A 72,089-nucleotide genomic window follows, 5' to 3' on the forward strand; every position below is an offset into this window, starting at 1 on the left:
TATATACAAGCAGTATAGAGTACAAAGGACAAAACTAGAGTAGATAGAGGAGGATCAGCCTCGAATGACAGTAAGTTCACCCTGCACTAAACCAGTACTGAAAGGTAGAAACGACATCAATGTCGATTGCTAGTACCCAGATGTGTATAAAAAAAGATGCAGAAGTGTATTATGAGCACCAAAGCAACGGGCACTCAGTAGGCTTCATAGGCCAATTGAGCTTAATATAGAAAAGGTATAACTACAATGCGAGGAAGTAACCTGAGTCATGAGTAAATAGGAAACGAAAAACAACTACCAAGCTACGCAAATGTTGTAAATGAATAAATATAGCGATACAAAAAATAAATAACATAGTAATAATAGACAAATCAAACATCACCTAACTAGACCTCCAAAAACCCGTTAGGCATGCTGACGAAGACAGTTAACCTAACCATACCCTCATAAGTCGGGGGGACACACAAGAAGTAATGAAAATAAACATAAATAATTTGTAACTGAGATGATCCCAAGAAATCATGATAGACATCCAAATATGCATCGGTCATGAACCGGAACCAATGAGTAGTAATGAGAGGCCAGATACAGACCTCAAACTGGTAGTAATGGATAATAACAAGAGAACACGTGCTGGATTCGAATCAAACATAGTGAGTAATAATGATAGGCCATATATATAATATATATCAGAACTCATAATCAGATGCCCGACTCAAATCAAAACACAAAAGAAACACAATCATAATGATGTCGTACTCGAATCGGAGCTCAAAGAAACCATACCCAAATGTAATACTAAAATCCATACCATATCATAACAATGTAAATGTGGTACGAAAATTCACAATTAATGACAAAAATAACGTATATACTGAACCTGAACAGAAGCTAAAATAGTCTAATATAGATATCACTCTAGTCTTCTTAGAGGGAGAATGTTTTAGTTGGTCACTGTAGTTCCACATAGATGAGGAACTCACAAATAAAGGAGTAAAAGATTGATCTTCTTTTCCCTGGCCACCTTTCTTCGAGAAACGTCAGCATCCTCTTTGAAACTGGTGCTCTAGAAGCTTTGGACCAAATATACAGAAAACATCTATGCTACTGTAATACACTAGAGCTTTCTAGACTGGAGATACCTTTTGCTTTGGGTAATGAATAACTTTAGAAACATATGGTGAGCTTTGGCTCTTGTTCTATTTTCTCTCACCGAAAAACTACTACTGTATTACCTAAGGAGTACCATATACTAGTATTTCCTTTGATTTCCCCAATTATCATATAAAAAAGTTGTCGAGAAAATAGAAAAGGAAAAAATAAGACTATCCTTTCAGTCATCACATGTAATACAAACCCTCTCTTCCCTTACTATATCCACCTTCTTTTGTTTTCTTCTGGGTATGTTCTTGATTTTTGATCATCTACCTAACCTAATTATTATTACCATTTATGACTTTGAAGTAGAACTTTGGAATGATGGTACTTCTCTTCTTCTATATCTATAAGTGAATAGATCTTTGTTATTCAATCGATTCGATTCTCGTTCTCACCCTCGACGAACTCCCTCTAAGGACAGAAGTGCATCCAAACCTCATTCTTTTGTATTATTTATCGGAATAGATAATACATATATTATTAGATGCATATATAGGTAAGGACTACTTAGAGTTGGACACAGAATGCCTAATTCAAATTGAAATGTACAATGATCCGGGAAATAATATTTTCCTTTTCTTAAAAGAGAAAAAAATGAAATAGATGCACTTTCTAGATTATTGCCGATGTAATCATAAAAAGCAAATTTTTTAGTGGCAGGATAAACTTTGATATTTAGCTAACCCAGCACTATGTCTTCAATAGATTTCTTGCTGGAGTTCCATCCTTTAAGCCAGGGAAGCTGCATCTACTTTAATTGATGATTTCTCGCCTTCAGCCTCTATACTATATTACATCAAATAAAAGCGATGGTATAGATATTGACCTAACAAAGCTAGCATGAATCATCTCAGCTCCGATCATAGTGTGTGACAGCGGGAGATTACTTTCAAGCCACTGCCTCGAGAGCTACCTATGAAAGAGTTCAGTGTATGCCTAGCCATCATAACATTCATAAACGAGATTGATAGATGAATAGAGAAGTCCTGCCACAATAATTTTTGATTCTCCTGGGAGGAGTTCAACCGCTCAAACTTAGAGAGATAAGCCTAACAGTGCCCCAAGCCAAAGTAGAGAGACGAGAAGAATGTAATTATCTATTTGGGATCATAGTTCCGACCATTCGTTTGTAGGTTGAAAAGTGAAGAAGTGTTTAGCCACACTCTACGCGGAATAGTCTTATCAAAGCGCTCTCTTTAACCAGTTAAGAAAGATAGATAGAATGAAAGAAAGAAAAAGTAGCTCCGCAGCGTCCAGAAGAAGATAGACCGGCCACTATATATTTGTCAATCCCTAGGCTTGTCGAAAGACATACCCGGCATACTAAGACTAAGATGAATCAACTTAGTCCCTCAATAGGCCTAGTCCCTAAATCCTTAAACTAAATAGGGCACTTATAATTGAGATCATGCCGCATCATCTCTTTCAGTCACTACTACCTATGTCTCACCTACAATAACAGAGAGTTTGATAAGACTCTCAGATAAGAAAGATCAATCCTGAATAAGCTTCAGCTGATTCTCAAACTAAATCTTTTTATAAGCAAGGAGCTATCTATAGGAAGATAATTGTTAGGTTAGTCTAAATAGAAGTAGACCAACATAGTAAGAAATGTGAAAGTAGGGGATGCTAAGCGCCCAAACCCAGAATTCAATGAAAATGGAGTTTTTGGTACCAGTCCAGAACATATAATATGAATAGCAAGCCAGTACTATATTTATAGATTGGAAAGAACGGACTCTCCAAAGGGAGGCCCGATCATAATGAAGTTGTCCTAAATGAACGAGTTGTTCTAAATGCCCCTTGTTAGCTGTCCTAGGAAGTGGTGAGGGCTTAGGAAGTGAAGCAAAATTAACCAAAGGACAAGTTTGTTCCTACATCGCTTTCAGTTCCTGATGCAATCTTCACCTTTCCTGAATGATGAAAGAGAGCGAAAGAGAAGATATCAATGCAATAGGTATAGAGATAGGAGAAATTGTATTTGTTCGGTTCGACAGAAAAAAACTGAGAAAACAAACAAATAGGAAGAGCACTATGCAAGCTTATAATTAAGCAGATATATAAAAGTTATCACCACCTCAAGTAGTAAAACAAAGTTATTATGGCTATGTTACTAACATAGACACCTATCAATGGTATTTATTGACAGGAGTGACCATTTTCTAAAGGAAGTAGGCAATTCGAACAGAATGTTGAGGGATTGAAAGAATAAAATATGTAAAGCGTGAACTAAGGTTCATAGGTGGATTAAAGTCGAAAGGCAAATTTGTTGGTTAGACGTAGACGAAGCCAAAGTATAGTTAGACGAAGTCGTAGGAACTCTTGCAATGCAATCCCAGCTACAGGAAGCTAACCCCCTAAGATGAATGAGTCACTTTCTGATCCTTAATCCCCGAAGGAACTCTTAGACTCATAGCTACATGAGATACATTAGGTTCCGTAGGGTTAGCAATACAAGAATCTCCATTTGAAAATACCTGAGGTAAGATTACTCAACGATCCTTGTTACCTTAACTCCCTTCTCCCGGGATGAAGCCTTAGAAGGAAAAGTATAGGCCAAAAACTCTTTAGCTTTAGATTTTATATAAACCCCTAATAAAGAACCGTAGACATAGAGTTATCGGGTCATAACTCTTCTTACTCTAGCCTTAAGGTTCTTCTTTCAACAATCAAAAATCCTTTCTTCATTTACAAACACTTATGTGATAATATTCCTAACAAAGATTCAATTTGACTTGACCGTAGGACATCACCTTCCTCAATGCAATGCAAAACTAGGAGCACGGAAGCGATGAAAGCATAACCACTTTTGCCGGCTAACATAATGGATCAATACAGGGGAAACAGGCCGAGAAGCCTAAGCTAGATATCAGCTGCCCTAGCGAATGAAGTCTAGTCTTCTTATCAAGATGAGAATGAGTGGTCAATCCCTGCAATGAGATCATGTGCCCTAACCTAAGCCTGTGCTACTATTGTCTGTTCTAATCCACCTAGTGAGAGCTTGTGACCATCGTAGTGACCGCAAGCTAGCAACAACAATAGAATGAGTGAGATCTGCTCAAACTGCTTTAAGTATTAAGCATTAAGCATTAAGCAAGAGCCTACATCTATCCAAAAGCAGCGGCGAGGAGGACATTCATTTTGCAAAAAAGGCTGGCTCCATACGGGTAGATATAGGACCTGAAACCATAATAAAGACAAGACAATTATAGGGAGGACATACGTGTTCTCGGGTGAGTGCCAACTCGGTTAGTATACAAGATCATCAACATAGTAATAGGATGTATCTGCTTAAGCCAAGACTCATGTAACAACAAGCTGGACCGAAGCTCAGCCATAGTTGGTTTTGGTTGTTGAAGCTTCAACATAGTGACAAAGTTTTCATACTCCGAAGATAGGTTAGCAACAAGGAATGTAAACATATCAGATTGGGACACCGGTGCATTGATAGATACCAAGGAGTCACAACTGTTCTTGAATGTATGAAAGTAAGCCACCATAAATGGATTTCCTTTCTTCTCTTTTTCACAATCATGTTCCTCACTAAGATGAAAGGCTTTCTTTAAAACATTCTTTGGGTAGAGGATCTTTGAACCTTGTTTGAGCTCCTCTTCCCCTTTCTAGACAAAAAAGGAGTTCCTCTTCTCCTTTATTTTTATTTTCACTTATATACGCGAATCTAGGTCCAGCCTCACTTGCATTTAGTTATCAAGGGGGATGTCTAATAATTTTTTTACATATGCAATCTCCTGATTAGTCGCAATCGCACTTTTGTACAATATCCAAAGCATATTAAAGCACTTATTGGACAAGCATCAACAGAGTAGCTTGCAGATTGGTGCCCGATGACACGGTAAAGGTTGAACCATCAACAACTCTGAGTGCCCTAAAAAGTCTTAAGTTCCTATCAACCACTTTCCTAACAAGGCAGCCTCCATGGTAATGTGATATTGTGGTCACAGCAATAGAACTATCCCATCAAAAAATCATTGGATAGATCAGCAGGCAATAAAGGTCCAACATACCTAAAATATATAGGACCAAACTCTTACTGGTACTTGAATTCCTACATGGAGCGACTTTGTTGTACATCATGAATATTTCTATTCACATGCCTCTCCACATCTATCACTAGGAATTTGGAAGTAATGAAACCTGACTAGTGGGTTAACCTTAACATCAGTTGATGCTAGTCGGAGAGAACCAGCAGAGAAGGGACCAACAATCTTCTCCATCAAGGTTTCCACAGTAAAATATACCGGAGAGGGGGTGCTCTTAAAAAAAGCACCATGAGATGGGGCGTTGATCCCAAACATCTCCTTATATACAAGTGGCTATCGCGCCTAACCTTTGAAATTGAACTGCTTCTCTCTCTTATTTCTTATCTAGTTCCTGCCAGTGGCTTGGAAGCAAGCTACCCATGCTATATAGAGGGTGAAGAGCAGCAGGATTGAAGAAGTAAAGACAACTCGAATAGGGAGAGGCTGAAGGGGCAAATGAGGATGCACCTATAACCCTTGAATTAGAAGGAATTCAAGTAAGCAGGGGGAAGTTCAATTAGAAGAGAATGACCCCCTTTTTGACTTTGTACTTCCTAACAAACTTCTACCTCAGCTAAATGTAAACCTTGACCCATAAAATATAGTCTTTCCTAATCTATCTCATAGTATTACTGAAATAAGATGGGCTCTCCTCGAAGGAGATGCCACTAATTTACCTTTATTAGGTCTCAAATATGATTGATCTTGCAGAGTGGATAAAGAATTACCTAGACTTTGTATTTCTCCTTAGTCTTGCCTGCTATCGTAAGAATCCTAAAGAACAGGTGACTGGACATATTGCTTGTTTGCTAATTCTCTTGAGTAGGTATAGAACTTCCTTATTCTAGGTTATTTGGTACTGTCTTCTTTTGTGGACTCCTAGGAATTCCGTATAGAGAAAAAGAGAGTCTTCAAGTTGAAGTAGCTCTAGGGTGGCTGAAAACCTCTTTGCCTTCGATGGAGTACATGTTTTTGAAGTGGGAAAAACCTTTACCTTAAGGAAAAGTGTATAACCCAAGGCTATGAACCAAAGGACAGAGGCTAGGTCTCAATCAATAGAAAGAAAACAAAATAGATCCACTTCATTTATCATAATGAATTCTATTTGTTCGACACACAATTGACAATATAAATATTGAATATTGAAAAACTCAATTTCAAAAGAAATTTCATAAGAGAAGAAGATGAGGCAAATAAGGAATTGACAGAGGTGTGTCGAGAAGTTCAATACCTTCTTGATTGAGAAAATGTCCTTACTTGTACTTCTCTTTATTTTTCGAGATTGGGTTGGTGCTTAGTGTACCACTTGCGATGCCTATGCTTTGCATGAACATCTCAATGTCTAAGGTAAAAGGAACGAGGGGAAGAACCGATGAGGCAAGTGTTCTCGAAGAGAGAATCATGATGGAAAAAGCGTAAGGAGAATTGCCAAGTCGAGCTGTTAGAAGGTGCAAAATCAATGGGTGCACGAGCTACTACAATTGCTTCAGCGGGAGCTGATATCGGTATTGGAAATGTCCTTAGTTCATCGATTCATTCCATGGTGTGAAATCCATCATTGGCAAAATAATTATTTAGTTATGCCATTTTGGTCTTTTCTCTAACCAAAGCTATTGCATCATTTGCCCCAATGATGGACTTTTTGATCTCATTCGTATTCCAAGTCCTTTAGTAATCATTTATGGAGGGTGCATAAGTAGGAAAGGATCCCCAACTAAAAAATAGTAACTGCCCGAGAAGGTTAGTAAGGTTCCTACTATGGTGAAAGATCTTTCACTATCGTGGGAAGAAGATAGGTGGGAGCGAGCGGAGCGAGAGCAAAGCAAGTTCTAGTAGTGAGTTGTCTTCGCATTCCCACAACATAGTAAGAAGAGTGGCAATGTTGGGTAAAGCCATAAGCATTGAGCTTACGCGATCCAAGATGAGCAACGAATCAAAACCTTCCCCAATAAATATAGGATTCATCGAATGTGAATTTGTGAGCAAAGCTAATCAAAAAGTGTGGTGTACTTTTTCTCACTTGGAAGGGTAAGGATCGGCTGGATGCCTTGGAGGCACCATAGATTGCACCGTTGGCAACGATGCTTTTGAGTGCCCCTAACCTTGAGGGGGCCATAGATCTAGTTGAGTGTTCTACCATGGCCAAGCCATAATTCTAAGGGCATAAAACATTTAGTGAACATCGCTAAGAGCCTCCGAATGCGAGGTGATTGTTGATGTGGCAGCAAATAAATAGTCCAAAAGCTGACTGAAAGGATAGGTCATCTAGATCGACATTAACATTAGAGTTTTCTAAGGGATAAATATCAATGTCTGGTCGAACAAAGCTTCCTTATCTGTCTCTTGCCTAGGAGTAGGTCAAGTCTATGTCACTAAGCCAAACAAGGAATACGAACTGAATAAGGGTAATAGATTTCTATTGCGACAGAGGGAGGTAGAATTGTTGAAGAACGAGGAAAAGGCATGACCAGAAAAATTGTCTGAAAGAAGTGAATTTATCTATTTGAGGCATGATTCATTGAGACAATAAATTCCCTCCAGAAAGCTGAACTCTGTCAAGCCTGTAGGAGTAGTGAAGAATGTGAGTGATTTTTGTGGTTTTTTGTTGACCAAGAAAGAAATGGGAGTGTTTGGGCGTACATTGCAGATCCACCAGTGGAGTTCCTATACTAGATTGACTTTCTTCTCTGATGATCTATATGTGTCACGATGTTTTCGCATCAAATAAATCAGACCACTGGCTGGTGTCTCCATGCCCTGACTCATTATACGCTAAACTGGTTCATTGACAAGTCAAGATGAACATCATTTTAGATTGGTAAAGTAGAATGACTGTTGACGCATGCTAATTGACTTCTTTATACATGAATTCTACAACTGAGCTTTTATATCGAAAGGTGAGTTCAGAGCTCGCATTCTTCACGCAGTTGCCTAAGGTTTGGCTGTGAGGAAGGGCTATTTATTTTTAATGATGATTGTATGCCCTGTACATAAATCGTTAAAGTCATTAGCTATTTCAGAGCGGTTTCTCTCTCAGTAAACTGACCAATAAACTAATCAATCGATTAAGCTGAAAATGATTCATTTAACATCTGTGACAACCCTGCTAAAAGCACTCATTAGCTGTAGTGAGGGTTTTCCATCTCGATAACATTTCTTCTTTATTGCATAGGATTCCTGGTTTAGGTAGATAAAGAAAAGTCAAAATTAAAGGAGGAAGCCATAAATGGAGGGACTCCCAATCCACTTGTTGCTCACTTGCTTTTGCTCCTCTCCTTCAATTGGGCTATGTGAGGTTACCGAGAAAAGTCATACAAATAATGATCGTTCTTTCCCTTTTAGGAATGAGATGGTTTATTTCATTCAAATTGAAATGAAATAAGGTTTCATGAGTGAGATCACATATATAAAGAAGGAGTCTTTCGAGCAGGACTCAAGTAGTATGGAAGTATCCAATGCTATGTCAGCACTTTCCGTGTCCTCTCCATAATGTTATTATTTAGACAGGACAAAAAGTCATTCTAGATTTAGTTCCTAAGTATGACCCCAACAAAAGTTCAGTACAGGAGGTCGGCTAGCTCCATTGATCACCAGGGTGACGAGCGAAAAATTGACCTCTCCACCTGGTTCGCACCATAGGGAAAGATATGAATCCCGGTGGGTGGACAAGGAGACTTGGCCATCTAAAAGCTCTCTATTCACAAGAATCTAATAAATTTGGGGCGAGGGAAACTGATCAGTTTAAAGTAAGGATGGCTGCGATCCTATTTCAAACTCAACTAAAGGATTATACCTTTAAGCACCCACACGGAAGGAAAGTGACTGTTCAGGAGGATTTAATAAAGGGGGTGAATAAAGAAGGTTAGAGTCACACTATTATCCTTGTTTAAACAAGGTTCTTTCCCTCGGTAAGGAGAAAGGAAAGTGGCTAGGGCCAGCACAATCACTTCATCTTGAAAGACTAACCGAATCCAAATTTTGCGATTAAAAGCATAGACGCAACCAATCCGCAATGCATATCCCCCGAGAATTGGGGAGTCTGTTCTCTTTCCTTAGAGGCCTGAAGGTCGCATGTGAGGTAGGCACTCGATGCCAACTTCAAATCAAGTAAGAAAGTATGGAACAGACAATACCCTGCCATAATGAGTTTCCCCATTTTAGCCCACGGGGAATACAGTCAATCAATCCTTCCCTTTATAAAAAGAAAGACAGTTTCCTAATGCAAGGGTAAAGTCGGAGTGACAGTATAGCATTTGAGTGCCTTTTCTAGAGTCACACTTGAGAGCCTAACTTCTTTCTATACATGGCATCTCTTCCTTGGACTTCTATACGTGTGCAGAAAATCCACATTATTTTGACCGATGGAAAATCTCTCTACCGGGTGAGGGAAGAAGTACCGAGAGGTTTACTCTTTTCGCATGACTTTCTTTCTTTTACAATAGCGAAGAAAGTAGTCACAAAGGACTCTAAGACATAGAACAAAAGGATCAATTCTCGTCCTCTAATTAGAATCTCTTAGATTTTGTTCTTGAATCCTCCCAGGCCATAGCCTTGGATTAAGAGCGACATCCTCGATGTCAAACCCCTGGAGGCACTCTACTCTATAATAGACGTTTCCTCACCTAGTCCCGGAGACCTAACCTCAAGGCTTAGAAAGAATAAATATCGGGGAACCTACTAGCGCAGAGAATCATTGCGCCAAAGCTATCGGCGCTGACCGCGTCCATCTTATCTTCTATGGGGTAGGTAGGGAGGCTTTTGCTAAAGCCGATGGCCTTCGCCTTAGGTGACTTCTCCTGGAAGTTGGTCAAGTAAAAGTACCCACTTAACACTCACGAGGGAGATAACCTACGTTAATCACGTACCTCCAAAGAGGCATCGAGACTGACATGTTGATGAAGCCTGTAATAAAATGACTTCTCACTCCTGTTAGTAAGAGATTAGTAAAGGTTCATCACCTCGGGGGCTTCTTTGAAAGAGGGGGTAAGGATTAAGGCTATTTTAGGTCAACTCCACAATAGTAATCAGAAATAAAGGACAAAGAGTCCCCTATGAAGATTTGTAGGCCAGGGTAAAGATAGATCAAAATTCGCGCTTCGGTGTGAATTGGTAGCTCATAATATATGAATTCACATCTCCAGAAAGCTTATAAAAGATAGACAATTCCCTGGTTGATCGGATGTATCTTGATAAGAGCACAACCTTTTGCCTCGACAAGGCTAGGCAAGATTCGAAGCTCTCTGGATAAAGTGTTGACCGCAATTAGGTAGTTCCTACACTTAAATAGATTATTAGTCTTCGAAAAACTCCTCGTCTAAACCTCCCATAGATTATGCGACATCGGTCGAGGTTGGTGAGAACAATCAATTTCGTTGCACAGTGACTCATACATGCTTTATTTAATTGTAAATTTGGCATTCGGGCTGCCTAATCAGACTATGTCTGACAAGTCCTAAGAGTCCGGTGTTCTGAGTTGTGAAAAAGAGGGATGGGAATCATTCTCAAAAATTGGCGGCTCTTGGAGAAGGGCACCCGACTCACTTATAACCTCATTAGCATGATTGATTTGTAACGTTTTGCAATAGGATCACATGAGGGATCGTCTGACCTTGCTCATTTCCTGAACAATGCCCGACGACAAACATAATGAAAGGATAAGGATAAGGCAAGAAAATAGACCAGAGCAGTAGACCCAGCATAACAAAGAAGGTTTTCCATTATTTAACTAGTTTAAACTAGGTACGACTAGCGCAGTTGTTCATGTTTCATTTTATTATTCCAAACCAAGCCGACCGTAAAGACTCTTTGGTAAACTAGAATCTCCTTCACTATAATAGCCCTGACTTCATCTACGAGAGTCGAGAATAAAATCGTAGTGATACCACCATTTAAGGAAGTAAGTTTAGCCTATTTGAATGACACATTTTGTCCTCGGGAAAAAAGCATTTATAAAAGAGGTTCTACACACAAAGCCTAAAAAGAAGGCAGGCAAAAGAGCAGTAGGGTCTTGTTTAAGACTCGAGTCTCCAGAACTGAAAGACTGAAGAGCAGAATCCAACACAAGAGGACATGAATGAGCAGACATCTTTCCTATTAGTAAGGGCCTGAAACTGATTGACTAAGGTCTAAATCTGCAGCTTGATAAGCTTTTGGTATACACGACAGTGTTCGAAAAGGTTTCTCTGGAGGAGGACACGAAGGATAATGAAAGTTCCACGCTCGCTATCGCTAAGGGGCGTAGCAGAAAGATATAGCAGAATCAGGCGACTTTCCACACAACAACCAGGAGTTATTCCTTCTAAGACGGATCTCAATCTTTTGAAAAAGGCCTAAGTCTACTAGTTCAGTTGAAAAAAAGGTGTTGAATTAGACTGATAACGTCTATCGAATTTCCTTTTTAATTTAAAGGTAGGATGCCAAGAATCGTGTCGACGCAAAGGCATGTGTGGGACTTTAGTCAATCTGCAAGACCTTTTGTTTAAGATGCCTTCTGTATCACCGTTCTTGGTAAAAAAACCTGATTATATCCTATAATATTCTGCAACAAAGCGATTCTCTCATACAAAAACCTCGAACTCTCAGCTTCACGGCTTGACTGCATTACCTTCCTTCGTCACCTTCTTAACTGATAACAGCATCATCCTTGATTTTATTTGGCTCATCGAAAATGAATCTCAATCCTCTCATTTTCAAACCGCATTCATATTATGGAAATCAGCCAAGCGATTCGCAGGGGAAGGGCCGTCAGCCCTGCCCTACTTGACCTATCCTGGTCTACAAAAGCCCAAGGTCAATCGTGTCGCTATAAGAGCTCCTTCCGGAGGGTTCATTTCCAGCATAGTGGTGAAACCATTTGAGTTTGAGACTGTGGACACCCTTTAAGGCTAATACTATATTTCTTTCTCTTGCTTCTTTAAACTTTTTCTATTAGGGCAGTCAAGTTCCCTGCTTTTTTTATGATGTCAAAGCAGTGTCTTCTTTAGTTGTCTTGTCTTCCCCCGGTAACCATGGTGGTCAGAGAAGTCCTATCTCGAGTGTGGGGCCTAGAAGCCTTATAAACGCTTGAATCCGTTACCTGTTAGCAGAAGTGACAGAGTACGATCTTGCTTTTTACCCTTTCTCCTTTGTCTGCTGCCCTGCTTTAAGACAAAATAAGTTTCGAAGGAAGAATTGGGGATATAGTGGCTCTCATTCCTTCACCTACGCCCGAGTAGCCTCTATGGTTGACTAAATCTCACTGCTTATGGAAGGGCGTTGTTGGCCGATTCCCTCTAGTCTAGTGGTTTCACTTATTAACCTTCATTGTAAAAAGTGAAAGTAAAGGGATTGGAGAATCTATAGTTCATGGTTCCCTGTTCCTGAATCGGGTAGCTCCATTCCCGAATCAATTTTGATACCTCCTATGAATCTAGAAAGCTAAGGGGATGGATACCACTGATAAAAAAGAATGGTCACAATCAATCTCTTCCAATTGCGTCAACCAGATAGATAACTGAATTGGACATATGAGATGATCCCGTCGCTCTTTGCGTGATGACCAGATGCTCTTAGCTGCCTTTAAAGATGCCAAGTAAAAGCCCTATTCGGGTTTTAAGTGCCCATTCTCTACTATAAATAGCGTCAGTTGTTCACAAAGAGGATTGATTCATGGCGCAATTCATCTTTGTCCAGGTTTTCTCACTCCTCAATAATTTGATTGACTCTGACTACTCTCTGGGGTACGGCTAAGCCTAACTCTGGACATCTTCTTGAGTGCTCAGAGGAATTCTAACTGACAAGCCTTATTGATCTTGCACACTAGAACACTCACTTAAGAATCCACCTTTGTATCTATCTCCACTGCTAGATTTAAAGAAAGAAAGTGATCTTAGATTGAAGAAGTTCAATATTCTGATTTCAGATCCTTTTTTAAGATTACCTTAAGAAACCCCCTCCCAACTCACCTTATCGGTCTTCTATATCTGTCTCTGAGGATACTGGATTCTTTGAGTAGTTCGGTCATTAGACATTTTCGACTCTCTAGTGTTAAGCATATGGTGTGGGACGGGGGTTCCTCACTCTTAACATCTGGCTACTGACCCCTTTCGGGACCTTTTTTCTTTATTCACTACAAGACTGGTCCCAAATTCTAGTTTGTTAGACTCACCCTTCGTTTCTCTTAATCATTCATGACCCCTGAATGGATGATAAAAGACTTTACTAAGCAAGCTATCTGTCGGTCCCCGTTGGTTAATTGTGTCAACATAGGCAAAGAGCACTACTAGACTATCCAATTAGAGATCCTACTTCAACGATATTCTCGTAATATGTAAATTCTCCCTATCCTGTAAGAGTGACAGTTGTAGTGGAGATCGATAAATATCTTTATTAAACAAAGAAAGGGTAAGCACTGAAACATAGGAATGATCAAAGAGAGGCCTTAGCTGATGCTAATAAAGACAAGGAGAAAGAAGGTGGTGATGATGTGATTCTTTATGTACCTGTGTCTGTGTCGCTTGACAAGTATACCTATTAATCAGTTGACCTATCTCTATTTGTGTTTTCTTCTAGGTTGGCTGACCCTGGTCTTCTTTCAGTTTATGATATTCCCCGCTCGTCCGAGTTTTTGTAGGCCGAAACAAATGTTTAGATGAGAAGAAGTCAGAGAAAAAGTCAAAACAAGAAGGACAAGAAAGTCTCTTCCACTCCTCTAGAGGTTGAGGATGAGGAAGTGATGGGGACAACGATGCTCATTCAAGCTAAGATGATGACTGGCTGACTTACCAAATGGACACTTTGATCTTGATCGTGCAATCTAAGTCGCAATGAAGGACTATCACACTGAAATTGGTACTGAGACTATCCCTACCACTACCCTTTATCAAGCTAGTTTACAAGAGTTCTAGCTTTCCCAACCGGACAAACTTCTATGGAATCAAATTTCTTTCCCCTATTCTATTTATATGCGGTCCTAACCTTGCTATTCTTACTTCCACTAGCAAGAGAACTTCTACTCATAACATACCCCTAGGTATATAGTCTTACTTATTGATGCAAGCTACTTTAACTTCCAAAGGAGCGGGGCAACTTGAGTTAGATAAGAGGCAGGGATGTAATTTCAAAGAGGCTCGACCGGACCCAAGAATCGCACAAAAAACAGGCCCCACTGTGATACCTCTTTATTCATTCGTCACACATCTGGGGATAGTATATACCTTCTTTTATATGTCGATGATATTTTTCTCATAGGTAGTGATCTACAGGGAATACTTGTTATTCTTTCATTCTTGCATGCTCATGAAAATATGAAAGACGCCGGGCCTTCTCCATGACTTTCTTGGTATGGAAGTGTATCGGCAGGGACACACTCTTATCCTTCATCAACAGAAATATGCCCTAGATCTCTTGCCTCGTGTAGATATGCTTGATTCTCATCCTTTGGCCACTCCTCTAACTATGGAAAAGGGATGATTGAACTCTATCAAAGACCTCTGTAATGTCTTCGAGGATAGTAAGTCAATTTGATTTCTTCGTATTCGTGAACCTGGGATTAGCATTCGATGGTTTCATTCCATTGACCGCCTCGTAATGAGGAGTTTTAGATCACATGTCGAGTTGGAAATATCGACGCGTGCAGTAGGACAGAAATTTCTTCGTTGGGAGAGCTAATGCTAGAACTAACTAATAAAGAAAGGATGGTGACGGTGGCAAGTGTAGGCTTTGTTCGCCCTATTACTCCTTCTCCAAAAGTCATTTCCCAAAGGCAGAATTTCTCAGAAGCAGAATGCTTTGTAATTGAAGATGAAGATAAAGAGTCAGCGAAGGGAAAAAGATGTCAAAACCTACCATTTCATTTAGGCTTAGTTCCCCAGTATAGTTTCCAGGGAGAAAAGAGAGGGAATGAAAATGCTTTTTGATCTTCTTAGTTCACCGTCTATCTTTATCTGGGATTGGTTAATACTTATGCTTATGCTTATGGGCTCAGGAAGAGAGTCATTGGGTAGGGAGCACATTATAGTTAGGGATTGAGTGAGTGAAGGTGCCAAGGTCGGTCACTCTCAGAGGCCCGTACATACCTGTGTGGCTAGCCCAACCCATCTACCCAGAACTAAGCAACAGTGGAAAAGTCAGGAATATCAATAGGTAGCTCATTGAAGCTTAAACAGGCTTTTTCTTTGGCTTTTATACCTTTATTTGATGGAACTACACGAAAAAGAACAGTGCTAAAGAAGAAATCCACCCTGCCATAACCTAATCGTTTGGAATTCAACCTTTTAGTAGTGTATATAAACCAGAAGTAGTTATAGATGTAGACGATAAGTTATCGTCTTATCTTCATTTTATTTAAAGACCTTATAGGGGTGGTAATAAGAATTTAGATGACCTATGACTCCAGCATAAAAAAGAGCACATTAATCCTGGAGCTGTGGATGATTGAGAGAGCTAGCTCTAAGATCTTTTTTGTAGTTTCCCTTTAATAAATTATACTTATTGGTTTTTCTGAGAAATGATTTGGAGAAGGATAGTGAACCATCCTTCAATACAATCGTACTATATCTGTCTACCCCATCCTGCTAAGTAAGAAGGTAGCCTTCATTCAATAGAATACCATCCTAAAAGAGAATCAGTACTCGATAATACAATGACTCTATCCTTCAAAAAAAGTCCTCATCTTCTGGAGGCCAAGCCTTTCCTGAAGAAGCCATCAATCCCTTGAAGATATTGTCCATCTATTACGACTCCTTAAATCCTATGTCTATCCTTAATGAAAGTCCAAACAATAAGGCATCCTTGTCAACAATCATATGGTAGCGGTTCCTTCAAGTAAGAAAAAGGTACTCTTTCCCACGTTTGGTGATTTCCCTTCTGTGTAGACTGCCTATTAGGCTTTCAGTCTTAGTACTATGGTAGCTGACCAGAAGAAAATCCATCTTCGTGGGTAAGCTATCGAACAATCTACTTACCATCACTCTGACGGTTAGAAAAGTACAAGTCTCTCTACCTCTAACTCCACATATAGTTTCCTATATCCCTGTGGAGCCGAACCATCTACTTCTCTAAGACCTATTCCTAGGGATCCAGATCAATATCCCTGGAGTGGGAAGGAAATTACCCCGTCCATCGATCTAATGCTTGTCCATATATCTTTGTGACCATCAAAAGTGGCATAAGAACCACCGGGATTCTATTTCTTTGATCTATCTACATCGTTCGAGCCAAGTAGGTAGGCTCCATCTTATTCTATTTTTCCACTATCCAGGGTCGTATCGTACAGAACAAGGCCTTTTATTTCGGTGCTAGGTGAGGTTTGGAACCCTACCATCTATTCTATATGTATCTCAATTTCTTTGCACCTCTACTTGGAAACCTCTATACAACGCCCCTTATTTTGTTCTAGCCGCTAACAATCTAACGATTTTCTTCCATATAATAAGATATATGCCTTCATCCCACCGACAATATAAGCGGGTGTGAAAGCCCATCTGCACTTTCTAATGATCGGAAAGAAAGCGTTCTTCTCAAAGAAAAGCTTGAACAACGGATAACAGAACTTTATGCAACACTTGCACCTCACTCTTATAGTCTATCATTCTTCTTATGGTTAGGGGTAGCGAGACCTGAAAGAAGCGTTAAAGAATCAAAGGGAAAAAAGAACAAGAATTCTAGTTATCTCTACCTCACATCATCAATTTACCGCACAATATTTACAGTTCACTTCTTCATACTATCGATTAACAGAAGAGGGATATGGTTTAACCCTGGTCTACAGGCTCTCGATCTTTATCTATAGGGTGCTTTTAACTCTCCCTTTCCCCCTTTCTTTTGAATGCCAGGGATGGAAAATCAAAGATCATATCTTGATGCGTGTACCTTACTGCTATTTAAATGAAGATTAATTACCTACTGACCATGTTCGTTCTCTGTGTTGGGCAGCTTTACGCTATCAATAGAGGAAGTTGATATCCGAGATGGAAAAAGTTGGCTTCATCTAATTCTTGCTCTCATCTTGCGAAGAATGTTTTTAGTCCTTTATCCTATCTGTCTACTAAAAATGGCTTAGGAATAGGTCCCTGCCTAGCGGTTTTGGAATAGATCAATCCCTGCTTTGGTTATCTCCTTCCATTCTTATCTTACATGTGTATTTCTGATTCAATTGCATAAGCCCTAATTTAAACTTACACAACAATCCTTCCCTCACATCGGATTCACTTGTCCCACCCTCGCTTTCCCCTTGTACTATAATTTTCCAAGAATTCCGCCGATAAGATAGAACGCACTATATGCCTTTAAAATAAAAAGAAGGCTGGAAAAAAGAGAGAGCTCCTTTCTTTTCTAGCTTTGGCGAGAGTAATGAAAATCCTATCCTATACAAAGGCATATATAAAAAAAAGCACATTGCCTAGAATCCCAAGTTTCCTCCCCTCTCCTATGAGGCTGATCGCATCCACTTTTTGAGACTCTCGCCTTTGAGTATGGTAGCAGCTCAGACATAGACCAAATTAGGGGCCTAAATTCTTGAGTAGATTTCCTAAGGAAATGATCTTACTCCAAGATCTGACTCCCCCCGTGTAGAAGTTTGAGAAGGCCAAAAGTAAACAAAGAGCGGTAGAAGAGAATAAAGTGTTGCGCCCATTCTTTTTCTTCATATCTGGAGAAAATAGAAGGAGACGTACTGCAAGCCTAAGACTTTGATAGGTGTTGGTAGGAACTTCCTTGGAATATCCATCATCTTGGTCTAGAACTTATTGAGCTGTCCCTAATCGAAAGTTCCTATTTTACTGCCTCTTCTATCATCTCTGACTTCCTAAAAAATAGATTGGTGACCTAGATGGTCAGGGTCTTTCCTTATCTTAGCTGAGCATTATGTCCCTTCAACATTCCTATTAATCTTGCCTTTTCTTGGGCACCGTAGTGGACTGATTATCCTATATATAATTTCTACTCTAAAGATTAAGAGGATAGAGGGTCTCCCTTCCATAGATTCGATTGGGATTGATTCTCAGGATCGAGCCCTTATCAGAGGCGATCAAAGAATATGAATGAAGGTTTATACCTACCACTAACTAGCACTATGAATCCAATCCCATCTACATAGGTGTTCTTAGCCACAAGATAAGGGGGGTCTCTCTTACTATTAAGCCATCTTAAAATCTTCTTTCATTAATCCTTTCTGCATCAGGGCTGATAATTGGATAGAATCTCTAATAATAAAGAAAGAGGGCGTATATAACGAAAAAGCATCGAAGGGGTCGGATTACCCTGTGTTACTGAAGAGTCGTCTGACTTCTTATGACCAAATAAGAGAGGTTTTTACCACTTTCTCTTCTCTCCACCACTCTCGTACTGATCATCTTGCTACAATAAAGCAAGCTTAGGAATGAATCTAATGGAAATTTAGGTCTCTTTCTGCTTTTTAGATTATTCTTTCCTCCTTAGCAAAAGAGGGTAAAAATTTATGTGGGAGAAAAAATTCTAAAAGGAGAGAGGATTTTATCCACCAAGCAGAACAAAGTGCAACCCCTAAGAAATTGGGGGTTCTCGCTCATCTCTTGGGGGTCCATCTTATCTAAAAACTTTTACTCTTTGATTAGCATAGCTAAATTTAAATAGGATGAATTAGCCTCAGGAAAAGTAAGCCCCTTTCCTTGATTGAATTTGGCTTTACTGGACCCTGAATCAATCAAAAAGCTTATTGATTTGATTCATCCTATTTCATTTATTTGGGTGAGAGAGAGGTTGTGAGTTACCTGGGCTTCAAATTTTTCCGTTGGTTGATTGTCAAAATTGAAAAAAAAAATCGAGTCTACACCCACAAATACATAAGAAGAAAGGCGAGGGTCCTTTATTAAAAGGGGGAAAAGAGGGTTGGGGCTTTATTCTGGGGGGCCGCCTTGGGCATCTTTATAAAGTAGAGAATGACTTTATAAAATTCTCTCCAACCTTTTCTATCTATCTTTAGAAGTAGGGCGAGAGAAAGTCAATATGATATTTGAGTTGGTTTTTCCAATGAAATGTTGCATATTTCTTCTTTCTTATTTGGAAGGCTCAGTCCCACACCCTGACTTCAATGATAGGAACAACCTCCACACTCCAGCACTCCACTGAACAACAGTTCTTCACCTTACTATATTTAGAATAGTGGTCGATCCTTTGGGAGTTACATTCGTAACTTAATGTAATGTTATATTCACGCGGAGATATTCTATCTTTCAAAGAGTACTACCCTATACATAGTCTACGTATGGGCAGCATACTTTATTGGAGATATACACAGGCGGTAGAGGGGTCCCCCACTTTGATTCCCGCCCCATTAGCATCTACAATCAAAGATAAGGGATTAGTCTGTTAGGTCTTTTTGATCCAGAGCTGGCTAGTAATGGACCTACTTACCTCGCTTGTAGACCTGCTGTGGAGCTAACCCTTGTTCTATTGGTTTGGTGGTTGCTACCAATATGATTTCTTTATACCTATCAAAGGACCTCAAGATGCTAATCCACAAAAAAGCATACTTAAAATTTGGAAGAATTCATATACGAAACGAGGGCAACCCGTGTAAATAAATTGGTTTTTGACACGTGCAAAGTCATTATTTCATGGTAACTTGGACAACAACTATTGATGTTTATCCCGCATATCACTAGGAAGATCGGGATCTTTACAAAGGTCTTTATAAAGCTTTCATCTCAATTCATATTTAGCCTAGCCGTGAGCAATCTGTATTTGTGATCTCGTATATTTTGTTTCTCCAATATCTTACTGAGTTTCCCCCTCATCTTTTTGCAAAAAGCTGCCCACGGTGGTAAATTCTCATCTTGTGTGTTGGCCAAAGTTACAATAGAAACATTGAACCCTTGAATATGTTCTAAGATCTCAAAATGATCTTCCAGTTTGGGGGATAATTTGCAAAATTTTGTTTCCATCAAGAATTGAATTGACCTTTCCTCTATTTCGAGCGGAGTATCTAAAGAGACATTACTGTGGATATTTTAACCAAAAAATATGATATTCCATGCCCTCGGAGAGTGCTTTTTCGTGCTAGGTCACTGGCATATCCTTTTTTGTCTTTATTTAACCCCAAGAATGGATTGGATCGAAACGACATTCCTGTTGAAGCCCTTTGTGTATGTATTAATTTCTAACCGTATGGAATCTCCATATCCAATTTTCCATTTTTGATAGAAGGTGCTATCTTTGGTACAACTATTAATTTACATAATCCAGAAACATCCATAACGCTGGCGTAATTCGGTTTGAGCAATGGATCCTGACGTGATACATCCTCGTAATGAAAATAGAGTAGAAACATGAATTAATCCATAATGAGTATTAGATGGAAGTTCTCTTTAAGAAGACTGCCAACTCCTATCCCGAAGATACAAAGCGCTCGGTCCTCTTCTCTTGTGTTGAAGTGCAGTGCAGTGTTGTGAGGTTTTTCCTCATAGAAAAAGTGGGATATTGGGATAAAAAAAGGCAGAATTTACACAATTACTTTTTTGACGAAAGATATCATAGTCCTTTATGGTACATTCAACCCGCTGAAATGGAAGGCTTTGCACTTGTGGAACGTAAATTCATGGGATACTCATCGAGTAGACCCAAATAGAAAGCTCCTTCTTTACTTTTCTTCTATGGAGTCAATTCGATGAATACTAGCCAAATCATCCTTAACGGTGACCGATAACAAAATAGTATCAAGTTTTGTGTGCTCTAAAGCTAGTCAAGAGATTTTACTCTGGATACGAGTCGAGTCGTCTCAATTATTGAGTTCTCCTAACTAGCCAAAAGGGGACTTCTACTTACGTCATTTCTTTTGGGAAGAGGAAAATGAAAGGGAAGGCATCTGAAGCGGCCTTTTCTTCTTATCTTGAGGTTGGGTACACTGATTCTCCCACAGGTTATCTATTCGGGTCGATTGGCGTGTCTTACCTTTTTCTATCTCTTCGGTCCCTGCTTATGGGTGCCTTATCTATCAGTTAACTAGAGAGACTCTTGCATTATTCTATCTCTTGATGTTCGATTCCTAAATTGTATAGGTGTTGGGATCATAGACTCTGACTACTCTTTGGGGTACGACCAAGCCTAACTCTGGACAGCTTCTTGCATGCTCAGAGGAAGTCTAACTGACAAGCCTAATTGGTCTTGCACACTAGCACACTTACCTAAGCATCCGCCTTTGTATATATCTCCACTGCTAGATTTAAAGAAAGGAAGTACTCTTAGATTGAAGAAGTTCATTATTGTGATTTCAGATCCTTTTTTTAGATTACCTTATGAAACCTCCTCCCAACTCACCTTATTTGTCTTTTATATCTACCTCAAAGGATACTGGATCCCTGGAGTAGGTTGGCCATCAAACATTTTTGACTCTCTAGTGTTATGAATATGGTGTGGGATGGGGGGTCCTCACACTTGATAGCTGGCCACTTTCAAGTCAATTCATTAGTTTGGACTTATTATTTGAGATTTTTGAGGATTCAAGATTGTATCAGAAGGAAAGAGTTAAGAATGACTGACTGACCAAGTCAAGTTGTCACTTTCATCCACATCTATATATAGTTAAGAGTGCGACTGAGTAAGCAATCTTCTTTCTATGTAGTCTATGTAGTAAGATCAATTCATTATATCGCTGCGCTGCACTGATTACGCGTCCGTTGATTGAACACATTTTGGGTTAATAGATAATAGAGATTGGCTTGGTCTTCAGTCTAACCTACTCTTTTGAGAAAGAAAGCTTTGCATTCCAAGTATGATGCCATACCATAGCTTTCAGAGTAAGAGAGAGTCTAAACAACCACACTAGTACTATAGCCTTTTTCTAACTGCCTTCATGCCTTGGCAGGCTTGGGAGTTTATTGATGTAAGCTAAAACTTTGGAGTTTATGCAAATGACCCATCTTCAAAGTAAGCTGCTTACTTAAGGAATCCATAATCTGAGGTTTAGCTAGAATTTCATATAGTGAAGAGGAAAGGACGAAGTCATTGCAAAGGAGGAAGAAATTGACCATTTCCGCTGCCTGCCTAAAGGCTGATTTGTAGTTCTTAGGTTCTCTGTAAGTAGAGTGATTGCAAAAACCTACGTATGTTAATTTAACGTAATAATAATAAAAGGTTTGAGTAGTGATATACTATCCTCTGCAGCTGTAGCTACGTGGAAGCCAGCTGCTTAAAGACTAGCCCCCTAACCATTCCGCTATTCCTTCCCTAAAGCAATGGAATCTGCTCTGACCCACAACCCCTTGCCAGATTGACAGTGAATGAATCCTTTTTAGACAAGTCCTTTCCTCGCTACGACCTACACGAACTTAATTTACTTGGAACTGAATGTACTGAAACAACAAAGGCCCGACTCTTGTTGGAGGGCAAACACTACATACAGCCATAAAAAGAGATCCTCGACTGCGACTGCTTTCATTGTAGTGAGTTTAGCGGGTCCTCTCTTCCCTGTTATGCCTTTGAAATCCCAATGAGCTTCGGGTGCCATTATAAAATTAGAATAGATCTTCATTGAGTGTCCTTTATTCCTGGGGGTTATGGAATTTCTTAGAAAGTGTGAATGAAGAATCAGTAGGAATTGTTTGAACTAGAGGAAAGAAAGCCAGTACCAGTTCATTAATGAATGGAAAACAGCTATGGGATGCGGTTACACCATTGGTGGACCTATGACCCCCAATCACTGCCTATTAGCTCCCCGATCTAAACCTATGGGCCTCAACCGAAATCTCTTAGAAAAGAAAGGAATCTCTTGAGAAAATTCCTTCTGAAGTTCAAAATTCAGAAGACTAAGGCAATTAAGTTAGAGGAGAGCTAGTACAAAAAAACTATCTTAGAGTCTCTTCACTTCTTAAGTTCTCGGGACCTACCAAATCCTCTTATGAAATTCATAGTCCCCTTCTTCATCCTTCTTTTTAACCCGTCTACCTAAGAGGTATGTGCGAGCCTCTCTTGAATGATCAGTTAGGAAGATGCTGAGATTACTATTGAGATAGGATTACTAGCCCTACTTAAGACAGACTTTATGATTTCATCAACTCTTACTAGCCTTCCCCCGAACACGAAGAAGTCAGAGTTGTTGCTTTCAACTTAATCAAAGCAGGAGACCTTTCTCAGTCAATACTGACTACAAAGAACTAAAGGAAAATAGTCTAACTCAATCACAGAGTTGTAATCTTCCTATTAACGATTGTGATAGCTTTTATAGGATATGTACTACCTTGGGGTCGAATGAGCTTTTAGGGAGCTACAGTAATTAAAAGCTTAGCTAGTGCCATACCTGTAGTAGGAGATACCATAGTGACTTGGCTTTGGAGTGGGTTCTCCGTGGACAATTGCACCTTAAATCATTTTTTTAGTCTTCATCATTTACTCCCCTTTATTTTAGTAGGCACCAGTCTTCTTCATCTGGCCACATATCATCAATATGGATCCAATAATCCATTGGGTGTACATTCAGAGATGGATAAAATTGCTTCTTACCCTTATTTTTATGTAAAGGATATAGTAGGTTGGGTAGCTTTTGCTTCTTTTTTTTTCAATTTGGATCTTTGATGCTCCTAATGTTTTGGGGCATCCCGACAATTATTACATGCTAATCTGATGTCCACCCCACCTCATATTGTTCCAGAATGGTATTTCCTACCGATCCATGCCATCCTTTATAGTATAGCTGACAAATTGGGAGGTGTAGCCGTAATAGCACCAGTTGTTATATGTCTGTTGTCTTTACCCTTTTTTAAAATTATGTATGTACGTAGTTAAAGTTTTCGCCCGATTCACCAAGGAATATTTTGGTTTCTTTTGGCGGATTTCTTTCTACTAGGTTGGATAGGATGTCAACCTGTGGAGGCATGCTTTGTTACTATTGGACAAATTTCTCCTTTAGTTTTCTTCTTGTTCTTTGCCATAACGCCCATTCTGGGATAAGTTGGGAAAGGAATTCCCAATTTTTACACGGATGAGACTGATCACACCTGCTTAGTGAGAAATTCGGACACCAATCATTTACGAGTGAGTATTACACCAAGAATTTACAAGTGGATCGAGCAATGAAGGGAGAGGAATTAGAAAAGAAAGAAAGAGATGGATTTTGAATTAGAGTAAGGGCACACTAAGACATTCCTTTTTGTGCTTTCGATCTGCTTACTTTGAATAAAGAGATAAAAAAGAATAGATAGGCGGAAAGTCTTTACACAAGACCATGGAGTGAGAGAGAGAGCCTTCGCTTACCTGTTTAACCGTACACTCCTACCGTACCTATATAGCCTTTCCTTCAGTTATATCCAGTTTCAGTTCTCCTTCCAACTACCGATGGGAGAAGGATTTTTTCTTACATCCAGTGCTACATCTAGAGGTCCATTATCCTAGGTCATTTTATATCTCTAGTCTGAGTCTGAGTTCCGTTCGACAAGCCAGTTCTGTTAGATCACTTACACTCCCCTTAGTGTCCAGTAGCTCTCTCTTTTTCTTAACTTAACCTTAGGCAAGCAAAAGACATAGGCTTAAAATTCAAGTCTTGGTATATTCATCCCAGATTACTCTTTCTGATGCTGCTGTTATAGCTAAAACTTATACAGACAACACTGGAGGTGCGTGCTCAATTGGGGAGCTACCAATAAAACGTCTTTTTCAAAAATAAAGGATTGGTACCCTTGTCCCTCAGAGCACCACCCTTTAAGCAGAACCAAATTCTTTTACCGCAAGTGACAACCATTTTGGTACCTTACTATATGTTTGGCTTTCATTTCCTCTTCTCTCATATTTTTCCACCTTTTTGATGGTGAAGGAAGAAATTCTGACAATAATGGCGATAATGGAAACAAAGCATGCGGCAAGGCCTCCAAATCCAAGAACCCAATCGGGAATCTTCATTCCTCTTTTATGGATATGAATGGAACTGCTGTCCCGCGTAAGCCTTTGGAAGCAAACAATCATAAAAAGGAAAAATAGAGAAGTAGTCTAAGTAGAGCTAAGGTAAAAATATGGGCAGTCCTATGTATTCGATCTAGTGCTCTCACTTTCCCCTAAATGAAGCGTGATGGATCATTGCGACTGTGCATTGACTATCGCGCACTAAACAAGATAACTATGAAGAAGAAATACCCTATTCCCTTGATCGCTGACTTGTTCGATAGATTGGGGAAGGCCAAGTTCTTCACAAAGGTGTATCTGCGCAAAGGATATTACCAAGTGCGCATAGCCAAAGGAGATGAGCCCAAGACCACGTGCGTAAGAAGGTATGGAGCGTTCGAGTGGCTCGTGATGCCGTTCAGTAAGGCACCAGCCATGTTTTGCACTCTTATGAATAAGATTTTCCAATGATACCTTGATGAGTCCGTGGTGGTATACTTGGATGACATAGTCATTTATAGTAATACCCCGGAGGAGCACGTTGAGCCTCTACGTAAAATCTTCTAACTACTCAATCTTACATCAAAAAAGAGAAGTACTCGTTCATTAAGGAGGAGGTAGACTTCTTGGGGCAAGTCATAAGCCAAATCAATTTGGTCGAGGCCAAGGAATCTTCCTTAAGAGAGTGGGAGGTTCCTACTTCTATGACCAAGTTGCGGTCATTTCTGGGGCTAGTGAATGATTATCATCGATTTATTTAGAAAGGGGTATTTTGCCATTGCTTCACCCAAAGAAGAACCATCCTTGGGAGTGGACGGAGAGCTGCCAAAGAGCCTTTGAAGAGTTGAAGGCCGCCTCTATGTTCCTAAATAGGGGAACTTAAGGGACACTCTTCTAAAAGGAATGTCATGATACAAATTGGTCTGGTCATTCGAGGCAACAAGGAATGCGAGCGCTCTTGGAGTCGGCATATTATTGGCTGAAAATAAGGGATGAGATCGAAGGCTACGTGCGGACTTGTCTTATTTGCCAACAAGACAAAGTGGTGAACAAGGAGCCCGATGGACTTTTGGAACCTCTACAAGTGGTGGAGTGACCATGGGATACTGTCACGATGGACTTCATCACGGCACTACCATTGTGCGGTCCCATTATGGTGGTGGTTGATAGATTCTTAAAGTATGCAACCTTCATTCCCACATCACCGGATTGCAAGGCCAAAGAAGCATCTCCTTTCTTCCTTAAGAACGTGGTAAAGTTTGGGGACTACCACGTACTATCATAAGTGACTGAGACCCATGCTTCATGGGTCAATTTTGGACAAAGCTCTTTCCACTCTTGATTTCAAAGTTGCACTTCTCCACGAGTTTCCACTCGGCCGGGTAATGCCATACTTGAGTCTTACTTGAGGCACTTTGTAAGTACAAACTAGTGGGACTGGGATAGGCTTCTTGATATGGCATAATTATCCTATAACTTGCAAAGGAGGGAAGCTACGGGCGTACACCATTCGAATTAGCAACACCGCTCGCTCATACTTAGAGAAGACTGCATAGAAGATGATGAGGTTCATGGATAAGAAATCAAGGACTTGTCGGTAGATCAGCTAGCTCGCACTCTTGTCTTTCATTGATATTTTTTGTCCCTCGCTCTATGAGGATGCGCGCCTATCCAGAACGTGCAAAGTAAAATAGTGGTAGATCAACTGGATAGTATGGCAAGAATTCAAGCCCAATTATTGTATTTTGTAAAAAAGGGTCTCCCTCCAACCCTAGTGAACATTGAAATATCTGTCTTACATTCATTGGTGAAGGTACTCCTAATAGGTTAAAGACCATATCAACGGATATTCCCTCTTGTAAATAAGGCATATCTTTTCTAGGCAAAATTTGAGAAATGATACCCTTATTTCCGTGTCTTCCGGCTACTTTATTGCCTACTTTGGTTTCACCTTTCTGTGAAATATATACATAAATTGTTTCGGTATTCTAACAAGAACCACCCATTTTATGGATCAACCTCACATCAATAACCAGCCCCTCTGCCACCTATAGGTAATTTGTGACAAGTTTCTTTTAAAGTAGATACCGAAATACCAAGTATACCTCGTAACAATCTATCTTCCGGGGCATACAATGATTCTTTCATGGCCTGGGGTTTAAATTTCCCTACTAAAATATCACCCGTCTCTTCCCAAGATCCCAGCATCACAATTCCATTTTTGTCTAAATTGCGGAGTAAATGGGCTTCTAAATGCGGTAATTCATTAGTGACTTTTTCAGGGCCTTGACTTGCCACATAAGTATGAATTTCATATATCAGTATGTGAAAAGAAGTATAAATATCTTCATATACTAAACGCTCGCTAATAAGTACTGCATCTTCAGAATAGTAACCCTCCCATGCATATAAGCTACTAATACATTTTTCCCCAAAGTAAGTTCGCCACCAACCGTTGCAGCACCATCGGCTAAAATTTTTACCTTTTTAATGCATTTACCCCAAGTAACCGGGAGTTTTTGATGCATATAAGTTTTTTTATTGGAACGTTGATATATAACTAATGGAATTCTAAGAATATCTCCATTACCTGCTAAAAGAATCTTGTTAGTATTGGTATAAATGACCCTTCCCTCGCATCTGGCTATAGAAAGAGCCCCCTAATCTATAGCTGCTTGTCATTCCAACCCAGTTCCAACAATTCATTTCTCGGAGCGAGAAAGAGGAACTACTTGACAATGCATATTAGGACTCATTAAAGCTCGATTCGCATCATTATGTTCGATAAAGGGAATGAGGAAAGCTCCAATAAAAAAATATTAGAAAGGAAAAATACTTTGAAGATTAACCTGTTCCCATGCAATAGTCAAGAATTCTTGACTGTATCGAGCTGGAACAGCCTGTTCTTCCTGAATATCCTCATTTAAGGCAAAAGAATTTCCTGCCGCTACCATATAGTATTCATCTCTACCTGGTGATAAATAAGCATCCGTACCCTACTTGACCTCTCAAAAATTTCATAAAAAGGGATTTCTAGATACCCCCAATAACCAAACCTCACATGAATTTCTAAGGATCCAATAAGTCCAACATTGATTCCTTCAGATGTGTCAATTGGGAAAATACGTCCGTAGTGACTAGGATGGATATCTCGTATTCTAAAACTAGGAGTGCGACCTGTCAGTCCTCCACGGCCCAAATAACAACATTTTCTCCAATGACCTATTTGTGTTAATGGATTAGTTCGACCAAAACTTGAGGTAATGCGTGTAAACGGAAACAGGATTCATAAGTAGTTGTTAATGGAGTTGAGGTTATCAAATTCTGAGGTGTCGGTATCAATTTATGACGAATTGCTCCACATATAGTCCTTTGAACCACATTTTCTAAACAAACCAGAGCCAATCTGAATTGATCTTATAAAAGATCTACTACAGAAAGAATACATTTATTTTTCAAATGATACATATCATCAAGTGCACCCATTCCAAATTTCAGCCCAATCAAATGATCGGTGGATACCAATATATGTCGTGGTAACAAAAATGTATTATTCTAGGGTATATGAAAATTCAGTCTTCAGTTTATATTTCATCAACCAATCCTTCCTAATTCACATCTTTGTTCAAAGAATTTCTTTTGTAATTCGTGGTCTAATTAGACAACATCTTGCTTTGAACATAGGAGTTGCTAAGAGTCAAATTCGAGAAAAAAAGCCAATTGTATGGGAAATCCTTCAAGAAGTTATGCAGGGACATCCTGTATTGCTGAATAGAGCACCCATTCTGCATAGATTAGGCATACAGGCATTCCATCCCATTTTAGTGGAGGGGCGCTCTATTTGTTTACATCCATTAGTTTGCAACAGATTTAATGCCGATTTTGATGGAGATCAAATAGCTGTTCATGTACCTTTATACATAGAGGCTCAAGTAAAGGCCCGTTTACTGATGTTTTCTCATATGAATATTTTGTCTCCGGCTATTGGGGATCCCATTTTTGTACCAACACAAGATATGCTTATTAAACTCTATATATTTTCGAGCAGAAATCACCGAGGTATTTGTGTAAATAGATATAATCCATGTAATCGCAGAAATTATCAAAATGAAAAATGAAGTGACAATAGTTACTATAAGTATACGAAAGAACCCTTTTTTTTGAATTCCTTTGATGAAATTAGGGCTTATTGGCAAAAACAAATCAATTTAGATAGTCCTTTGTTGCTCCGGTGGCTACTAGATCAAAGCGTTATTGCTTCAAGAAAAACTCCCATCGAAGTTCACTATGAATCTTTAGGTACTTTTTATGAGATTTATGGACACTATCTAATAGTAAGAAGTCTAAAAAAACAAATCCTTTTTATATACATTGGCACCACCATTGGTCATATTGCTCTTTATCGAGAAATTGAAAAAGCTATACAGGGGTTTTCTCGAGCCTATTTATATAGTACTTAATGTAATTCTATGATACCGTGGGACTTTGGGGCTCTCCGGTTCAGCTATGTACATAGTTCCAGAATTTATACGCGAATCAAGATCGACAAAAAGAAGTTTTACAATCACCGACTCAAACCCATTGTCGAATTCTATCAGCAGAATAAGGAGGTACTTATCGCAGAACGGACCAATCTGGTCCTTCAGAATAAAGCGATAGACAGAACTACCATGAAATGAATTATTAGTATATTAATAGAGCACTTTGGAATGGCATATACATCACATATCCTAGATCAAATAAAAACTCTAGGGTTCCAACAACCTACTGTTACATCTATTTCATTAGGAATTGATGACCTTTTAACAATACCTTCTAAGGGAAGGCTCGTTCATGATGCTGAACAACAAAGTTTGATTTTGAAAAAAACACCATCATTATGGTAATGTACACGCGTTAGATAAATTATTTCAATCTATTGAAATATGGTATGCTACAAGTGAATATTTGCGACATGAAATGAATCTGAATTATAGGATGACTGACCTTTTAATCCAGTTCATTTAATGTCTTTCACGGGAGCTAGAGGAAATGCACCTCAAGTACATCAATTAGTAGGTATGAGAGGATTAATGTCATATCCACAAGGACATATGATTGATTTACCTATTCAAAGAAATTTGCGCGAAGGACTCTCTTTAAAAGAATACATCATTTCTTGCTACGGAGCTCGTAAAAGTATTATGGATGCTGCTGTATGAACATCAGATGTTGGATATCTCACTCGCAGACTTGTTGAATTAGTTCAACACATTGTTGTACGTCGAACGGATTGCGGCACCACCCAGGGTATTTCTATTAGTCCTCGGAATGGGATAATGCTGAAAAGGATTTTTAGTCAAACATTAATTTGGACATGTATTAGCAGATGATATATACATGGGTTCGCGATGTATTTCCACTAGAAATAAAGACATTGGAATTGGACTTGTAAATTGATTCATAACCTTTTGGGCACAACCAATATCTATTTGAACTCCCTTTACTTATACGAGTATATTTTGGATTTGTCTATTATGTTATGGCCGGTGTCCTACTCATGGCGACCTGGTTGAGTTGGGGGAAGCTGTCTTTGATAAGAATAATGTTTGGGTTGATACAAAAGCATTCGTAGTGAAATAATACGCTAGACAGGATAAAAGAATACTGGAATAGCAAAATAGATATCTTAAAAGAGAGGTTAAGCATTTAAGAAAAATAATAGCTAACAAAGGTTTGAGTCTAAACTCTTCAGAGACTCTATCTAATAAAGAGACTACATCTAATAAAGAGACTACATCTTCACAGGATCAGAGTTAATCTTCACCTACTTTATACCACTATCCACCGAAGAAAGAGAAAAAGAAGTGTGGAAGAGGCGATGCGACGATACTCACCTCAGCCTCTCTGGCGGCATTAGTTACCAGATTCATGCAGTGACAGCCTTATGATAAGAAAGTCCTTTATTTTTATTGTTAAAATAGGCATCCACTCTCTCTCTTACTTTCTTTCATTTAGTTAGGCGTGGTAAAGGATTTTTCTCGAAAGAGACTCTTCACCTACTCAATTGGAATGAATCTTACCCTTACTTATCTCTTTACTCAAACAAGTCCCTCTCGGAGGTTCCATAAGATTCACTTTTTTGAGAGATATAGACACTTAAGTTGGGAATGGAAGTAAGGCACCTATTGAGATGAGATTTTTGCACTTCTTGCTTTCCCTGAGACGGGAGCCAGGCACATTAGTGTAGGTTGTCTCTTGACTGTCAATGAATGCTGCTTCTTTTCCCAAATCTAGAAACTAAGACTTGGATTTACTAATCCTACCTCTCTCTCTTATCATAAGAGTTGAGAATCCACTTCTTTTATCAATGGTAATAGCTTAGCCGGCTTGTGCTACTCCTTTCTCTTTATCCCTTGTCCGCTGCTCTACTTTAAGCCAAAACAAGGCCAGACGCAGAACTAAAACTCAATCTATCTGCTATGGACTATTTTCTAAAGTTCAATTGATCGAAACCCTTCTTTTATTTGATTCCACTTCTTACGGCCGAAAGCCACTCCTTCTCTAAGGCAGCTTTCCCATCTCTTCTTAAGAGGTTAGAGGAGGGTCTAGACAAAGAGCTGGTAAGAACGTTACCTAGACGTAGCCTTTCCATATAGGAATTCTTCCGTAGGAAAGGGTTTTATTAATTCTTTTATGGCAGGTTGAACCTAACGAGCAAAATGAAATGGGGCGAGTATTATGAAGCTACATCTTCCTATTATGATATTTGTCTTTTCCACTTGAGATAGCTCTTATGGGGGCATCCGAGCATAGGGATCAATTCATATAGGGCTTTTCCTCATTCTTTCTATAGGAAGGTCAACCTTTTACTTAAGCGTCAAGGGACTTTGCTTCTTCTTAACGACCAGATAACTATAGAGATTCAAAAGACTCCAACGAAAAGCTAATTGGACTAAGACTTTTCTATAGATTAGGCTCCTCCCACTTCTAACTGCTAAGCTAATTCTACTGCCAAGCTAGAAGAGCTTCTCACTTGGGTTACTAAAGACCAAGAGTCTGGAATTGCTGTGTCATTCTAAAAGATGTGAAATATCTTTTTAGCAGCTATAACACGAGTGAAAAAATATACCCACTAGAACAGCAAATGGTAAGTCCGTCTCTGGTGGTTTACCCAAGGAAGTCAGAAAGGAATGGACAGCATTGTAAAGAACGCGAGCCGGGAGGGATTCTCGCATTTTCTTCTCGTCGAGGCCAAACTAAACCAAAGATTGTAGCCAGACAGCCACCACTGCATTCCTATATTTTACGGCCTTTATCGACTACAACCGATCGATAGAAGGCATCTCTGATCTCCCGACTCACCACTGAACGGCTTTGGATTTCTTTTTTTACTCGACCAATGAGGACTTAAAAGAGAGCTTCCTGGATCGCTAACCACTTCTTGACAACAAAAGGGGGGTGGGGCACACCCTCACTTACATTACACTCTCTTTTGAATGTGCACCTGACAAGCAAAGGTTCTCGGGACTGGTTTTATGGCTACCAAGCAATCAATCCTCTGCATTCCCACTAAAGCACTTTAGGGTGTATTTTCGCACTAAGATATAGAATGTTAAAAGCACGCATAGACATAATAATGCTAAGGGATGGTGCACATAGCTCTTTCTACTATGAATTCTAGTCCATTATACCTATTCTCTATTCACATTGCAAAGAGCGTATAAGGTGTTTCTAATCTTTCTTCTTCAGTGCCAGGCATAAATAAGAGCTAGCAATAAGAGAAACATCTTGGAGCTAGAGTATACGTTGAGATAGCTTTTCCATATCAGACCGCGTTGGTCTTAGAGTTACAGTCAAGCTCATCTCTAGGTGAAGTTTTTTTTTGTTCTTTGGTCATTTCTAGTAACCTGGTAGATCTACTGAACCTTTTCTAGAAGGGAGATTCGAAGGGTTGCAAAACTGGTAACCTAAGCCTAGAATTTGATCTAGGGCCCCCTCAAGTTTAGGGGCACTCAAAAGCGTCGTTGTCAATGGTGCAATCTATGGTGCCTCCAAGGCATCCAGCCGATCCTTACCCTTCAAAGTGAGAAAAAGTACACCACACTTTTTGATCAGCTTTGCTCACGAATTAACATTCGACGAATCCTACATTTATTTGGGAAGGTTTTGATTCCTTGCTCAGCTTGGATCGTGTAAGCTCAATGCCTATTGGTTTACCCAGCATTGCCACTCTTCTTACTATGTTGTGGGACCGCGAAGATAAGCCACCACTGGAACTTTTTTTTCTCTTGCTCTGCTCGCTTCCACCTATCTTCTTCCCACTATAGTGAAAGATCATTCACCATAGCAGGAACCTTACTGACCTTCTTGGGCAGTACCTGATTTTTAGCTGGGGATCCCTTCCTGCTTATCCACCCACTGTAAACGATTACTAAAGGACTTGGAATACAAATGAGATCAAAAAGGCCATCATTGGGTAAAACGATGAATAGCTTCAGTTAGAGCAAAGCCCAAAATAGCATAACCAAATAATTTCTTTACTAATGATGGATTTTGCACCACGGAATGAATCGAGGAACTAAGGACGTTTCCAATACCGATAGCAGCTCCGCTAAAGCAATTGTAGCAGCTCCTTCACCTATTGATTTTGCACTGTCTAACATCTCGACTTGAGAATTCTCCTCACACTTTTTCCATCATAATTTTCTTTTCGAGAACACTTGCCTCATCAATTCTTCCCCTCGTTCCTTTTATCTTGGACATTGAGATGTTCATGCAAAGCATAGGCATCACATGCAGTACACTGAGCACTAACCCAATCTCGAAAAATAAATAGAAGTACAAGTAAGGACATTTTCTCGATCAAGAAGGTATTGAACTTCTCGACGCACCTCTATCAATTCCTTCTTTGCCTCATCTTCTTCTCTTATGAAATTTCTTATGAAATTGATTTTTTCAGTATTCAATATTTATATTGAAAATAGTGTATCGAACAAGTAGAATTCATTGTGATAAATATAGTGGATCTATTTCATTTTCTTTCTATTGATTGAAACCTAGCCTCTCTCCTTTGGTTCGTAGCCTTGGGTTATATACTCTTCCTTAAGGCAGAGGTTTTGCCCACTTCAAAAACCTGTACTCAATTGAAGGCAAAGAGGTTTTCAGCAACCCTAGAGCTAGTTCAACTTGAAGACTCTCTTTTTCTCTATACGGAATTCCTAGGAGTCTACAAAAGAAGGCAGTACCAAATAACCTAGAATAAGGAAGTTTTATACCTACTCAAGGGAACTAGCAAAGAAGAAATATGTCCAGTCACCAGGTCTTTAGGATTCTTACAATAGTAGGTGAGACTAAGCAGAAATACGAAGTCTAGGTAATTGTTTATCCACTCTGCCAGATCAATCACATTGAGACCTAAGGAAGGTAAATTAGCGGCATCTCCTTCAAGAAGATCCCAGATACTTTTAGTAATACTATGAGATAGATTAGGAAAGACTTCATTTTCTGGGTCAAGGTTCACATTTAGCTGAGGTAGAAGTTCATTAGCAAGTGGAAAGTCAAAAAGGGGGTCATTTTCTTCTAATTAAACTTTCCCCCGCTTACTTGAATTCCTTCTAATTCAAGGGTTATAGGTGCATCCTCATTTCTCTCTTTGGCCTCTCCCTCTTCGAGTCATCTTCAATTCTTCAATCTTGCTGATCTTATCCCTCTATATAGCGTGGGTAGCTTGCTTCCAAGCCACTGGAAGGAATCGGATAAGGAATAAGAGAGAGAAGCAGCTAACTTTCAAAGGTTAGGCGCGATAGCCACTCATCCAGGAAGAGATGTTTGGGATAAAATCCCTGTCTCATGGTGATTTTGTTAGGAGTTCCCCCTCTCTGGTATATATTACTATGGAAACCCTGATAGAGAAGATTCTTGGCCTCCTCTGTGCTGGTTCTCTCAGACTAGCATTAACTGATGTTAAGGTTAACCCAATAGTCAGGTTTTATTAGTTCCAAAATATTGGTGATGTATGTGGTGAGGTGTATGAACAAAAAAATTCATGATGTACAACAAAGCCGCTCTATGTAGGAATTCAAGCACCAACAAGAGTTTGGTCCTATATATTTCAGGTATGTTGGACCTTCATTACCTGTTATCTATCCTCTAATTTTCTGATAAGATAGTTCTGTCGTTGTGACCACAATATTGCATTATCATGGCGGCTGCCTTGTTGGGAAAGTGGTTGATAGGAACTTAAGACTTTTTAGGGCACTCAGAGTTGTTGATGGTTCAACCTTTACCATGTCACCGGGCAATAATCCGTAGGCTACTCTATTGATGCTTGGCTAGTAAGTGCTTTAATAGGCATTGGATATTGTACAAAAGTGTGATTGATACCAATCAGGAGCTTGCATATTTAAACAAAAGAGTAGGCATCCCCTTTGATAACTGAATGCAAGCGAGGCTGGACCTAGATTCGCGTATGTAAGTGAAAACAAAAAGAAAGGAGAAGGGGAACTCCTTTCTTGTCTAGAAAGGGGAAGAAGAGCTCAAACAAGGTTCAAAGATCTGCTCCCCAAAGTATGGTTTAAAGACAGACATTCGGGTTAGTGAGGAATATAATAGTGAAAGAGAGAAGAAAGGAAATATATTTATGGTGGCTTACCTTCGTACATTCAAGAATAGTTGTGACTCCTTGGCATCTATCAATACACTGGTGTCCCAATCTGATATGTTTATATTCCTTCTTACTGGCCTGCCTTCTGAGTATGAAAGCTTTGTCGCTACGGTGAAGCTTCAACGACAAAAACAACCTATGGCTGAGCTTCGGTCCAGCTTATTGTTTTATGATTCTTGGCTTCAGCAGATGCATCATATTACTATACTGATAATCTTGTCTACTAATCGAGTATGCACTCGCTCGAGAACATGTACGTCCTCCCTGTAAATGTCTTGTCTTTGTTATCGTTTTAGGGCCTACGTCTATCCGTATGGAGCCACCATCATTCTCAAGGTTGTCTTTATATTGGACATGATGTTAAGCCTCTCATAGCCTAGTACTGGTGAACTAGGTAAGTGACCCTGCAAGGCAACCAACCTTTCTACGAAATTAATGTCCGCCTAGCCGCTGCTTTTCGATAGAGATAGGCTCTTGCTTAATGCTTAATGCTTTATTCTTAAAGCGGTTTGAGATGCTCTTGCTCAATTTTCATTGTTGCTAGATTACGGTCAATAGATGGTAACAAGCTCCCACTAGAAGGATCAAAACATACAACAGTAGTCCAGGCTTGGGTTAGGGTGCATGATCTCATTGCAGGGCTTGACCACTTATGTTAATTTTGATAAGAAGACTAAACTTTGTTCTCTAGGGCAGCTGATATTTAGCTTAGGCTTCTCGGCCAGTTTCCCCTGTATTGATCCATTGTGTTAGACGGCAAAAGTGGGCATGCTTTCATAACTTCCGTGCTCCTAATTTTCCATTGCATTGGGGAAGGTGATGTCCTACGGTCAAGTCAAATAGAATATTTGTTAGGAATATTATCACATAAGTGTTTGTAAATGAAGAAAGGATTTTAGATTGTTGAAAGAAGAACCCTAAGGCTAGAGTGAGAAGAGGTATGACCCGATAGCTATATGCCTACGATTCCTTATTAGGGGTTCATATAACATCTAAAGATAAAGATTTTTTCACCTATACTTTCCTTCTAAGGCTTTTTCCCGGGAGAAGGGAGTTAAGGTAACAAGAATCGTTGAGTAATCCTACCTCAGGTAATTTTAAATTGAGATTTTTGTATTGCTAAACCTATGGAACATAATGTAGCTCATGTAGATATAAGGCTAAGAGTTCCTTTGGGGAGTAAGGATCAGAAAGTGACTCATTCATCTTAGGGAGTTAGCTTCTTGTAGCTGGGATTAAGTTGCCAGAGTTCCTACGACTTCGTCTAACTATACTTTTTCTTCGTCTACGTCTAAGCAACATTTTTTCCTTATGACTTTGATCCGCCTATGAACCTTGGTTCACTCTCGACGTATCTTATTCTTTTAAGCCCTCAACATTCTGTTTGAATTGCTTGCTTCCTTTAGAAAGCGGTTACTCCTGTCAATGAATACCATTCATAGTTGACTATTTTAGTAACATATCCATAAAGACTTTGTTTTACTGCTTGAGGTGGTGATATCTTTTATATATATGCTTAATTATAAGCTTGCATAGTGCTCTTCCTATTTGTTTGTTTTCTCGTCTTTCTTCTACTGAACCGAACGAAGACAGCTTCTCCTATCTTTGTAACTATTGCACTATATCTTCTCTTTTACTCTTTTTCTTCATTCAAGAAAGGTGAAGATTGAATTAGGAACCCAAAACGAAGCAGGAACAGACTTGTCCTTTGGTAAAGTTTTCTTCACTTCCTGAGCCCTCACCACTTCCTACGACAGCTAACAAGGGGCATTTAGGAAAACTCATTCATTTAGCACAACTTACATCCACTCGGGCCTCTCTTTGGAAAGTCCCTTCTTTCCAATCTATAAATATAGTACTGGCTTGCTATTCATATTATTTCTACTTGATTGGTACCAAGAACTCTATTTTTATGGAATTCTGGTTCTGGACGCTTAGCAGCCCCTACTTTCACATTTCTTCCTATGTTTGTCTACTTCCATTTAGACTGACCTGGCAATTATCTTCCTATAGATAGCTCCTTGCTTATAAAAAGATTTCATTTGAGAATCAGCTGAAGCTTATTCAGGATTGATCTTTCTTATCTGAGAGTCTTATCAAACTCTCTGCCACTGTAGGTGCAACACAGGTAGTAGTGACTGAAAGAGCTGATGCAGTATATTGCGATTATAAGCGTCTTATTTCGTTTAGGGATTTAGGGACTAGTCCTGTTGAGGGACCAAGATGATTCATCTTAGTCTTAGTATGCCGGGTATGTCTTTGGCCAAGCCCAGAGATTGACAAATATATAGTGGCCAGTCTATCTTCTTCTGGGCCAGCTGCACAACTACTTTTTGTTTCTTTCATTTCATTTTTCTTGGTTGATTGGTCAAAGAGAGCACTTTGATAATACTATTCCACAGAGAGTGTGGCTAAACACTTTTTCACCTTTTGGCCTTCAAAGGAATGGTCGGAACTATGATCTCGATTAGATAGTTGCATTCTTCTCCTCTCTTTATTTTGGCTTGGGGCACTATTAGGCTCATCTCTCGGAGTTCGAGTGGTTGAACTCCTCCCAGGGGAATCAATAATGATTGTGGCTGGACTCCTCTATTCATCTATCAATCTCGTTTATGAATGTTATGAAGGAAAGGCATAGCCGGAACTCTTTCGTAGGCAGGTCTCGAGAAAGTGGCTTGAAACTAATCTCCCGCTATGATACACCATGATCAGAGCTGAGATTATTCATACTAGCTTGGTTAGGTCAATATCTGTACCATAGCTTCTATTTCATGTAATATAGTATAGAGGATGAAGGCGAGAAATCATCAATTAAAGTAGATGTAGCTTTCCTGGCTTAAAGGACGGAACTCCAGGAAGAAATCTATTGAATACTTGGTGCTGGGTTAGCCAAAAATCAAAGTTTATCCGGTCCCTGAAAAATACACTTTTTATGATTACATCGGCAATAATCCAGAAAATGTCTATTTCATTTTTTTCTCTTTTAAGAAAAGGAAAATCTTATTTCCCATATCATTTTACATTTAAATTTGAATTAGGCATTCTGTGTCCAAATCTAAGCAGTCCTTACCTACATATGCATCTAATCATATATGTATTATCTATTCCAACAAATAATACAAAACAACGAGGTTTGGATGCACTTCTGTCCTTAAAGAGAGTTCGCCAATGCTGAGAACGAGAATCGAATCGATTGAATCACGAAGATCTATTCACTTATATATATAGAAGAAGAGGAGTAGCATCATTCCAATGTCCTACTTCAAAGTCATAAATGGTAATAATAATCAGATTAGGTGGCTGATCAATAATCAAGAACATGCCCTGAAGAAAACAAAAGAAGGTGGATGTTATGAGGGAAAAGAGGGTTTGTATTACATGTGATGACTGAAGGGATGGTCTTGTTTTTCCCTTTTCTATTTTCTGGAAAACTTTGTATATGAGAATTAGGGAAAGTAAAGGAAATACTACTATATAGTACTCCATAGGTAATACAGTAGTAGTTTTTCGGTGAGAGAAAACAGCACAAGAGCCTGGCTCACCAGATGTTTCTGAAGTCATTCATTACCCAAAGCAAAAAGTAACTCCAGTCTAGAGAGCTCTAGTGTATTATAGTAGCATAGAGGTATTCCGTATATTTGGTCTAAAGCGTTTAGAGCACCGGTTTCAAAGAGGATGCTGACGTTTCTTGAAGAAAGGTGAACATAGAAAAGAAGGTCAATCTTTTGCTCCTTTATTCGTGAGTTGCTTATCTACGTGGAACTCCAGTGACAAACTAGAACATGCTCCCTCGAAGAAGACTGGAGTGGAATCTGCATTGAAACATCACTCCGATATCAAGAAATCAAAATCCGATTTCAAAGATTAGGATTCAACTTCTACTCAGTCAACTGGTCAATCTAATCATATGGAGGCCACAATGGGAAAAAGCAAGACCGTTCTGCAAAATTTGATAGCTCATATAGGTTGGGGTGGAATTTTAGATATGTAAGCCGAGAGTGGAACAAAGGCATCCCTATCAGGTGAAAGTGCCACCAACACTTCCTCAGTCGCAAGTGCATCATGATCATATAACGGCTTGCCTATCCTAACCTTGGGTTGACACTTACTTTGGAAGGGCCATAGATACTTATGGATCAAATGCCAACATTTATCCTCAAATGGTAGGTGTCACCACCATAAGAGTTGCACTTCCTCTTGAATGTATAGAGATTTTTCCCATTTATGTGAATGCAAAACAATACAGTGCTATCCTCAAAAGGCGACAAGTCCATGCCAAGCGTCAGGATCAAAATAAGCTTATCAAAAATAGAAAGCCATATCTTCACAAGTCTCGACATCGTCACGCAATGAAGAGATCCAGGGGTTTTGGAGGGTGCTTTTTGAACACAAAGAATATGCAGCAATCCAAGCCTTCATCTCCAAAGCATGATAGAAATATCTTTAATCATCAGGCAGGTGTCCTAGCCCTAGCTATAAGAGATTCTTTAACCATTCATCCATGGATTTTGAGAGGGGATCGTCGTACATGGTGAATAACCAAACTCCAATTGAAATGAAATCTTTAGGATAAATCAATGCAATTTAGGAGGAATCAATGCAATGCAATTTAGGAGGAATCAATGAGAGTACATCAATTCAAATCCTAGATTTTTGAATTGAGAGAGCTATTGAGAGAGATCAGAAATTCTCACCATTTCTTAGATTCATGGACCCAATTCAATTCAGTGGGATCCCTCATTCACAGTTTTTCCCACCAAGAACGTTTTCTAAAACTCTTTGACCCCCGAATTTGGAGTATCCTACTTTCACGCAATTCACAGGGTTCAATAAGCAATCGATATTTCACGATCAAGGGCGTAATACTCTTTGTAGTAGCGGTCCTTATATATCATATTAATAATCTAAATATGGTCGAAAGAAAAAATCTCTATTTGATAGGGCTTCTTCCTATACCAATGATTTCCATTGGACCCAAAAATGATACATTGGAAGACTCCTTTGGGTCTTCAAATATCAATAGGTTGATTGTTTCACTCCTGTATCTTCCCAAAGGAAAAACAAGCTCTGAGAGTTGTTTCCTGAATCCAAAGGAGAGTACTTGGGTTCTCCCAATAACTATAAAGTGTAGCATGCCTGAATCTAACTGGGGTTCGCGTTGGTGGAGGAACCAGATCTGAAAAAGAGGGATTTTAGCTGTAAGATATCTAATGAAACCGTCACTGGAATTGAGATCATATTCAAAAAGAAATATCTCAAATATCTGAAGTTTATTTTTTTATATTATGTGGATTATCCGATCCGCAAGGACCATGATTAGGAATTGTTTGATTATCTTTCTCTGAGGAAGTGTCAAAATAGAATCAACTTGAATTTGGGACCTCTATTCAAAATCTTAGTGAAACATTGGATTTCTTATCTCATGTCAGCTTTTCGTGAAAAAATACCAATTAAAGTGGAGGGTTTCTTCAAACAACAAGGGGTTGGGTCAACTATTCAATCAAGTGATATTGAGCATGTTTCCCATCTCTTCTCAAGAAACAAGTGGGCTATTTCTTTGCAAAACTATGCTCAATTTCATATGTGGCAATTCCACCAAGATCTCTTCGTTAGTTGGGGGAAGAATCCGCCCGAATCAGATTTTTTGAGGAATGTATTGTGAGAGAATTGGATTTGGTTAGACAATGTGTGGTTAGTAAACAAGGATCAGTTTTTTAGCAAGGTACAGAATGTATCGTCAAATATTCAATATGATTCCACAAGATCTAGTTTCGTTCAAGTAACGGATTCTACCCAACTAAAAGGATCTTCTGATCAATCCAGAGATCATCTGCATTCCATTAGTAATGAGGACTCAGAATATCACACATTGATTAATCAAAGAGAGATTCAACAATGAAAAAAAAGATCTATTTTTTGGGATCCTTCCTTTCTTAAAATAGAACGAAAGGAGATAGAATAAGGCCGATTCCCGAAATGCCTTTCTGGATATTCCTCAGTGTCCCAGCTATTCATGAAACATGAGAAGGATATGATTAATCATCTGTTTCTAGAAGAAATCAAAGAATTTCTTAGGAATCCTACAAGATCTATTTGTTCTTTTTTCACTGATAGATGGTCAGAACTTCATCTGCGTTCGAATCCTACTGAGAGGTCCACTAGAGATCAAAAATTGGTGAAGAAATAGCAAGACCTTTCTTTTGTCCCTTTCAGGTGATCGGAAAATAAAGAAATGGTTAATATATTCAAGATAATTACGTATTTACAAAATACTGTCTCAATTCATCCTATTTCATCATATCTGAGATGTGATATGGTTCCGAAGGATGAACCAAATATGGAAAGTTCCAATAAGAATTCTTTCTTGAATAAAAATCCAATTTTTGTTTTATTTCATCTATTCCATGACCAGAACAGGGGAGAATACACGTTACACTATGATTTCAAATCAGAAGAGAGATTTCAAAAAATGGCAGATCTATTCACTCTATCAATAATCAAGCCAGATTTGGTGCATCATAAGGGATTTGTCTTTTCTATTAATTCCTACGAATTGGATCAAAAACAATTCTTGAATGAGGCCAGGGATGAATCAAAAAATAAATCTTTATTGGTTCTACCTCCTATTTTTTATGAAGAGAATGAATCTTTTTCTCGAAGGATCAGAAAAAAATGGGTCCGGATCTCCTGCGAGAATGATTTGGAAAACCCAAAACCAAAAATAGTGGTATTTGCTAGCAACAAAATAATGGAGGAAGTCACTCAATATAGATTGATCTGATATCTGATTCAAATCCAATATAGTACCTATGGGTACATAAGAAATGTATTGAATCGATTCTATTGAATAAATAGACCTGATCGCAACTTCGAATATGGAATTCAAAGGATCAAATAGGAATGGATCCTCTGAATCATAGAACTATAATGTAATATACGATCAACCAATATTTATCAAAATTGAAAAAGAGTCAGAAGAAATGGTTCGAGCCTCTTACTTTGATTTCTCGAACCGAGAGATCCATGAATCGAGATCCTGATGCATATAGATGCAAATGGTCTATTGGGAGCAAGAATTTCCAGGGACATTTGGAAGAGTCCATTTTGGCGTAGAAGAGCCATTTTCAAGTATTTTTCTATTGATTACGTATTAATCAATATTTTATTGATTGGTATGAGGTTATTGACAAAAAATATTTGTCTAAGCTACTTCATTTCTTTTTGTCCATCTATCTAATTCAGAAGGGAAGAACTTGCGTCAGTATCTCAATTTGAATTCAGATATGGGTTTGATTCACACTCCATGTTTTGAGAAAGATTTATCATCCAAAAAGAGGAAAAACAGAGTCTTTGTCTAAAGAAATGCACTGAGAAAGGGGAGATGTATAGAACCTTTCAACGAGATAGTGCTTTTTCAACTCTCTCAAAATGGAATCTATTCTATTGAAAATAGAATCTATTCAAAACATATATGCCATGGTTCCTTACTTCGATAGGGAACAAATATCTAAATTTGATATTTTTAAATACTTTTTCAAACCTATTGCCAATACTAAGTAGCAGTAAACAATTTGTATCCACTTTTCCTTATATTATGCATGGATTAGGTATATCATGGTGAATTCTTCAAAAAAAATTGTGTCTTCCAAAATGTAATTCGATAAGTGAGATCTCGAGTAAGTGTTTACATAATCTAATTCTATCCAAATAAATAATTCATCAAAATAATGAGTCACCTTTGATATCAACACATCTGAGATCGTCAAATGCTTGGGAGTTTCTCTATTCAATCCTTTTCCTTCTTCTTGTTGCTGGATATCTCATTCGTACACATCTTTTGTTGGTTTCCTAGGGCTCTAGTGAGTTAGAGACAGAGTTCGAAAAGGTGAAATCATTGATGATGGAATCATCTATGATTGAGTTACAAAAACTTCTGGATGGGCATCCTCCATCCGAACCGAATTCTTTTTGGTTCAAGAATCAGTTTTCTTTTTAAAAGGTCTAAAATCACTTATTTTGGATTTTTTACCCCATATTGTAGGGTGGATCTCTAAATATTTGAAATATCTCCCTCCAAGCCATATATATTACTTTCATCGAATACGGATTTCCGCAGAATTCTATATATATCTACAAGATCGAGTATGGAATTTTGTTTACTCACTTTAAATTGAATATCTGTTTCCCTCCCTTTCTTGCTATGATTGGAAATCCTGTATTTTACATATCCATACGATTGAGTCCTTGGGTTTTCGAAATAGTTTAAAAAGAAATGCTTCGAATCATTTCTATTTGACTCGGACCTGTTCTTAAAAAGTCAAGGTATTTTGAATTGTTTATTGAAACAGAAAAAGTTAGGGAAAACCTCTGAAATTATTTCAATATTGAACCTTGGACATATAGGACTTCCGAAATGAATATCTTTAGAAAGAAGATCTTTTATCCCATGGTAGTGTGCTCCAGTCCCCTACGAAACTTTCGTTATTGGGTTAGCCATACACTTCACATGTTTCTAGCGATTCACATGGCATCATCAAATGATACAAGTCCTGGATAAGAATCCACAACGCACTAGAACACCCTTGTTAATGATCCTTTACTCCGACAGCATCTAAGGTACCTCAAATAATGTGATATCTAACACTTGGTAAATCCTTAACCCTTCCCCCTCTTACTAAGACAACAGAATTTTCTTGTGAATTATGGCAAATACCGGGTATATACGTAGTGATTTCAAATCTAGAGGTTAATCGTACTCTGGAAACTTTACATAAGGCAGAATTTTTTTTGGGTGGTAGTGGAAAAGTTGATAGATAAGTCATCCTTACTGCCACTCTACGGAACCGTACATGATATGTTCACCTCATACGGCTCCTCGTTAAATTCTTTCAAATTCATTGGATCCTTTTCCGCATTCAAGAATCCCTCCTTCTTCTACTCCGCCACGAAGAGTAACTAGGACCAATTTAGTCACATTTTCATGTTCCAATTGAACATTGTCCATTTTTGATTATTCTAAAATGATAAGATTATTCTCTTTACAAAAAATATGCAGATCGAATCACGATCTTATATATAAGTAGAACAAAAGATCTTTCTTGATCAATCCCTTTGCCAAGATAACCTTTGAGGTTCCTCAATATCCCTTTCAAGTTTGAATTTGTTCATTTGGAATCTGGGTTCTTCTACTTCATATTTATTTAATATGAATATTTTCCCTCTCTGTTTTTTCTATCATTTCTTAAGTCCCATAGGTTTGATCCTATAGAATTTGACCCATTTTCTCATTCAACGAAAGGTACGAAATAAATCAGATTGATCAAATTACCATGTGAAATCTTCAGTTTTTCACCTTCCTCGATCCCTATCCCATAGGTACAGTGTTTGAATCAATAGAGAACTATTTCTTCTGTATGAATCAATATTATTCCATTCCAAATCCTTCCCGATACCTCCCAAGGAAAATCTCAAATTTGGATCCGAAATTGACGGGTTAGTGTGAGCTTATCCATGCGTTTATGCGCTCTTTGAATAGGAATCGATTTTCTAAAAGATCCTGGCGTTCGTACTTTCGTGGGTCTCGGAGATCCTTTCGATGACCTATGTTTATGGGATATCTATCTAATCCAATCGATTGCGCAAAGCCCACGATAGCAATGAAACCAGGGAAAGTATACAGAAAAGATAGTTTTTTCTACTATATTAGTATTTTCTATTATATTATATATATATTAGTATATTAGATATATTAGACTATTATATTAGATTAGTATTAGTTAGTGATCCCGACTTAGTGAGTCCTTTCTTCCATGATGAACTGTTGGCACCAGTCCTACATTTTGTCTCTGCGGACTGAGGAGAAAAGGGGCTCGGCGGGAAGAGGAGTGTACCATGAGAGAAGCAAGGAGGTCAACCTCTTTAAAATATACAACATGGATTCTGGCAATGTAGTTGGACTCTCATGTCGATCCGAATGAAACATCCTTTCCAAGGAGGTAAATCTTTGCCTTCTTGGCTAGAGGATTACAAGTTCCAAATTTTGTCTCGGTAGGACATGTATTTCTATTACAATGAAATTCACAAATAAAGTAGTTAATGGTAGGGTTACCATTATCCTTTTTGTAGTGACGAATCTTGTATGTGTTCCTAAGAAAAGGAATTTCTCCATTTTTTGGGGGTCTTAAAGGGCATGGAAATGCATAAGAACTCTTTAATAGAAAAGAGATGTAACTCTAGTTCCTTCGAAATCGGTAGTTAATCCTATTTCTGATAGGGGTAGTTGACAATTGAATCTGATTTTGACCTTTCTTTTCATATCCATAATAGTGCGAAAAAAATGCCCGGCTCCAAGTTGTTCAAGAATAGTGGCATTAAGTTTCTCGAACCTTTGACTTAGGATTAGTTAGCTCTATTTCTCGATTGGGCGGGGAAGGGATATAACTAAGTGGTATAGTGTCACCTAGACGTGGTGGAAGTCATCAGTTTGAATCTGATTATCCCTAAGCCCAATGTGAGTTTTTCTATTTGGATATGCTCCCCCTTCGTCTCTTAATGAGAATGGATAAGAGGCTCATGGGATTGACGTGAGGGGGACATGGATGGTTATATTTCTGGGAGCGAACTGCAAGAGAATATGAAGCGTATGGATACAAGTTATACCTTGGAATGAAAGACAATTCTAAATCCGCTTTGTCTACGAACAAGGAAGCTATAAGTAGTGCAACTATGAATCTTATGGAGAGTTCAATCCTGGCTCAGGATGAACGCTGGAGGAATGCTTAACACATGAAAGTTGGATGGGAAACATGGTAAACGGTGTTTCCAGTGGTGGACGGGTGAGTAAAGCATTAGAACCTGGCGTTGGGATGGGAACAATAGCCGAAAACGACCGCTAATACCCCGTAGGCTGAGGAGCAAGAGGAGGAATTCGCCTGAGAAAGGGTTCGCATCTGATTAGCAATGATGGGTCGTGAACTTATTTTCCCAGAGAAGAAGCAATGACAGTATTTGGCGAATAAGCATCGGCTAACTCTGTGCCAGTAGCCACGATAATACAGTGGATACAAGTGTTATCCAGAATGATTGGTCGTAAAGCATATGTAGGTGGCTTTTTAAGTCCGCCGTCAAATCCCAGGGCTCAAACCTGGACAGGCGGTGAAAACTACCAAGATGGAGTACAATAGGGGTAGAGGGAATTTCCAGTGGAGCAGTGAAATTTGTAGAGATCGGAAAGAACACTAGGTTTTTTTCCTCAGGTTGAATATGGTACTTGCAACCATTCAAGAGAGTCACTTCCAAACCGTATTGGTCAACTCAAGTCTATTCTTAACCGCATACCTCCATATGCTTATCGCCTTTGGTCTATCTTCTTGAACTCGGAATGATAACATGAGCCCTACAACAAGCAGTCTTGGCGGAAGGAGTGAAGCACTTACTAGCACCGCTTCATGGGCTAGTCCGAAGCAGCACCATTGGCTCTATTCTATGGTCTAGGGTTTTGTACCTTTCTAGGTCAATTTTTTGCTCCCCAAAAATGATTGCATAAGAGAGAAGAACTAGAAAATGTATAAGAGAATCAATGGATGATGCACTTTTTTCATGATAAAATGGTTACTTTGTTTAACACATATCTATTTTATGTAGAGCTCAATTACAAGGAAGGTTGATGCTGAGTATCACAGCTACTAGGATAGGAAGCAGCAATAGACCAGATGGGAATCTTACAAATTCCCTATCCAGGAAAAGAAAGAGGTCAGCATTCACCCAAGGGGCTTACTTATTCTTTTGAATGCATACAACTGATTACACAAATAGGGAAATAAAAAATGTTTATCTACATAGGGCACAGCTTCGGGGAGAGTAAGACACCGAGGCTTTGGTGCCTAATTAGGCTTTCTTCCTAATATGTTCTCCTCCCCCAAGCTTACACACTATATGGGTCCTATTAAACCTCTCTATCAAATAGTCGGCTTAAAATCCCCTTCCTTTCAGTGTCTAGGTCGCACTTTATTTTTTCAAGCCCTGGCTTTTCTCTTTTGATAGCATAGCCCATGATAAATATCAAACATCAATCAAGATGAACTGATCGTATCTAGATTGCATCAACTCTGCCTCCGTGAGGAAGAATCTAAACTTCTGCGGAGGTAGGACTGCCAAGAGAATGCAGTTTTTTCCCTTCCTCATAATCCTATTTAATTGTCTTATATAATAGGCTGCTTCTAGCCACTTTGTGAAGTAATTGATCACTTCCTATTATAGTACCCATCCCCCGGGTAGGCCATGGCGAAGACATATTGTGAAGCTCAGTCGTAGGTTCATGAATCTGAGAACTGAGATACTGAAATGAATCATTTCAAATTAGTTGAATAATAACACGATATAAGGAATAGCGAATGATGAGATAACATGAGTTGAACTTAGTTCAACAAATCCTCAAATTCCTCCTCATTGAATTGGAGGCAAGGAGTTACCACGACAGAAAGATATGTATCTTTCCATTATTTTAAAGCAATCAATCCCTGATCTACTCCCACAGTTTGACTGAAGCTCACCTAGTATTCTCCCTCGGTCTTGAATGCTCTATTCTTCTCCTTGATTACATTCTAGGATGATAGCCAGTCTTCTTCCAAAATGGGTAGCTCCTTTTTCTGGACATTTTTATGCCTATTACTGGGTTGAGTTTACAACATTTGTGAAAGGACATATTGAGGCATCTTTGGCACCCGTTGGCTTTCACCCCGGGAATACCTCTTCTGGATGCATCTGTTAAAGCTTCTTATTCATACATTTTCATACATTTCTTGGCTACTCAAAAGGTTGCTATGATCCCCGCATGATCTTTACTAAGCACTAGCTCAAAACTCTTTGTACCAATTATGCTAAACAGTTCTGACTGGCTAATGCTCATCTTTGACCTCTGATTGGTCTTTCTCCTTGTAAGAAAATGTGTTCAATGGATGTCATATTTGGAAGTGAAGTAGTCCAATCTTATTTTTGACTTCATCTTTGTTTTATTTCCCTCTTCCCTTTCTCGCTACAAGGATCTCTTATATCAAAAAAATAGGTAAGAAAAATAAATAAAAATGATGCGTAAGGTCGCTTTCTTTCCCTACACGGAGCTTTGACCATTTATTTTAGTACGAACTTTGGTGAGAGGCAAGAAAAAATGGATTGTATAAAGGTTGTCACTCTATCTCACATATTGCGCATCTATCTGAATAATGAACTGGTGGCATCTGACGACCGACCACATGTATCTCTTGCTTGGGCCAACAATAGTTATCCACCTAATATATCTTTCTATCCAAGAAGAGAATCCACTATGAAAAACATGCTCAGGCCTAGAAAACAGAGATTTAGGAGTTTACTATTGGACTGATAAGGTTCTCACATATCTGACCCGATCAGGAGAAGAGATGTAGAAAGATTAAAGGTGTTCTTCCATTTGATTGATCGATTTAGAGTCCTGAACAGAAGCCCAAGCCCATACTCTGACTATGAAAAGTGGAAGTTCCTACCCTGGGAACATTGACAAGCGATCTTTCTGGATTAGGGAGCAGAGTATGAACCTGAAACTAATATGAAAGAAAATCATCAAGCAAGATAGAAAGTGTCAAGTGTAGGGCTCCCATTCTATTACTGGGAGTTAAAATATGAAATGAGGAAGTGATAAAGAATGTTACCGCCCCAAATCTCATTGATTAGATCTTCTGAATCACTTAATAATCGTCTAATCAAACAAATGTCATGACCTAATGGGCTTTAGGACTAAAGCAGAGAAAGACATGTCCTTGTCAGAGGACCAATCCACTTTAACAGAGTTAGATTAGCGGAATGCAACTTTTTGACAGCTTCAATATGAGCTTCGAGAAAATCATGCAAAGTACACTAACCTAATTCAATAAAGGCGACTGCCAGCACTGACTCAGACACACACGTGGGTGGTTGATTAGTAGGTTGATTTGATCAGAAAAGTAGTATAGCTCCGACTGAATCAATATTGCGTTCTCCTTTGCTACTATGTAGAAAAACGGTATGGATAGGAAAGCACAAGTTCTGAGTAAGAGGATTATAAAGTCTTATCTTGTACCTAGACCATTGGCTTATATCTTCGGCTTAGTTGGAAAACCCTCCTATCGCTAAAAAGCGAGGTTTTCACCCGCACTTGAGCTAGTAGACACTTTCTTAGATAGGGCTTTTGGCTAGTTTGTGTAAGCATATTTGTGTTGAAAACTCTCTCGTTACTCAGGATTTTTCTCAGTTGATCCGATGCATTATAGATAAAATGGAGTGGACTATACGTCGACCCACATTAAAAGACTATACGTCGACCCATATTAAAAGACTTCTTCTCTTATGAAATTTCAATTGACTAGCAAACAATGGTTATTTCAAAAACCGTCTACTCTCCCATCAACTGATAAATGGGTTTCTGCTACACAAAAACTGAGACCTGAGAAGGAGGCTGTAGAAGAGAGTCCAGCATAACTTAAATCATCTAAGCTGACAAAGACCTAGAAAAAGAAGATACTGATGATGAAGGTAATCGAATTGAAAATACAGACTGAAGCAGAGAAGAAACAAAATGTTGGTCTAATTGTAAAGTACCCAGCAGAAGGTAAGGCTGGGAAGACCACAAAAAGCTGAAGAAGGGACAAATCTCATCAACAGAGTTTTTTGATGAGCTTTTTTTTAGAAGGCTTGGTTTCGGAAGATGACCTGATGGAGGAACACTTGAAGGTTGGTGAGTCAAGCAGTCAGACCCAGTTTAAAGAATAAAGAAAATAAGCCAAAGTTTAAGTTTTATTAGGTAATTTAATAGATAAGGTGGATTGCAAGATGATCCTGACTTTGATAAGAGAGTTCATGGCAAAAAGCAATCAGAATGAATCTTTGAAAAGGGATATGGTGGATACTCAGTAAGCTTGCCATAAGGTAGTGATGCCAAAAGTTCCTCGAGGAGGTTATCTGAAGAAGGTTCTTCTTATTATCGCTGGTAGTCGAACCAAAGAACTAACTATTGGAGCTTACCTATTATCCAGGTCTGTTATTAGGATAGGACGGAATTCTAGGTGGCTGTACTACACTTTATATCTTAAGTAATGTGCTTTTTCCCCTCAGAATAGATCGGTCATGCTCTTCTTATGTTTCCCAACTCGAAAACCAGCCAAGCCACTATTCAAAAAGTCTTAGTTAAAGCAAGGAGGCACGGATCAGGGAATGGAAAAGTCTTTGGATGAATAAATTTAGGTATCAAAGTTTGACTATTTTACACTCTATCTTTCGATGGCGCTATCACTTTGGAGCGATAGCTAGAACTAATGACTGGTATTATGAAGCTTAACCTAGGATTGTACAGTGATGGGTTACGGTTCTACAATAGGTGAATTTTCAGTCTAGAGGTTAGCAGTTAGGAACATTCCCTACTAATATGCGGATTCTTCTTATGCTAAAGCTATAGTGGTATATGGCATGGTCTGGGAACAATAGTAAACGTAAGGCCTTGTAGACTCTGCGAAAGAAGACTAGGCTTGTTGCGGAACAGAGAGTGGAACTCACTACTTAACCCATATTAGAATCTGGGTTTGTTTACTTAACCGACTAAGAGGACTAGGAAGGGGTGCCCTTGGTTTGACTGATAGCAAGGGACAACTTTAGACCTTCCTCCGATATTATTTAATCAAATCATTCAATTTTGAAAGCTATTGAGATAGGGGCAGATGGAAGGATCAAAACTAGCTTAGATGTCCGAAGTTGGATATCTTAAGAATTAGTTGACTTTAGTTCCTACTTCTTGCTTGGGCTGGCTTGGGGTTTTTGTTATCGAATTATTATCTCAAGTGAGTTGATTATGAGCATGCTTGCTTCTCCAGTAATGATAGATGATTAACAAGTCAAGCAAGGATTTACCGCATAAAGCACTAATATACCACTTCCATGAGTCATAGTTCCGTCTCTCAAGTTCTTAGTAGGGGTACAAGACGCGATCCTAACGGATAAGTCGAGAGCTAACAAAAGAGGTAAACCTAAAGTCTCGCGAAAGACTAGGTCTTACTGAATGATCCCTGTTTACTAAGAAACTTTAGGGTGGATTCTAATGAAGGGGGTGTTCATATCTAAGTCCCAACTAGAGCCAATAGAAGTATGAAGTTGCTTATGCCAAAGGTCAATTAAACATGTTTGGGTGCATACAAATGGCGGGTTTGATGGATGAATTCATTCCCATGTAGATAAATACAATATATGGAAACCTAAGCAGGTAGCAAAGCACAACCCCTCGCAATTTCCTGCATCGGGCTGTCACCCCTTTATTCTGCATAAAGTGAATTTATTTGCATACGACATTCTTATGGTACGAGCAAGGCAGAATCATCATAAGGAAAGGGCTGGGGGCTATTACATGACTGATCCCGCTCTATCCGACATATCGAAAGAAGGGTTTCTACTTAGAATGGCTCTATTCCATCGAAGTGAGCCAAACATATTGAGATCCATAAAAATGATCGGGCAGTAAAAATCCTGATACTACGGATATAGTTGAGTAAAAACAAAGGGGTATTTTTAGGACAACATCAATCGGTGACTGAGATACCAACATTAATGAATCAAACCTATAGCAATGGCGCTCCCTTTTCCCACCGCATCCGTTCTTTAGTCAGCCAACCAAGAATCACAAGAATTTGCCCTTTCATCCAGATTTCCCTTCTAAGATTCGTTTTCCCTCTACTTTAAACGTCTTTTCCCCACTTATTCAAGGCACCTTTGTATGAAACTTATGTGTTTCTATTGGCCAATACCTTTTCAATCCATGATAACTATCACAAAATATTGAATCCTCATTCTAATCTAGGTAGTCATTCACTTCGAATCAAATAGTATGTCAATCCGTACCCCAGTCTATTATTTTCTTCCCACGTAGCGGAGAAGGTTCTTTTGCTTCAAATCTTAAAGGAAAGCGAATGATAATCCTTGTGCTATAGTGCTTGGATCTGTCTCTCCATCAGTCCTAAATCCTTCTCTTAGCATAGTCAATGTTGTAGTATGAGAAAAGGAAAATCCTTCATCTTATTTGATCTTTTAAGATCTTTCTCAGATAATGATGATATTCTTAGTGTGTGAAGTCGATTCTTTCTTGACTTCTGGGCTCACCCGAGGTGAGGACTGCTTTCTTTCTTACTTTGTATCGAGGGTATGTGTATGCGGTTGTAGTACATCTTCTTTATTGTTAGAGGTTTCCTTCTCTTATTGTCTTTTTGCTGGGAAGTAAGATGAGGGGAAGCTCACATCTGCGATAAATACTTATACTACAATTTGGGAACTCATGTCTTCTCGATCGCCTTCTTAAATATTGCATTGGTTTAGTCAATCCGTCCGGTGCAGTTTATTTATTGTAGTTTGTTAGTCTCCTTTGATTCGTAAACCAACCAGAGCAAGAACTGAACAGAGGCTTCAGTCTATGAGGCTTCCTTTTCTCCGAGCTTTGGTTATGGAAGAAGGAACCGAGAAGAAGGTATCAAAAACAACTGGTTTTATTATAGGACAATTCATAATGTTCATATCGATTTATTATGCGCCTCTGCATCTAGTATTGGGTAGACCTCATACAATAACTGTCCTAGCTCTACCATATCTTTTGTTTCATTTCTTCTGGAACAATCACAAACACTTTTTTTATGATGGATCTACTACTAGAAATTCAACGCGTAATCTCAGCATTCAATTTTTATTCCTGAATAATCTCATTTATCAATTATTCAACCATTTCATTTTACTAAGTTTAATGTTAGTTAGATTAGTCAACATTTATCTCTTTCGATGCAACAACAAGATCTAATTTATAACAAGTGGTTTTGTTGGTCGGTTAATTGGTCACATTTTATTCATGAAATATCTTGGATTGGTACTAGTCTAGATATGGCAAAATCATTCTATTAGATCTAAGAAGTACATTCGATCTAATAAGTACCTTGTGTTTGAATTGGGAAATTCTATGGCTCAGATCTTTAGTATTCTCTTATTTATTACCTGTTTCTACTATTTAGGTAGAATACCCTCACCCATTCTCATGAGAAGAAAGCCTAGCAGGCCCTGCCTTAATCTGTCCTCAGACAGCCAGCCCTCACCAGGCTGCTGGCATTGCTAAATGCTCCGCCACGAAGCAAGCTTTCCCGAATACGATAGATGCGGAAGTTGCTAAAGAAGTCGAAGGAAGAAAGTAGTTGGAAAACTGTATACACGAGGGTACATTAGTACTCTGGGAATCGGCAACATAGAAAGAAAGGGTAAGGGGTAGGAATAAAGGTCTTGCTCTACTAAAGTAGTCGGCCTAACCTTCGGTTCCCGTAACCAAGTTTTTATTTCTCACTCCTTATGTACTTTTTTTTACTTTATCCATACTTTTTGACTTTTTCTGAAGTGTGGGGCAAACAATGCCCTCTACTTCTACTTCTAACAAAATGGAAATAGCCGACATTCAAAGCAAATAGAAAGCCCCCACCAGTTTGAGCCAAAAATTGTACCGGCTGTTTGAGTTGTGAAAGGTTCACTTTCTTAATATTATTCTTAACATTATTTATATAATAATAATAATAAATAATCTATAAACAAAAAGAAAAAGGAATTTTTTTTCTTTTTATAAAATTCTTCATTCCTGGGAAGAGAAAGAAGCAGATAGGATAAAGGCCTTCTCTTTCTGTCCGCTCTTCCCAAAGTGAGAGAATTGCATGTAGAGATCCGCAGGGGATTATAGTTTAATTGGTTGAAACGTACCGCTCATAACGGTGATATTGTAGGTTTGATCCCTACTAAGCCTACCACCCCCTTCTCTTCACCTGATACAAGGCAGTCAAAGTACCCGCCACCCTGCAAATCTCAATGATGCAACGAGAAACACACTGCTGCCACTGCCCTTTGGGCACGCCTCCTATGCTTATCACTCACCTACGCTCTTGCAGCATGCCACCTTTGAGCAATACGGTGTAATACACTAAGCAGCTGAGCCATAGCTCTTTGATCGTTATATTCTTGCAATAACAAAGGCATGGTTCATCCTCTTAGAGAGAGTAGATGCTAAGGTTCAGATCAAAGATATTTACGAGACAACCTTGGGGCACCATAGCATGTCGTTAATAAGGGGGACATAGTGAACGTAACCACTCCCTTGGTTAAGGGCTATGACTCCCCTATCCTTTCAATTTTTGATTCCTAGGACTTTTTACTATCACTATTGGAATATTTTTGTTGACGACTTGGTCAGGGCGGTTCACTATTTCTTTGTTGAAGGATCTGTTAAGCCCTGACATTTGAATTCCAATTTCATTGCCTTGACAAAACTTTATGATCCCCACTTCCAGAAAAAGTTTGAAAAGATGGGGCAGTCGGGGACTTGAATAAATGTTATTAGCTATGAATTCAAACTTTTTGGTATTCTTTTGATATATTTGTAGAAACATTATGTGGTCTTAATTAGAGGAGGTAGAGTGAAAGATTCTTCGGCTAAACAATAATTTGGTTATGCCCAACCCACTAATAGGGGGCGGTGGCTAATCCGTACACGTGGTGGGAGGTGAAAGCCAGAAATGAGATTTGGGGAACAAAGTCAATCGATATGGTCTTTAAGGGAGAAGACAGGAGCTTTGCGCTTAGAGAAGTACCTTGGTCGGATAGAGCGCATCTTCTTTTTCTCATTTTTCAGGGCCTTGCCTTGTTGGCTTACCAAATAAATAGGCTTTTTTTGATTGATTAGCTTCCAGGTCATTAACTAAATACCTTGAAGTCGTGACCTATGAGCTAGCTGAGGAAAGCGATATCTCGCGTAGACATCAAGCCGTCGCGCGCGAACCTACAACCCCTCTTTATGATACTTTCCACTTTTTCAAGAGGATTTAATTATTGTGTCCGTGAGCTGATCTCACCTTTTATCTGGACATTTTGAGTTCTCCCGATCATGATGATGAAGCGAGTGAAGGGTAGCACTGAACTGACAAAGAGAATGAATGAGAGTATGGGGCTTCGGTTCCATCAATTTTAACTTTATTTTACTTAATAGAAAGAGTTTGAAAAAAAGAAAGACAAAGGATCCTCTCAAAAAATTTGTTCGGAATCTAACTCAGAGAGGCAGTGTTAAGTCCATGCAGACTCTAAATTCGTATAGCACTTTAAACCATATTGGATTACTAGATAAAGAGTGAGTGATCACACATGAGGAAATGGGCATTATCTAAATCCCTATTTTAAGAAGTTGAAAGAACATTTTTGCCGTTTCCTTATAAGATTTTACACAAAGCAATGAATGAGTTGCTCGACGGCATTCATCTGTCTTTTCAATAAAAAGAGTCTTTCAAGTAAGCCCTCCTAGCATGAAAGTCGAGCCTTTTAATTAATTGTTCATGTCCTGCCTTCAGAGAAAAGGGTTTAGGTCAGTTTGTTGTTTTAAAAGATTCTTGCACACGATTCAGTCTGCCTCTGTCAAATAAATAAAGTGGTTGTAGAGCCTTCTTATCATATTAGGTCCAAGCTCTATCTTCCACTTTCCACCCCCTAATCTTTACTAAAAGGAGGGTCATCAACACCATCAGAACCTTGCATTTGTGACTAAGTGTCCCTCCACAATAAGGAATTGATTTTCTATATTTCCCTACAGTGCTTAGTGCACTTGGACTCTATCTCAGCTGTCTGGCTTTCATAAAGAAAGATTGAAAGCGTCCTCTTTGAGCGACTGCGTACCTCATGTCAAAGATGTTCGTGTACTTTAGAATTCAAAATAGGATTGTTAGCACTAGTCTTTCGACACCTAGAACTACCAGAGACTCGATCCACCTTAGGAAAATTCAAAAGACTAAAGCCACCTGAAACTCACTGATTGTCTCATGCCACCTTGAAAGAGAAGACATATTCTCAAACAGAAAAGAAAGGACTTACCACTTGGCCATACTCAGAAGTTGGAGTCTAAGCTAGTATCTAGCCTCAGGTGTAGAACTGGAGTTCTCTATCAGGGAATTCTAGGAGTAAAATAGTATGGTTTGATAGAACTAGGTAGTAGTTGGTCGAAAAGGAAGAGAAAGATACTCCAACGGACTTGGGAAATACCTTTATGAATAAAAGGGATTGGGATGATTGACCCAAGGTTACAGGATGATAATAAGTTTAAAAGTTGAAGTACCAAAGAGCGGTCCCAAGGGACAGAATCAAGGAAGAAAACTAAGAGCCAAAGCTCGTAGCCTCCTAATATGAGGATTCATCTTACTAAATGAGTTGAACTGAGTTCAAAGAATCCTCAGATTCCTTATATGTTCAACTTATTTTGAGTGACAAATGTTCCTTAGATTCCTCATATCTTTGGCTTTCTCCGGTTGACGTTGAAGACAAAGAAATAGGGGGGAGGGGGGGAAGGGCACAAAACGTAGTTACCATACCCATTCCCAATCCATTATTGATTCGAATAGCTAAGCGAAGGCTTAATTAAATGGACGAGTATGGTAATATGAACTCCTTCATCTCCTTATATACGTCTCCATGTTCATTGACGGTCAAATAAGAAGGGGGCCAAACAACCACTTGATGGAAGTTTTAGGGGTGAGAGCAGACCCTGAATAGGTTGAAGGGAATGCTTCATTGGCAACCGAGAGCAGCCTATTTTTTTTGTAGAAGATTCGTCTTTCAAAGGGAAAGGCCTTTATAGACTCATACAAAGAAGAAAATAAGTTCCATGACATGGCACTTGCGAGGGAGTTTAGTTCATAACCTCATAGGCCGAGAATGCCATCAAGAACCCTTTTTTTCTCGGTCTTAGTGTCAGCCAAGTTAGAATCGGCTCCATCATTTGAATCTTATGACATTGATGAGTGATCCAACATTGTTGAGTGGTAGTTCTTCAAGGGGAAGGGATCCCAGGTAAGAGAGCTAGCTAGGCCAGGGGAAAGAGGTAGTCAAAGACTACCCGGGAGTAGGTTCTCGAATTTATTCAGAGTTGCCACTCCTCAATCTTCAAAATTCCAGCGATATAGGACTTAATACTTATCTTCGACAAGACTTGATCTATGCTAAAGAAAGATTCTCTTATCAGCTGAGGAAATAGGTAGCCACCCATTCTTCCATTTCGACCTTAGCTTATCCAATCATGACAATGCTTATGGGTATAGGGAAATAACTTCTTCTACTGTTATACTCCCACACTATAAGAGATGACTCAGCATCTATCTAAGACCTCCTTCATGAGAGGATTCCTGAAAGTTACCTTCATCTACGTATGGCTTATATTATATAATCAATCCTCCTTATATAGTCTTAGGCCCAGTTTCTTTCAACTAAGATTTATACTAAGCTTCATCCCCCTGAAGCTTGAGTCAAAGAATCCGTCAATTCCAATTCCACTATAGGAAGTGCTGTTATGATCGATTTTCTTTCTTCTATTCCTTAATCGCATGGGAACTTATATTCTGAATTAGAGTATAGTAGGTCCATCTTTGACCTTTGAACTTTGACTGGTTCGGGTTTGGGACTCCTACTATAACTGTACTCCTATCTTTTGGGAGTCTGAGATAGCTCTTCGTCCGCATTCGCCAAGCCTAACATGCCTTGAAAGTCAGCTAAGATTCAATTCTCTCTATTTTCCATGCTAGCTTTTGGGTCTGCTAGCGCTTCGATGCTTTCGATTCTTCTTTCCTAGGATATTTCGAACGTGTAAGCTTTCGATGTTGTATATCGAATGAGTGGATATTCCCACATCCTCCCTTCATTCTAGGACCACTTTGTGTACCGCATCTTCTATCACTATCTACAGTGATTCTCCTATCTAACTGGAGTGAGGACTCAGCAGGAATAGCCGGACGCAAGAGAAAGACAAAAACAAGGCTTCTAGTGGCCTTATCAAATCCGTTCCCGAGTGAAAGTCACTTTAGAAGTTTCCTTCTCTAGTCTTTCGGCACACTCACTCTCTTTCCTTTTGATAACTTTTGGACCGTTCGCTCCTGGTTAGTTCTCTTTGTCCTGGTCTAGCCTATCTGATATGATATCATATAGCCAGGAAAAAAGGATCTACTAGTCATCGCCTTTGAGTTGGTATTACCTGGATTCGGCTATTCCTGATTCAACAAAGGAAAGAAACCTTGATCCCAAGACTAAAACTGACTCTATTATGAGACCTCCATCTGTCGCAATAGAAATCGAGAATGGAGGTGACTTCTCTACACTTTTTGATAGTTGGAAATTCGAACTCGAAGGCCCTAGTACTACTGACTTTGCACCAGAAACAATTGAAGCCTTTTTTTTGGCATCCCTTCTCAGACGTCTTATTCCTTGCCTTAGTAATGTGCAATCAGCTACATGGCACCTTCCCTTATTCTCCCTCCTTTCCCTTCCTTGCAAATGTCTTATAAGGCGATAACCCTACTTACACGATATGAGAATGGTTCGATACTTTCAACCCCATAACCCACTTCCAAGACTTTAGGACTAACTAGATTTATTTTGACTTAGTTATCTATTCATCTCGGGTACCAACGGTTATGACCGAAAATTCTTTGTCACAAGCTTGGCTTTGGGAACAGTTTCACCGACCTAAGAACCATTTCCTTTACCAGCAGTGGAGGATATTATATAAAAGCAAAGAAGAGCGCAAAGCCCCTCTCCAACCATTCAAGTGGCCGAAAGGCCACTTTTCCTGGATTAGAAAGAAAGCTACTAACAGTTCCGTGCAATATCTGGCCTAGTTCAAACCATGGGATACATCAAACTACCAACTGCATAAGAATAAGGAACAAGAGACATTTCCTTCTTCTCTTCATCAGTTGATGGACATGACTTTTTCTTTAGCCTCTTGGCTTCGAGAAGCTGTGGTACCATTAGTGCTTTCTTAAACCCTATAACCCGCTCGATGTAAGAACCGATATCAAGCTGGATGAGAAGGGAAATAAAGACTAGTGAGAATAGTCATAATTGAACTAGGCCTTGAATCAGTGGTTTATAGAAACAATTAGTCATTTGCTTACGGTTAATCTGCTCTACAAATCATCATCTTAGAATAGGTTGGAACTATTTCAAGATGATAGGCTTATTCTGAAAGTACCCATTTCTTGCTCTGAGTCCGTTGGGTTGGATCGAACTAGAAGGTTTGGCAGGAAGATAATGGAATAAAAGAAGCATTCCACTTTTGGAAAGAGAAGAGTCAGTCTGATTATAGATCCCTCTGTCTTGCATTGGGTTAACTGGATCTTAGATAAAGAGATAGGAAGAAGGCAGAGAATTAGTCCATCTATATAGATTGGCTTTCCTTGCATCAAAGCTTTCCGGTTCTCTTTGATTATGAAGAAAGGAAAGTCTTGTTACCGACAAAGAAGATCTTTATACTGTTCATCCTAAGAAAAGAAGTTTTCACTCGGAACAACTATTCTATGATAGCATAGTATGCTTCTACTTATGTTGTGTTGCAAATTACGGATCAGGAACAATACTTTCTTATTCTAAGATGCCAGTCAAAAAATTTGTACTTATTGACAAAATTTTGGCTTTCTAGCTTGAAGATTAAGGTCTAAGGGAAATTCATCCTTGGATCAATGAAATAGTTTAATTAGTGTTTATGAAAAAAGCAACCTCTTATTGAAATGACTTTAGAAAGTGCCTAACCTTTCTCCTTCGATCCAATCCTTTCTATGACCCGAAATAAACTTATTATCTCTTCGTCGCTTGACTTTGAATCAGATATTCTGATGAAAGTGGATTCTTTTTCGGTACCTCATCATCAAGAGAAAAAATTGCTATCTATCTATCCATATACGTATCAACAAATATGGTTCCAGGGATTGATCGATTTCCCCTCATTAGTAGCTAGAGGAGGAGAAAGGAATGATGTCCCGGCCTAGGCTGGGCACCTATCAGCCAACTATTCCTTTTTGCAATGGAAAGAAGAAAGGATGGTCATAGATCACTGATGTCAAATTCACAAAAAATATCATATATGAAAGAATCGTCAGATTATGGATTCCCAGAGTAGACGGAATGGAGAATGAGTGAAATAGAGTAGTTTGGCAGAATTGTATGATGGGAAAAGTGTGGAGCCTCCCACTTGTCTGGGTTACCGGGCTGGCTAACCTAACTATAAATTTCTATCAATGTCGGGATAGACAGAGGTCTAGGATAGTACACTGTCGGAATGAGACGGGGTACAGTAACGAAGTTAGACCGAAATGAACGACTCAATTCCTCTAGAAGAAAGGAGAGAGAAAGGACAACGAATTCTATAAACAATATCATCATTTACTCTAATAGGTGGCTACTAGTCTGGGTTACCTCAGATATAGAGCCATTAGGCGATAAAAAACAACCTATTTAGTGCACTAACTCAAACCTAGTTCTTGCACGAAATGTCCTTCTAACATAGGAGTACTCCTACTAAGAAATGGAAGATCAAACTTCTTTTTGTTCGACGACACAATGCCTCACCTGCCCTGTGCTACATATCTCTTTCGTTCGCCCTAGACCCACCCACCAAATGGAACTCTGAATTTTTTGTTGGGTTAGAGCGAGTATAAAGTTAGGGAGGAAGAAGAAGAGAGATAAGAAATAACATAGTAATATTAAGAAATAATATAGTAATATTAACCTTTCCTTCGCTCTATTCTGAAGTCCTGGTCTAAGCTGAGCTTCAAAGTCGGGATTTCTAACTAATCTCATTTATTGAAAAGGTGACTGGGGGTAGCACATTCTTTTTGGGAAACATAGGCTATTATAGATGTATCAAAGAAGACTTTTTAAAGCACAAAATCCCATCATGGAATCATTGCAGAAGAAAGGTATAAGGCGTGGGAACCGGAATAGGATTAAGCCTTTAAGCATGCAGATGAGTGTTTGTTGTAAGCCCCAGTCCTTCGGTTTCCAAATTGGAATAAGGAGTTCCATGTTCATACTAATTCATCACTCTATGCCATTGGATGTATGTTTGCATAAGAAGGGATGCTTTATCACTCCATCTACTTTGAAAGTATACAACTTTATGCTTAGGAATTATAAAACCACCGAAACTTCTTTATCATGATTCTACCCATACCTCAGACCTAAGATAGAGCACCAGAGATGCTCATAACAACGTACCAAAAAAAATGAATGTGCGAAGTTCATATTCTCCAGATTGTACTATAAACCAGGTAGTGAGGATGAAAAAGAGCATAAGCTATCTCATTCATGCTCCCGTCTTTCCTGTTGCCATCTTCGGTGGATGCACCCCTTCACTTAAAGGCGGATAGGGCACTAAGCCAACCTTTTACATTGAATAAAGTTACAAAGCTAGTCACCTCACCTTTCTTTCTTACCCAACCTTATTAGTAGTAGGAAACCTTTCTTTCTCTCCTTTCTTTTAGCTTTTTCTAGATAAAGGTCTAATAGAGTTGCGCTTTCTTAGTACATTGCCTTTCATTACCAATCTATCATTTTACAGTATGAACTTACCTGGTGTTCTCTACTACTAATAAGGGTGGAGAGATGTTATCCTTTCACTAGTAGTAAGCACTCCCCTAGTTTTGATCTAATGAGCTTTCTTTACGTTGAGTTAATTAACCTGGCGGGTTTGCGTAGATCCCTAGTAAAGAATGAGCTGGTGGGAAAAAGCTGGAGACGAGAATCCCGGTGACATGGAAAGTCCTTGGTCTACATACATTAGTAGTAGGTGACGCTTCTATTATTGAAAAGGAGTTATCCTTCCCCCTTGGTTGAGTTGGATTAAGCCTGAATCCATGCTTACTTCTTTTTTCAAAGAAAAAAAGAAGGGGTTAATTCCCTCACTTCTTTGAAGTCAGTCGTTAATCAGTTGTAAGCTAATACTTATGTCGCAAATAAATAGATAGACTTGTTCATTGGTCTACGATCCACTGCAACTTGTCTTTCGTGTGTAATACCATACCTTATTGAATGATTGTTTTCCCTTGTCTCTGTGAAAGAACTTCCTTGTTTCTTCGGTGCAGCTGCTATTTGTTGAGAAAACTCCTTGCTTATCGATAAGTGGAAATAAGCAGCAGTAGTAAGTGAGTGAGGAAGAAAAACTAGTCTTAGATGTCACTAATATGTTACTTCTTCCTTTCTCTTATCTCTTAGAATAACTTATAAATGAGATCATATAAGCCTAGCCTAGTGGTTATCTGATACCTGTAGAAGTGGCTATGGTAAATGTTCTTTCCAATCCATCACGTCGTCCCATCCTCCTAACGATATATTGCGAGGAGCTTTATGAAATTATTCGTGGTTTATTTATATATTTCTTATCCTTTCTTACTGTGACCCAGTAATAATAACCATATCCAAGCCAATGAGTTAGACCAACCTAGATAGACCATGTTATGGCTGATGGGATTAGGAAAGAATCAACGGATTAATTAAGCGTGCTAGCGTGAAAGACATTGCGCCTTAGCGCATCCCTTTTCGTGCTAGGGCAAGCACAAGGTCTGGCTCAAGTCAAGGTATAGCTTAACGGAATGAAATAGAATTAGTGTATTAAAAAAGTATGGAAAAGTGGAAAAAGGGTATGAAGGCGCTATTCTCAAGTCTAGTTAACGAAGCTGAGAAAGAAAGCTTACTTGAGAGGATATACCTGACTGAAAGGATATATATTGTATGTCACATATCCGTTGTTGCATAGTTATATTCCTCTAATCGCTAATCACTACTTTTCCTTAATCTCAGAACTGGTTGCTAACCCTATATTTATCTGATTTTTATGCTAAAAAGGACTTGCTTTTAGTTCGTCTTGGCCCAAGTGTGGCTAATTCTATAATAGGAATGGAACTCACACTTTTAACTCTTCTCCCCGAAATGTCTTCTTTAAGAGAGGATCCAACCTTTCTTCTTTCTTCTCAAGAAGATACCAAACCTTATTATTTAGAGGCTCTCCGAAGTCCCAGAGGAGGAAACAGTTCTGATAGGCAGGACAAAGCGCTTTTAATGGTGATGAAAGGGGGAGAAATGCCTAGACGATAGCCACTCGCCTAACCTAGTGATAGTACTTCCTTGGCTTACGATTGAAGAATTTATCTCATGCGGCTCTATCTAATAGTGATCCCTACATACACGATAGATCATTGTCCTTCTCTAAATCATGCATGTTGGTTTGTTGTCGCAGTAACCTCTTTCGGCTCTGTTCGCAGATCAAGAACATTCCTTGGCTGCGAGTTAAACGATCTAACATCAACAATGGCATTCACTTTACTAACAACTAGAATGATAGAAGAATGGCTTCAGGAAATTGCTAATAATAGAGTAGAGGGATTGGAATAATTGTAAGATCCTCACTTCCAAGACTGGACGGTTACCTTCAAAAAAGAGGAATAGAGGGAAATAATCCAATGAATTCGAAAGAATTGAAGTAGTGTAATTGGGAATTATCTTGGTGATCTTAGTGGCTTTCCTGCCATGCCTACTCACTATCTATATATGTATCCTCCAAAGATGATGAATAATCGGAAGAAGAGGAATAGAGGTGCTCAGCAGATACCTTTTAGTATTCTAAGCCCCTTTGCTGATTTGGCCTATTTCCCTAAACGTAGAGCTCGGTACTTTCCATTTCATGATTGTATTCTAGGATGAGCACAACATCCTTATGGACCCATTTCACATCAGGCCTAGCTAGTGTAAAAGGCGGCTCCCTATTCAATACTATGCATGAGTTTTTAGTAACTTCTTGTTTGATCAGGGAAAGTACAGAAAATGAATCTGCTAATGAAGCTTACAGATTCGGTCAAGAGGAAGAAATTTAGAATAATATAGATACTCATACTTATTTTGGACGATTGATCTGGAGATATGCTAGTTTCAACAACTCTCGTTTGTACACATCTTCTCTTTGTTTCCCGTGACTCTAGTGAGTTAGAGACAGAGTTCAAAAAGGTCAAATCTTTAAAGATGGAATCATCTATGATTGAGTTGCAAAAACTTCTAGATAGGTATCCTTCATCTGAACCGAATTCTTTTTGGTTAAAGAATCCCTTCTAGTATCTCTGGAACAATTAGGAGATTCTATACAGGGTTTTGCTTCTGGTGGCAACATGCTTGGTCCCACTTATGGGGTCAAATCAATAAGTTCTAAGAAGAAAGATTGGAATATCAATCTCATCGATGTCATCGATCTCATACCAAATCCCATCAATCAAATCACTTTTTTGAGAAAATACGAGACATCTAAGTCATACAAGTAAAGAGATCTATTCATTTTGAAGAAAAATAAAAAATGGGGATTGGATTGATGAGAAAATAGAATCCTGGTTCGTGAACAGTTATTCGATTGAGGATGAAGAAAGAGAATTCTTGGTTCAGTTCTCCCCCTTAACGACAGAAAATAGGATTGATCAAATTCTATTGAGTCTGACTCATAGTGATTATTTTTCAAAGAATTACTCTGGTTATCAAATGATTGATCAACCAGGAGAAATTTAATTACGATACTTAGTTGACATTCATAAAAAGCATCTAATGAATTCTGAGTTCAATCCATCTTGTTTAGCAGAAAGACGGATATGCCTTGCTCATTATCATACAATTACTTATTCACAAACTTCGTGTGGGGAACATCATTTTCGTGGAAAACCCTTTTTGCTTTGTTTAGCCTTATCCACCCTCTAGGGGTATTTTAGTTATAGGTTCTATAGGAACTGGAAGATCCTATTTGGTCAAATACCTAGAGACAAACTCCTATGTTCCTTTCATTATGGTATTTCTTAACAAGTTCCTGGATAAGAAGACTAAAGATTTTCTTCTTGATGAGATTGATATTATTGATAGTGATGATATTGATGATAGTGACAATCTTGATGTAAGTGACGATATCGATCGTGACCTTGATACGAAGCTGGAACTGCTAACTAGGATGAATGGGCTAACTGTAGATATGATGTTAAAAGTTGACCGATTTTATATCACCCTTCAATCCTTACATAATATGGATTCCAAACATTCATGATCTGTATGTGAATGAGTCGAATGACTTATCCCTCGGTCTATCAGTGAACCATCTCTCTAGGGATTTTGAAAGATGTTCTACTAGAAATATTCTTGTTATTGCTTCGACTCATATTCCCCAAAAGTGGATCCCGCTCTAGTAGCTCCGAATAAATTAAATGTGTGAATTAAGCTACGAAGGCTTCTTATTCCACAACAACAAAAGCACTTTTTCACTCTTTCATATATTAGGGGATTTCACTTGGAAAAGAAAATGTTCCATACTAACGGATTCGGGTCCATAACCATGGGTTCCAATGCACGAGATCTTGTAGCACTTACCAATGAGGTACTATCGATTAGTATTACATAGAAGAAATCAATTATAGACACTAATACAATTAGATCCTCTCTTCGTAGAAAAACTTAGGATTTGCGATCCAAGGTAAGATCGGTTCAGGATCATGGGATCCTTTTCTATCAGATAGGAAGGGTTGTAGCACAAAATATACTTCTAACTAATTGCTCCATAGATCCTATATCTATCTATATGAAGAAGAAATCATGTAACGAAGGGGATTCTTATTTGTACAAATGGTACTTCGAGCTTGGAACGAGCATAAAGAGATTAATGATACTTCTTTATCTTTTGAGTTGTTCTGCCGAATCAGTCACTTAAGATCTTTGGTCTTTATCCGGACCCGATGGAAAAATGGGATCACTTCTTATGGACTCGTTGATAATGATTTTGATCTAGTTCATGGCCTATTAGAAGTAGAAGGCGCTCTGATGGGATCTTCATAGACAGAAAAAGATTGTAGTCAGTTTGTTAATGATCGAGTGACATTGCTTCTCCGACCCAAATCGAGGAATCCCTTAGATATAATGCAAAAGAGCTCTTGGTCTATCCTTGATCAGAGATTTCTTTATGAAAAATATCAATCGGAGTTTGAAGAAGAGGAGGGAGAAGGAGCCCTTGAACCGCAAGAGGATTTATTCAATAACATAGATTGGGCTTCTATAATATGGCGCCCTTGGGGCTTTCTATTTGTTCTATTTGATTGTAGTAAAAGGACCAATGAATTGGGATTTCCCTATTGGTCCAGGTCATTTCGGGACAAGTGGATTATTTATAATGAAGAGGATGAGCTTCAAGAGAATGATTCGGGGTTATTGCATAGTGGAACCATACAGTACCAGACACGAGATAGAACTTCCAAAGAACAAGGCCTTTTTCGAATAAGCTAATTCATTTGGGACCCTGCAGATCCACACTTTTTCCTATTAAAAGATCAGCCCCCTATCTCTGTATTTTCACATCGAGAATTATTTGCAGATGAAGAGATGCCAAAGAGGCTTCTTACTTCCCAAACAGATCCTTCTACATCTATATAAATGCTGGTTTATCAAGAACACATAAGAAAAGCACTTCGAATTGTTGATTAAATGTCAGAGATGGCGTAGAACCAATAGTTCATTATCTAATGGATCTTTTCATTCTAATACTCAATCCGAGAATTATCAGTGTTTATCAAATCTATTCCTATCTAACAGAACACTATAGGATCAAATGACAAAGACATTGATGAGAAAAAGATCGCTTTTCCCAGATGAAATGAAAATTGGATTCATGTAATAGGAGAAAGATTTCCCATTCCTTAGCCAGAAAGAGATGTGGCCATTTAAGAGGGATTAAGTGGAACAGAATTGACTGGAGAGTTGTGGAAATGCTTATTTCTTCCATATTTTGGACCTTAGCTCCATGGAAGAATATTTTAGCAATAAAGGAAAAATTTCAATCGTCAGATCAAAAGACTATGTATGGATGGTATGAACTACCTAAACAAGAATTCTTGAACAACAAACAACTAGTTCAGATGTTCATAACCAAAAAGTACTATTCTCTTTCGGATAAGCCCTGAAAGGAGAAGAAATCCTGGAATGCCAACAGGCATCTATTATATTGAATTTACCCGATATTCCCCATTTTGGGAATGTCCAGTGCCAAAGTTACTGAATGGGTAAGTTGCCAATCCCTGGACTATGTAATGTACTTTATCTGTTGGGTTACGGGCGGGCATTTTACCAAAGGTTTGTAACCTACCCTTATGTGATTCTTGTCGAAGCATATACTCGGGGATGGGTGCAGGGCAGACGATTTTAAAGTAGACTCCCCAGATAGAGAAGATCACTAAGATTTCGGTATCCGCTGCTGAATTTATTCCAATTTAGAATGCTCATTGAATGAGCATTCTCAATATTATGCCTTGAAGAGGACTCGAACCTCCGCGCTCATTGAGACGTGATTTTGAGTCTCGCGTGTCTACCATTTCACCATCAAGGCATCTTGAAAGTGAATCATATTCTTTGAATATGATATCTATCTAATGTGATGTATGGAATATATGAAAAAGGTGGATCTATTGATCGATCATGTCATATAGGCCTGAGTTGGACATCCAATTTCTTTGATTTGAATTATCCAGAGAATGCAATGCTTATATAGATCTAAAAGATGGACAATCAAACCTATTTATTGATTTACTCAAAGAGGTTAATAGGGTCCCAATAGAGATATGAAAAAAGCAGGTCCGATTATGCATATTCCTAATCCTAAATGGAATGTAACGATGTAGGGATCCATATGTAAACATAGTATCTATTTAGATAGGCCCAAATGCCTCCTTCTCATAATAAGAATATATATAACCCTATTCTGGCCTGGTCTGATATGGAATGAACTTATAATCATGGAATCGACTCGATCATCTGATTATAAGTTCATAACCCTAGCCCATTCCCATTTTGGGTGGAACAGATCTACTAATTCTTTGATTCCAGTTAGTAAGAGGGATCTTAAACTAAGAAATAGACCCTAGAAGCTACAAAAGTCTATCCTGAGCAATTGTAATAATCGGGTTCATTTATATTCCTGGTATATTAGATGCTATCACACATACAATCATACTCAATATGATACAATTGTTTGATCTTAAAGGGGATCTTCTGTAATTTCGCACGTGAGAAGTTATTTCTTGGTTTCTTCTAGTCATTAATAAATTTATTATTTTTAGATAATAGTAGATAGAAACAATGCTTGTAAGGAGTCCTATTAAAACCAAGAAATATAGGCCTTCCTGCCATCCACACCAGAATAAATAGAGTTTTCAGAAAAAAAACTGCTAGTGGAGGAAGACCTACTAGGGATAAGAGACATAGGGCTAAAGAGAGATCCAAAAAAGGATCTTTTGTGTATAATACTACATAATCTCAAATGTTATTAGTTCCGGTACATAGAACAAATAATACAATGCAAGAAAAAGTTCTGCGATTCATGGAGATATAGAACAACATATAAGTTATCATGCTTGCATATCCATCATTTGAGTCTCCAGTAATTATTCCAATAATTAAATATCTGATTGGGCCTATGGACGAATATGCAAGCATATGTTTCATGCTTGTTTGAGTAATATCAATGAGATTTCCTAATATCATGCTAAGACTAGATAGGATTTCCAAAAGAAGATCCCCCTATTTCAATTGTTGTGGAGAATCCAATTTCTAAGTCTTTTGGTACAATCTCTGAGTTTCTCTTAAAAGGCAGCCATGAAAAGTATGAACTGTAAGAATCTGTTTTAGATTTAGTGTTGCCACCCCATTCGAGAGGAAAGCTATGATCTTTACCACGCCCTAAAGGAAATCAAATCATCCATAGAGTGGTAGAAGAGAATTAGCGATAGTAGCGAAATGATCTCTAGGATTTCCAAGCCTGACCTTAGATAGAGAAGGTGCTTTCTAGTCTTTAAAAAGAGAAGATCCACCCATCATTCCTATTAAGATTATTTATGCACTACGACCTGAGATTGAGATCGCCTAAAAGTATCCTACGATAGACCTACGAATCCCCAATCACTGCCTATTACCTCCCGGCTCTAAACCTCTGGCCCTCAACCAAAATCTCATAGAAAAGCAAGGAATCTCTTAAGAGAAGTCCTTCTGAAGTTTGAAAGTCAGAAGACTAGGGTTATTAAGTTAGAGGGGAGCTAGTACAATAAAACTATCTTAGAGCCTCTTCACTTCCTAAGTCCCCGGGACATACCAAATCCTCCTATGAAATTCCTAGTCCCCTTCTTCATCCTTTTTTTAACCCGTCTACCTAAGAGGTATGTGTGAGCCCCTCTTGAATGATTTGTTAGGCAGATGCTGAGATTCCTATTGATATAGGCTTACTAGCCCTACTTAAGACAGACTTAATGCTTTCATCAACTCTTACTAGCCTTCCCCCGAACACGAATGAAGGCAGAGTTGTTATTTTTAACTCAATAAAAGCAGGAGACCTTTCTTTGTCAATACTGACTACAAGGCACTAAAGGAACACAATCTAAATCAATCACAAGACTGATCTTTTGGATTATCTTTTGCCCTAGTTTATTAGAACTTTTTTTGTAAGGTTTGATCCAATATTGCTTTAGTCTTTAGTAAAGGATTAACCATGTCTTGGATTAGAATACAAGGAGGGATATGTAACTCCATTTTTAGGGCTTCCTCAGACTAAGGAGATAATAAACCAAGAGGAGAGTCCTTGACTTAATATATGGCTTTAGGCCCTCACTAGGCAAGTAGAGCTCTTTTGCTGCTCTCTCAATAGAGTCTTCTTTCTAGCCTTTAGGTTAATGAAATGGACAGTTCGCACGGAGCTAGTTAGCGGGTATGATAAAATAGATCTCTTAGCTGGAAAAAATCCCTTTTATAGTGGCATGCCATTCTTCCAATGCCTTTCTACTAGCATTCCTCCCTTTTCTGATAAAGGAAGGATACTAACCCCAGGTAAACAGATGATATTCTCCCTTCAGGCCTAAGCCTAATTAGTAGTATTCCTTGTTGCTGGCATTTCATCCCCGGTAGTGCGCAGAGGCGGGAATAAGATCTTCTATAGGACTTGGGGCCTTGAGGCCCAAGATTCTTATTGTTATGAGTGAGTTACAATTATTCATTTTTGACTTCTAAATCTATTTCCAAATACCCTGAAAACAGAAAAATAAATAGCAAGTGAAGATATAAGGCCTCTCATTTCCATTAGGACGGATGCATTCCCATTGTATTGGCGGCAGAGGGTGCCTCCGGGTCGCAGCGGTTCTTCCATTTCAACTTAGTTGAAAAACATCCTAGAGATTGATTGGCTTTTCTAGTACAACAATTTTTCTTTCTTACAGTTCTTCTCAGTACATTTACCTCCAAAACAAAAAGGACGACGAAATTTCTATGTAAAGAAAGATATGGACTGGAAAGTTTGGGTTGAGGTCAATATGCTTAACACATCGTAGTTGGACATCTTTTCGATGAAAGGAGCAAAAAAGTCTTTTTTGTCGGCATCACACATATAGCATGTGTGCCGTGAGTGAGAGGTCAATCACTTTAATCTTTTCTTTCGAAATTCAACAACATGATGAAGAGTTGTTTTCGGCTCTAACCTTTTTTTTTTCGAGTGTAGCATACTAATTCTTATCGAGATTGGGTTGGTGTACGGTTTGGGCATTCTTCTCTATCAAAATAGTAAGAGAAGAAGAAGGACATCTCTCAGATCTTTATGTTTCACATTGGAATTTCTCCTTATTAGAATTCCTCTCCTATGTTCTCAAAACCCATTGCCTTTTTACTGGAATTTTCCGCGATCCTTTTTTCTACTATTTTAGCAATTATTTTTGAGATAAAACTCTTTAGATGGTGTTTTATATTGTATAACTATTTATTGTCCGAGTTGGAGTTAGAAATACATCAGGATTTCGTGTGCTTACTTATATTGCTTTTGGTTTTCATATCATGGATCTTGGGTCGCACTTTATGGAATTTCCACTATAAAAAGAATCCAGACATTTCTCGTGTACCTATTATAGAAAGTGTTTGGACTATCTCTTTTTCTTTTGTTCTCTTTTTTCTTTTCAGAATTGTTGTTAGAAATGGTAGGCTGCGTAGAAAAGGATTCTGGTGGGGGAGCGTCTACCTCCTCTCCCAAGCATGATGAATGGGAAATGGCTCTAGATCTACCGGATAATAAAGTTTTACCGGAATGTCTATGCTCCCATATTAAAGAAGAGTTAAGATACCTCTTTAATATCGGGCAAAAGACAACCCTTTTCGATGCGATGTTTGACAACTATTTCCCCCTTGGACTTAGATGAGGCAAAAGTGGGGTTTTGTAAAATCTCTCCTTGAAAGAATAAATGAACTTCAATTATTTCATTGTAATAAAGGTGATCACATTCCCTTTAAATTCTCCTCGAAAAAGGAGAAAGAAAGACTTATTTCTATTGTCCGGGAGCAGACAAATTACCTAATGAATAATAGGTACCCACACCCCAGGCAGATTTAGTGAGCCGTGTAATAGGCGACCATTTTGCGAGGTTCGGGGGCACTTGAATCAGCCGTCGGCGCCCGACAGCGTCATGACCCCCATCTAATATATGGGCCAATTCCCCCTTTGTACTACCAAAAAATGAGATTCTTGC

The 72,089-nt window shown here is 38.8% G+C and overlaps 1 protein-coding gene and 2 pseudogenes across 1 annotated transcript; 2 read left to right on the forward strand and 1 right to left on the reverse strand.

Annotated features, from left to right (window-relative positions):
* Nucleotides 1–5,893: 5,893 nt before the first annotated feature.
* LOC124889593 (ATP synthase subunit 9, mitochondrial) lies at nucleotides 5,894–6,870 on the forward strand. The gene is given in 2 exon segments (XM_047401554.1): nucleotides 5,894–5,983; nucleotides 6,613–6,870. Coding segments are annotated over 2 exon segments (348 nt in total).
* A 13,061-nt stretch (nucleotides 6,871–19,931) lies between these two features.
* LOC124889379 lies at nucleotides 19,932–20,496 on the reverse strand (annotated as a pseudogene).
* A 15,225-nt stretch (nucleotides 20,497–35,721) lies between these two features.
* On the forward strand, nucleotides 35,722–40,202 carry LOC107849314 (annotated as a pseudogene).
* Nucleotides 40,203–72,089: the final 31,887 nt, after the last annotated feature.

The sequence above is a fragment of the Capsicum annuum genome, chromosome 12 (assembly GCF_002878395.1).
Source record: "Capsicum annuum cultivar UCD-10X-F1 chromosome 12, UCD10Xv1.1, whole genome shotgun sequence".
NCBI lineage: Eukaryota > Viridiplantae > Streptophyta > Magnoliopsida > Solanales > Solanaceae > Capsicum > Capsicum annuum.